At 35.2% G+C, this 72,089-nt stretch overlaps 2 protein-coding genes across 3 annotated transcripts in view; both read left to right on the top strand.

Annotated features, from left to right (window-relative positions):
• LOC127847844 (uncharacterized) overlaps positions 1-11,054 on the top strand; it is a 73,868-nt gene extending 62,814 nt beyond the window's left edge. The window contains exons 9-19 of the mRNA XM_052380039.1: positions 1,194-1,228; positions 1,741-1,830; positions 2,409-2,517; positions 3,557-3,739; positions 6,480-6,639; positions 6,886-7,005; positions 7,672-7,723; positions 8,892-9,005; positions 9,904-10,047; positions 10,352-10,484; positions 10,811-11,054. Coding sequence (XP_052235999.1) covers positions 1,194-1,228; positions 1,741-1,830; positions 2,409-2,517; positions 3,557-3,739; positions 6,480-6,639; positions 6,886-7,005; positions 7,672-7,723; positions 8,892-9,005; positions 9,904-10,047; positions 10,352-10,484; positions 10,811-11,030 — 1,360 coding nt within the window. The 3' untranslated portion in view covers positions 11,031-11,054. The remainder of the gene's footprint in view (positions 1-1,193; positions 1,229-1,740; positions 1,831-2,408; positions 2,518-3,556; positions 3,740-6,479; positions 6,640-6,885; positions 7,006-7,671; positions 7,724-8,891; positions 9,006-9,903; positions 10,048-10,351; positions 10,485-10,810) is intronic.
• Positions 11,055-15,198: 4,144 nt separating this feature from the next.
• Positions 15,199-39,037, top strand: LOC127847926 (solute carrier organic anion transporter family member 4A1-like). 2 transcript variants are annotated; one of them, XR_008034246.1, is made up of 14 exons: positions 15,199-15,692; positions 18,027-18,148; positions 24,052-24,377; positions 24,883-25,113; positions 25,661-25,763; positions 26,543-26,664; positions 27,056-27,168; positions 29,956-30,094; positions 30,905-31,103; positions 31,615-31,786; positions 35,239-35,383; positions 36,723-36,896; positions 37,457-37,521; positions 37,971-38,021. XR_008034246.1 is itself a non-coding variant. In XM_052380158.1 (14 exons), exons 1-14 carry the CDS (start codon positions 15,570-15,572, stop codon positions 38,249-38,251), a joined length of 2,262 nt encoding a protein of 753 aa, XP_052236118.1. In that variant the 5' UTR covers positions 15,206-15,569; the 3' UTR covers positions 38,252-39,037. The 2 variants fall into 2 exon arrangements, 1 of the variants encoding a protein (XP_052236118.1); XM_052380158.1 differs by having other exon boundaries at positions 15,206-15,692; positions 36,723-36,843; positions 37,971-39,037.
• Positions 39,038-72,089: the final 33,052 nt, after the last annotated feature.

Here is a 72,089-nt window from a genome sequence, read left to right as displayed (position 1 = left end):
GTCATGAACACAAATATATTTTACGAAACGAATTAATTTAACTTATATTTGTATTGTATAGTTATCAAATCTTAAAGAGATAAGCAAATTTAACTCTTAAGTAAAAAAACACAAATTTATTTCGTGTATTTAGTATAATTTCCGTACTTTACCGTAGATATCGCTTATAGCCGAAACGCTTTCCGAATACGGCGATATCGACCGACTATTCCCGATCTCACTAGGCACCTACTGCCTTAATAAGTGACTGTAGTGTAACGGTTATCAATAAAGCAATTAACCGTGTAATCGCTGTCGTCTTGTAAAATTGAAGAAAATACGCGTTAACCAAAACTCGAACAGCAAAAGTCTGCGCTATTGTTAGAAAAATCACAAAATAAATATATTTTGATTATGTTTTGTTTTTATACAAAACCAGAAAGTTTCGCGTATTTGCCCAGTCCCTGTGATCTCTCCCCTGTGATCAGTTTGAATTAAAACAATTAGCTTTGCATTAGTGGCAATAAATGTTGTAATAAATCTCTTAGGCACAAATACAGTACGTATTTACACTAATTTACACAAAAAATTCCCAATATGCAAGATATTTTTAAAACAAAATTATAAACATTGATCCTTAAAATAACTTCTCCTCCCAGAAGCGAAAAAAATGCATTACATACTAGTCGCCGCTCTCCAGAGCGACGCCAAATAAATATAAGACAATTATTGAAACACTTTGAGTTAAATATCCTTCAGCAATTTGATGAATGAACAGCACCAATGAAACAGCGATGGAAGGATCACTTTCCCCATTTATGCCAAGCGTCTAGAAAAAAGGCCTTGGCAAACAGCGTAGACCCAGTTGAGACGCCGCATGATGCGGCGTCTCATCTGGGTCTGCGCTGTTTGCTTAAAGGAATTTCTGTAAGAAATATTCTAAATATAGAAAAAAATATATCAGACATCCCTAATTTTGGATATAAATAGATCCAATTCAGAAGGATGGGAGAGTTCACTAGGCATAACTGGGTTAAGAAGCTGCTATTAAGTCTTGTAATATGACCGACCGTCATGCAAATTGCAATTACAATAGTGTTCACACGACTCTCTCGGATTATAATGTTTTTACGTGAGATTTTATTTTCGAAATACAAACATGAAAGAAAGAGTACAGATGTTACCCTATACCAATGTGCATACGTATATTGTAGATATGCATCCGCCAGTCTGGGGGGAACGGTTCTAGGTAAGGTATAAACATGAATTTATTGCGTTATACACAACGGTGAGCTGTTGAGAAAAAAATGTCTGCATGTGTTTTAGTAAATTACGTATTCGACATAATTTTAATATAAGCACTAACTGCATATGAATACATTAGTTAAATATAATCAAAAGTTCGGAGCACTGGCATGCAAATGGCAAATATGCATGTACCGATTAATGAAATTGACAATTAAAAAAGTTGTGATTGTTTGTAAACTTTTTGTAGATAGCAAATTTGTCGCTAGAAATACAAGAACATAAATAGTTAAAAACTAATTTGCATGAACTATATTATATAAAAAAAACAGATGTGGCTCTAGCCGTTGGCATCGTTAAGTATATACGAAAATGTGTGCATGCAAACAAACGAAATTAACATTTGAAATCAAAGAATATTAGAACTAACTTGCATGAAATAGATTAGCATTCAATCCGCAGCAAAACTCTAAATGCGCATGCGTGCATTCTATACCTTGCACGTGCTGCTTGCAGCCTCCCAGGTGCACCAACACGAGGAGTCGGTGTACCGGTACGACTCCCAACCCGGACAGTCGAGCAATGGAATCAAAGCTGACGTAGGAGGTTGGCATGGATACCTTGGATGATATAAACCTTGTTTTGCGAAAATTGGGCTTAAGGCATGTGCGTAAAGTGTCGTCCCAGATAAAGTTGGGCAGTAGGCTACGGCTATTCAGGGACGGTAATTTTCGCTAAGGCTGGATTTTTATTAAGAGTAGACTTTCGTGCCTAAAAAACCAGAGCAATACTTAACGCATAATAATTTAACCCCCTTTTCACAGAGCTACGCTTATATTTGTATTTTCGTGGTGAAATGGGCATGGCATTCGCATAATGAATGCGTTTATGTGTATCTACTGTACTTATCAGTTAATAAACAGGTGTTCTTTTCGCCGAATTATTTACATGCTAAATAGTTTTTGTAGTATAGAGTGATATGATATAAATTAATTAAATACACTTTGTAAGAAATGTATTTTTTTGACAACTTTTGTATTTTTATAAAACGTGTATCTTACTTCAAGAAAAAATCTAACATGTAAAACAGCAGTTTCACATCTTTGACAGATTTTTACCCAAGAAGTATTTACATAATATATCATTAATCTTACGCATACCTTCTCACCCCCATCACCACACAGGCACGAGTTTTGTGAGTGGTATCTGCTCGGAGAGCCGCGGTACCTCGCTAGTCGTGGACCATGGGGCCTACACTTCCGCCGGCATAGGCACGCACGAGTTAGGGCACAAGTAAGACCGCGTTTAATATAACATCGGTACCCGTTTAAAAAATGTGTGTATGTTCCATGACACGGGTCCAAGATTTTAATCAGGAATAAAAAAGCAGAATGAACATTCGCAACCTTTACATCAAATATGAGTTGTCGTAAGGTTTGTATATCATAGATTTGGGTTCTGTTCGAATACTTGCCACGTATTATTTCACCATAGCATATTTTATCACGCAATTTTGATGCATTCGGCCGACTTCGCCACTTGTTAAAATTTGAATACTGATACAAGCTGGGTATTTTTAAAATGATACGGTTAAAAACTAAATTGTAAATGTGAACAATTAAAAGAAGTGTTACTCAAAATGAGCTTAATTTTTCCATTGAGAAAAAAACTGATGATATTTATCATGTAGAACTGTTTTCATTTGTTTTGAAAACTCCTTAATGTTACTTGAACTTGTTGTTGGTTTATCTTGATCCGTGTTACTGGATTGCAAGGTGAAATAGTTAAGCATGTGTCTATAACCTTATCATTAAAAGAGCTTCGCTCTGGGGTGGTATTCCAGAAACATCTTAAGTCATTTCTTAAATAATTTCACTTAAGTTAAAAATTACAATGTTTTGTATTTCTTTACTACATAAGGAAACACATGTTTTTTTGGCATTCCTGAAATACCATTGGCATAATGATGTTATTTAAATCTATATCTTGATGCCGATCTATTGCAATATGAAATGAAACACTTAAGAAAATTTCCCAATTTAAGAATAAGAATAAAATTTAACTTAAGATGCTTCTGGAATACGACCCCTGAACAAACGGGGTTTAATGCATGTGTGTAAAATTATTCCGCACAGGCTAATCCGGACGACACTGTCCGCATAAACTAGATTTGTGCTAAGAAGAGACTTCCTTTAAACCATAGATACAATCAGAACGGAAACAATCATTCCTGTTAAGTCTGTGCGGACGGCATTGGCTAATATTGGACGACGCTTGACGCACATGTATTAAACTCTGTTTCCCAGAGCGAAATTTATTTTGAATATTGCAGTCTGGGCGTGTATTTTCACGACGGCGAGGGTACGGCACGCACCGTCACGTGCAACGCTTCTCTGAACTACGTCATGGCTCCCGCATCGTATCTGATAGACGCTGGGAACCTGCAGTACAGCTTCATGTTCTCCAAGTGCTCCCTGGACCAGATACGGGATAACCTGGATCGGCTCATCAAATTGTAAGGACCCTTTTGCACGAGTATTTCAATAACTTGAGATATTTCCAAAAGTAAAGTTCTTAACGGTGTGATAACATTATGTTAAGCCAGTGTGTAAACCCCTGAAAACCCCGTTGATTCTGCACCCTGGATACGGCAAGCACATGTTAATCTTATTTACATCTTGATTTTTTGCTTGCATCGTATACATTCATGTTTTACAATTTAAAGAGTTAATAATTTGTATCTGTATTGATATGTATTCCTGTGCCCCACGCAAGCATTTCATAAACAGCGTTATAACACCAAGCAGTATTATATGACGTCTATATGACGTGTATTATCCCTTGCAATAAAAGGAAATATAATAGGTAGTCGTGAGTGATCAAAAACATATGCCGCCGCCTGTAAATTAAACAACCATTGAACGTTTCCTTGAACTGCCCAATGCTTTACCGAGGTTATAAAACATTCAACATGAAAGGATAAAGATGATCATGGCAGTTAACTGAGTGACATCAATATTGAACGTGCAACATGTATTGTGGTTGTTAAAGAAGCCGCGGTTTCATCTTTGACGTGATGGCTCAAACATGATGATGTAACAGTTCAATAAACATATGAGTCGCGTTCTGAGAAAACTGGGCATACCGCATGTGCGTAAAGTGTCATCCCAGATTAGCCTATGCTGTCCGCACAGGCTAATCAGGGACGACACATTCCGGCTAAATTGGATTTTTGCTGCTAAGAGACTTCAATTAATAGGAAAATGTCATAAAAGCGGAAAATGTCGTCTCTGGTAAGCCTGTGCGGACTGCACAGGCTAATCTGGGACGACACTTTACGCACATGCATTATGCCCAGGTTTCTCAGAAAGCGACACATATAAGACTGTGATGCACACACAAATAAGATCAAGGCTGGATAAAGTAATCCAAGGCGCAATCAGTTATCAAAGATGTGTAATCAAATACAAAAACGAACGATTGTATTTTGAGATGATTTCACCTGATTTTACCTACTCCTCATTAATTTTCGTCGTCGATTCATAAAGAGGGATTGAATAACAACATTTGTTTCCGGCTTGGAGACACATATTGGCAGCGACATTAAAGTAATACCAAACTGTGTTGATGTAAACAATCTATGTAGAGGACGAAAACCAAATATCATTTTTTCGAACTTTTCTTTTTTATTATTATTTTACAATGTTGTTTGTTTTATTGTTAATACGTGTATAATTTATAATTTATTTAGGTCTTAACTATATATTGTATTATGTTTTATTTTTGTTGTTTTTTTGGCAGATAAAATTAAGCAAAAGAAGAAACACAATTAGCCAATCATGGGTACTGTCACTCTCTGTGTTACAAGTAATACCGGTGTGCAAGAATTTAATTTTATGCTACAAGTTTTCAGTGCGGATTTTGACGCATAATTATACTGAAAAATAATAATAGCTTAATGTACAAATACATTACGAATATGAACAAATACTAAAATATGCTTCAAGGTCGAGTCTTGAACTTTTTACCATTATGATATCGGTTAAGGTCCAGATGTCTATACATGCATATTTACAGTTGTCTGTATCAATAATAACAATAAGAGATCATTCAAAACTCGATTGCGCAAAAAGAAGCATTAATGTACTGTAACGATTTTCATTAGACGAGTTCGATATATATGGGCCGCGCTATGAGAAAAGGGGGTTGAATGCAAGCGTGTAAAGAGTCGTCCCAGATTAGACTGTGCAAACCGCACAGGCTAACCAGGAAAGACATTTCCTCTTTTTATGATATTTTTCGTTTAAAGAAAGTCTCAACTAAGCAAAAATCTAGTTTAGGCGGAAAGTGTCGTCCCTGATTAGCCTGTGCAGACTGCACAGGCGCATCTGAGACGATACTTTACGCACGTACATAAAATCCCCTTTTCACAGAGCACGGCTCATATATACAAGGTTTTATCGCCAGGTGCCATTAAAGAACTGCTATAGTACCACCTGGTAAGAACATGGTAACAGCTGTGATCGGATAAGCTGAAATAAATGTGACATTATCTGTATTTTTTACCTTAGATAAATGTTGTAATATTAATATTAAATTGTGCCTTGAAAAACACATCAATAATAAGAGACATAACACGCCGTATATTGTATTTTTGGAGCTAGCACAATCGCCGTTAAACTTAAGAACCGTATACGTGTCATAGCTGATGGAAAAGCCCGACAAAACAAAAACGTAATATTTAATTTTGAGAAAAATAGAGCGTGCAATCCGGTAGATCTTACCCCTACCGAAGGGCGCAAACATGTGCCGACTACTAGTGATGTAAATCTAAGTACACACAATACAGTCGCTTCCCTTTAGAATAACGACTCGGCGCTCAGTAACCGACGGATTCAATCCCAGCTTGGCCGATGTTTAGACCGAAAACGGTATCGCTTTACTATTCACAAACCAACTATATTTAAATAAACAAGCGTTATATGCTGGTATGACTGTCATAAAAAAAAAGTGTACTGAGAGAAGAATCTTGTAATTAGAAGTGTACACAGTTATCTAACATTTTAGCACACAGCTACACTAAACATTTAAGCATACAGTTACACTGAAGATTTAAGCACACAGTTACACTGAACATTTAAGCACACAGTTACACTAAACATTTTAGCACACAAATTTGTAATAATTTAGTTGCTTTGTATTAAATCAAAGTAACACCATTTTAGTAAAATGGGTGTGCATGCCTTCATTTACAGGGGCAGAAACTGTCTACAGTGCAGCAATCGAAAGCGCACATCCGCCGACGACGTGCAGACCGACGCCGAGGTGCAGCGGCATATGCAGACACTTCCGGGAGCCATGGACGACGTACACAAGCAGTGTCATCAGTTGTACGGCGAGGGTTCGTTCATGTGTGTAAGTCCTATATAAATGTGATCACTTTGGTTTATATATAATTCATACACATACATGTCATTAGTTGTACGGCCAGGGTTCGTAAAGTGTGATAGTCCGGTATAAATATGTTCACTTTATAATTTATACACATTTATTTTATGTTTTTTGTTTTTCAATCACTACACTATTCTGGTATATAAGTCGTGTCTGTCAGAGGCAGTAGTCACGTGACAACATACTGTAGTTCTTTGCTTATATGTGTAGCCGCCTGCCACGGTCGAGGAGATGTGTTACCGGATGTACTGTTACGATCCCAAGCGAAGCGCATGCGCAATCATCAGCGAGCAGATGGCAGCTACCGGTACACCGTGTGGCAGATATAAGGTAAGTCTATCAGATTATCTTTGACCTAACTTCAGTCAGTGTCTCTAAGTATAAAATATATAACATAGTGGTGAATATATTCGCAGGCATGTAAAAGTGTATTATTATTTGTAAATAATGCATAGTACATGCTGATTTTCGAGAGAAGACATACGTTAAATTAGGCAATCATGTATAATTGAGCCTAGTTCTGAGAAAATTGAGTTCAAGGCATGTGCGCAATGGGTCGTCCGAGATTATAGGTGTCGCGTTCTGAGAAAACTGCGCATAATGCCTGTGCGTAAAGTGTCGTCCCATATTAGCCCGTGCAGTCCACACAGGCCAAGCAGGGACGACACTTTCCGCCTTAACAAGATTTCCGGTAAGAAGAGACGTCCTTTAAACTAAAAATACCATAAACGCGGAAAGTGTCGTCCCTGATTAGCCTGTGCGGACTGCCCAGTTTTCAGAACGCGACACATATTGTGCTCTCCGCACAAACTAATCAGATACAATACTTTCAACCTGTAATGCATTTTAGTGTAAAAGAACATCGCATAACGAAAACAATCGATAATTGCGAAAGTGTCATCGTTTATTCGCATGTGAAGACTGCACAGGCTAATCTGGGAGGGCACTTAACGCACATGCAATAAGCCAAATTATTTTGTTTTCAATTATCTTCAGGTCTGCAAAATGGGGAAATGCGTCCCGGATTCGAAAGGCATCGATGTACCAGGTATGGGCACACACTTGGTATATTACTTGTTATACATCGATGTACCAGGTATGGGCACACACTTGGTATATTACTTGTTACACATCGATGTACCAGGTATGGGCACACACTTGGTATATTACTTGTTATACATCGATGTACCAGGTGTGGGCATACATCACTATATGACTTGTTATACATCAATGTACCAGGTATGGGCACATACGAGTATATGACTTGGTATACATCGATATACTAGGTATGGGCACATACGAGTATATGACTTGGTAAACATCGATATACATGTACTAGGTATGGGCACACATGAGTATATGACTTGTTATACATCGATGAACCAGGCATGGGCACACACGAGTATATGACTTGTTATATATCGATGAACCAGGTATGGGCATACACGAGTATATGACTTGTTATACATCAATGTACCGGGTATGAGTACACATGAGTATATGACTTGTTATACATCAATGAACCAGGTATGGGCACACACGAGTATATGACTTGTTATACATTGAAGTACCGGGTATGGGCACACACGAGTATATGACTTGTTATACATCAATGAACCAGGTATGGGCACACACGGGTATATGACTTGTTATACATCAATGAACCAGGTATGGGCACACACGAGTATATGACTTGTTATACATCGATGTATCAGGTATTGGCATACACGAGTATATGACGTGTTATGTTCAAGTTACATGTTACGATTACATGTCATGCCATGAACCTTACTCTCTCTTAATAGATTTAGCTATATCAGGCCAGTCTTATGCAATGGCACGAGCCCGGCAGGAATGTAGGTAAACCATACGAACTAGTTATATATATGTGTAACGAAAAGAAGATTTATTACAATGATCATCTTAACAGTAGACTTGGACACGTTATGCGAAGTTATTTATTTCAGTCTATGAATACTAATGACCTAAATTGTTGTTAAAATTTGGAGCCGGCTGCCTCAAATGTCTGCGCTACATTTAGATTACTGCTGTACATTTCCTCCAGTGTTTCAACGACAGCCCTTCCCGCTTAGTTTATTTACTATAGTTGCTGTTAGTTAGTCTGAGTATATTTACAGGACCTCTCAGCGTCGTCCCTACTGTCCCCTTGTGCAGACTTGAAGTATAGATATTGTTTTATTGTGATCTATTTATAGACGACTGTCCCTACCCTGATCTCCCGTCACACGGGGCCCACTGCGAGGATGCCACCCCCTATATGTGCACCAACGAGAAATTCAAACAGAAGTGCTGCACGTCATGCAATAAAAGTAGGTCGCTGCGTATGAGAAATTGTGGACAAAAAACATCACTGGACAAGCATCAAATTTTGAGTTTTGCGCCATACATAGCTGTTACGATATAAATATGGCTGGTTAGAATCGATATCGGTTTTAAACATACTGTAGTTAAATATATTTCGAAGATGACCCATTTTTCTTCCTTTAGAATCAGTGGATTTATGAGCTGTTCATTTATTTTGGTCGTGCTCTGTGAAAAAGGGGTTTAATGCTTGTGCGTAAGTGTCGTCCCAGATTAGCCTTAGCAGTTCGCACAGGCTAATCAGGGACGACACTTTCCGCTTTTATGATATTTTTTCGTTTCAAGAAAGTATCTTCTTAGCAAAAATCAAGTTAAGGCGGAAAGTGTGGTCCCAGTTTAGCCTGTGCGGACTACATACGCTAATCCGGGACGACATTTTACGCACATGCATTAAGCCCCCTTTTCACATAGCACGGTTAATTTCTATTAAAGTAAATGCAGATCACGTCGCATGACAAGCATAATATCTTTATCGATAACCAAGTTTGTTTTCAGACAGAACAATCAATAGTCGAGTTTATATTTATTTTTCACTCAATTCACGAAAATAAAACTCGCATATATTATATAAATTGTAAGAAGCATGCTTAGATTGGGCAGAACTATTTAACCCATTTATGCCTAGCGTCTAGAAAAAAGGCCTTGGCAAACAGCGTAGACCCAGATGAGACGCCGCATTTCTGTAAGAAATATTCTAAATACAGAAATAAATATACTAGACATCCACAATTTTAGAAATAAATTGATTCAATTTAGAAGGATGGGAGAGTCCACTAGGCATAAAATGGGTTAATTCACATATCAAACCGGTTGTCTCAATGCATAAATACCTGCGTTGTTTTACAGAATTTACAGCCGAGGAGGCGTGCAAAGACTCGCATATTCTCATCAACGGTATGACGTGCGAACAGCTGATGACGTCAGTGTTTGGGAGACCGGGATGTGCAAGTGATGTTAACGTACAGCAGATATGCTGTAAAAGTTGTAACGGTATAGATTTAGCTGAAACATGTTCGGATCGGTTCATTTTCAAACTGATGAAAAAGTCCATCCATTTTTTGAAATAAATTGCTTAAGAATTATGATTACTTTATCTGCTCTATCGACCAATAAATATCGCCTACGGTTCCTTTTACATCTTGACGCCTTTGTTTTATGTCATTAGTTCGTTGATCTTTTTAAAACATGTTCACATTATGATGAGGTTATTGCAATATCGATCTTATCTGCTAAGTCATGCCCTCGTGACATTTATAAAACCATTATTGACATTTTGTCCAAAATATTTTTTCAGGATTGTTAAAGACAGGACCCGGAGAAGCGAGCAGTATGCACGTGCTTCTCGGGCTTGGTAGCCACTCTGCACAGGAAATGTATTCGTCACAGCGTGATCAGCGGGAACAGTACATGTTAAACAGATTTTCGAAGTATGCTATCGTTGTCATAAGATATGTAACTTTTTTTTAAATTAAGAAACGTATATATACGTTAGTAAATATATAATTGCATTTTGCTTAGGCCTCATATAAATATGTATCAAATGCAAATAGGCAATATTCGAAACGTTTCTGAAATAATTTATATAGAAAATATAGCAACTATAGATCTGGCCTACTTCAACTGATAGAAAATCTTACATATTATTATATAGAACATAGTAATTATTCAAAATGCTCGACAAGAAATTAATTTTTTAAGACCTATTTCGAAGAAATAAAATATCCATGTAATATTAAAAATATAACTCTTTCAGTTCTGGCTCTAAAACCCCGGCGCAACTTCCGGTACCAAAGAGCGTCCGAGTACCGGACCCATCCGATCAAGATCCGCCCCCGGACTGTGTTGATTCCAAGACGATAACGTTCAATAATATGGCGTGCCCAGTGCTAGTGCTATCAGATAAACGTTATTGCACTAACACGCAGGTGCAGGCTATATGCTGTAAAAGTTGTTTTCCTTATAGGAACCGGTAATTGTAAATAAATGAATACCCAACACCATAATTATGAAGTGCGTTTGTTATCAGAGTACACGTGAGCCTTGTGCTGAGAAACCTGGTCTTAAAGCATGTGCGTAAAGTGTCATCCCAGATTAGCCTGTGCAGTCCGCATAGTCTAATCATGGACGACACTTTCCGCCTAAACTTGATTTTCGGTAAGGAGGGACTTCCTTGAAACTAAAAATACCATAAACGCGGAAAGTGTCGTCCCTGATTAGCCTGTGCGACACTTTACGCACATGCATTAAGCCCAGTTTTCTCAGAATACACGTATGTATTAACACGAGCTGCGAATTGAGCAATGGTTTTTAAATACGTGTCCCTTTTATTAGGCAGGGATTGATTCTATTTCCTCATTTTTTAGGTGTGGCGATCTTCGGTTTTTGTGAGAGAAAAAAGTAATGCGTTTTAATCTCCTTTATAACGGAATACTGCAATTTATTTATATTTGTAAAATGCAATTTACATTGTATATCATTCAACCACTAGTTGTGAAGCGGTTTTCTACGAGTAAGTTAACGCTTTTGATTTCCTGCGTTTTAAACAAGTGCTATTAGACAACGAACATGGAATAATGCAATCAAGAATTATAGTGGACCTGTCTATAACTACAAGATACGTTAACAAACATATTTTGCAATCGACCTGAGTCATATCTGGAATAAAGACACGTTTAGAATAAGACACTTTCAATGCTAACAGAAGCTTGATACACTGAGTGCAAATTTCTGTCAATAATATCAGAAGAACGTTGTGTGTACCAAAGGAATAAGGTTGCGATTTAGAATATCATTGTATCGAGGTCGGATGGGCCAAAGGTGATGTATTGTATTCCAAGAATGATAGATGAAAGACTGAACAATGGAAACATTAAGTATATGAAAGTAAACTTAATCATAGTGCAAAACAAGCGTCCAACAATAATAATGACAAATATCTATCATATTGATAAAAAGAACATGTAATTACAGTAATGAAGTCCGTTTTCTTTTCACCATAATTGGAATTAGTATACTCACTTCGTTTAAACCTTAAAAGGACCTTAGAACCCATTTGCTTTAACAGAGTAACGTCAACAACGGAGCTTCGTTGGAGAAGCCATTTACCCCTACCATTAATTTCAATACAGACTTCCCTCTGTCAGTACCGGTCAGACTAGAAATTAACACCTGCTGTTATATGGAAAACACACACATTTAGAATGTGATTATTATTTTATAATTCAAAACTGTTAGCAATTGGAGCAAGGTGATGTCAATTATATCAGGAGCGATGTACATGTATGTGCATCGAGCTAGCGATTATGTGAATCCGTTTACTTATGATACAAAAGCAAAATGCGATTAATAGTTAATCAACACGCTGAATGAAAAACTGTCGAGGAGAAGGAGATTCTGATATCAAGGGGTCCGTCGTACAAATACAAACTCCAGATTTACTTTAATGACATTAAAATCGTCATATACAATACAAGTTAGTCAAAGCCAGGTTAACAACTGCTGGCTCATACGATATAATCACTTTCTTCAACACGTTTAATATTAAACGACATGAAATACAAGGTATCAGTCATTTGTGCATCAGTCTTTCAAATAGTATCAGTAATAGCCCCGTCACACCGGACTGGCGTCCTTACGGCGACCTAAGCCTGTGTTTCTGGAAATTTCTGATTGTCGTAGTAAGGACGCCAATGAATTTTTCGGTAAAAATGCTGTTTTTCGCCTTCCCGTCACACCCGCGTCCTGGTTTGTGGTTTTCTGCGCAACCTCACGGCGTCCTTACTACGTCCCTGGCGACCTTACCGCGTTCGTACTGCGTCCTTATGGCGACCAAAGCCGACCATACAGCGTCTGAGCGGCGTCCTTTGCGTTGTTACTGCGTTCTTATTGCGACCATAGTCGTTCTGATGACACAATAGACGTACAAAGGACGTACTTATGTCGCAATAAGGTCGCCGTACGGTCGCCTTGCAGTCATTGATCATTTTCTGTGGGTTTGAGCGGCGACCACACGACGTCCATGGCGACCTTACAGCGACCCTACCACGTCCTTACTACGACTACTGCGTCTCTACGGCGTCACTCAGACGTCCTTAACAGAACGCCGTAAAACGCAGGACTTCGGCGACTACTTTGAACATGTTGAAAGTGGTCGCCGTGGGCTCGCGTCCTGAGCAATTTTCGACGTCCTCACTGCATTCTCTTGCGTCCTTACTGCGTCCCTCCGGCGTCTATGGCGTCCTCACTGCAACCTGGGTTGCCGTAAGGACGCACTCAGGACGCCAGTCCGGTTTGACGGGTGTATAAACAAGACAGGCGTTAAAATACCGAGATTCATATCAGGGACGAATGGCGTTCTCAGAACTCAAAACATTTGAAGGCCAGTAGTGCGGATGACCTCTGTCATAAAGTAACACCTCCTCGTCGATAATCCATTACCGCCTGTCATATGTGTAATTTGAAACTTTCAGCTTCCTTAATTTTATCAGAAGTTGGAAGCAGTGATAACAAGGTAATGCCACTTATCAAAAGTGCTTGACCTGCAACTAGAGAATTTGTAAGATAGCGATTAATTGGATCATTTCAGTAAGGTAGAGAGGATGAAAACAATCTAACAATTCAGAGTAAATCCAAACGATGACTGAAAGACTGTTGGTGCAAACAGTGAGAACCATTTGGACTTCTACATAGTATGATGCAAACGTTAAACATATATTAAACTAAAATGAAAGCAGTTAAAGAGTTAAGAGACATGTCCCTTGTTAACGTATTTACAGACATCTCTTATAACGACATTATTCATTAGAACGAATACTTTAAATATTGTTGTTTGCATAAGTGTGTGTTCAAGTATAAATTATCAATGTATAATACATAATGTGGATCAGTACTTTGGTTGTTTTTGTTGAACTATTACATATTAATATATTATGTTATTACAAGATGTGTTTGTTTGTACAATGCTAAAAATATATAACTATTCGTATTGTATAGCGATGTACGTTTGCAAATATCTACATCAACCCTTCAAGTACAATGTACATGTTCGTGAGCTACTCTACACAAAACATAATAGTTCTAAATATTCTACGCAGAAAATATAATTTGCACACACAGAAAGTATATTTAAAGGTCGATGAGAGAATTTTTAACATAATTGTCGGGTATTAACATGGTTATGATGGGTAATATATACATTCGGCACTTAAAGAGCTGTGCTTACAGTTTGGTAAAATGACGAAAAAATCGGCCATATATTTAAAAAACGAATGCATTCAATTGTGTTCACACAGGCGAAATAAAACTTCTTATTGACGAAAAATGAAAATCTTAGTTCATGAATGTTAAGTCGTTACAAAAATCGGAAGAAAACCCGCTTATCCTCAAGAATTTGAAAATAGACGAGTTGACGAGTGACGTCACGGGCACCTGCAAACTTTAGACTCCGCCCAGTGAGAGGTCAGGTAAGGGTTATGAGTGCATTATCAACGATGTCAAGAAGCGAATTGATAAGCTCGATTGATAAGATGGTTTAAATACATTCAGTCATATCTCCTATCGTAGGCGCCCTTGTGGCCTATTTTACGCGTAATGGTATCAATTATGAACAGACTGTTTACTTTAAATTTTAAAATTCCCAAGGGTCCACATGTTAAATTGGGGACAATTCAATTAAAAAAATCATTAAATCAATGAAAATTATATTCTGTTTAATTGGATGGTTCCAAAATACGTATCGTATATAATTAATGGAACACATATAGATTAATTGATATAAATCTGAACATTAAATGTACTCTGTTTGAGTATCAAACAAGAGATGTGTTTGTCAGAAACACAATGCCCCTTTCTGCGCCGCTTTAAAGCCCTATATATGACCTTTGACCTTGAAGGATGACCTTGACCTATCATCACTCAAAATCGGCAGCTCCATGAGGTACTCATGCATGCCAAACATCAAGTTGCTATCTGAAGCGACATAGAAGTTATGAGCATTTTTCGAAACCTAAATGCGAAACTTGAATTCAAATTGTGACGGAAAGACAGCCCTCCTTAGGGGCATACAAAATCGACCGGGGACTTTACACTGACGGTTATTGTGACACTGATGTCATTTTATTTCAGAACTGGTTTCTTTTTAGAAAGTAAACCATTATGTTCACGGCGCACTACGCTTTATGGTAGCGAATATTGACACGCCCTAGTCAGAAGCGTATCAGTAGCGCACTCACTTAAACAGACATTTAAAGATAATATTTAGAGATAATATATCAAAATGTTCGTCGCATATTGCAATCAACTTAACGACGGTCTGGACTTTAGGAATGCTTGCAGTTTTTTGGGGAAATTGACCTGAGGGACATCAACCTGTTTAGTCTGCTTTCGTTTCCACAGGCATCGTCATCACCGTTTTGTTTACAAGGTCGATCAAATGGAAACATAAGTTGACTTTGCGAAGAAGTTGGCAATAAGTATTATGATAGTAAATTGGACAAGACTTATGTGTTGATAAAATGAGTGCACGTATAAACGAAATGGATAATGAGAAAGATGCTTGGATGAAGATGATTACAAAGAATGGGTTATGCGAAAAGCAAAACAACCAAGTAGTGACAAAGGCCCCTGCTTCGCATAAGGTAAAAATGATCAAAGTGTTACACAATCTTCATTTTGACCATATAGACTAATTTGTGTATCAAAACAACAGCAACTCTTCTCATTCATTTTCCACATGCATCCCAATTGTAAATTATAAGAACACCCGCGCAGGACAGTCTCAAGGGAATATGTTATATACACAATAGTTATATACAGTAGTAATTTAGGTGCATTCTGACAATAATATAATTCTTTTCTTATTATCTGTATTCATATGTTCAATAGAGTTACCGGAAAATATTTAAGATTAAATGATAATTCTATTGAAATTCTATGAAAATGATTCTATAAAAATGTACGTGAAATATATCGAATAAGTTTTATTATGTATAAGATTGCAAAACTTGGAAATAAAATTGGTAAGCAAAAGACATTTTTTATCAAACAATAAGATGTTCCGAATCTTTTGATGCGTCATTCAATTGATGATAAATGGACCAATATCATTTATGATACTTAGCCGTTTTATATGATTACCATTGTCAACTACTTTTATTAATATTGATATTTACGGTTTATGTATTCATATTAACCGTCAATCAAGATTTATTGTAAATAAAAAATATTAATTATATAGTATTATATATTTATTATTTCGTTTATCCCCAGTCTTTATTATTTAAGAAAACCATACATGAGGAAAAATAATATTTCTATCAAAATTTTCAGCCATTTTTAATACCAACACGAGTCTCATTTGTGTAATGGCATATGCTTTATAGTATTGTTATGTAAACGTTTTGAAGACAGATCCCCTTCGTATAACTAGCGTTATTTGTCTCTAAATGTAAGGAAAATATATTGCAATTTAAGAATTCAACATATGCTATAGTAATCACAACATTGTAATATATGTTGTTTCACATATGTATATATTTGAAAGTGAACCATATATTAATATCTAATATTTACCTACAAACAACATATAAAAGAATTAAATCCAGTTCACGATCTTGTCATTAAATAAGTTAATAACCTAACAACGAAGTTATAAAAGCCATTTAATTTGATTTTTATTCTTGAAAATTGAGACTTAGCTTAAAATTAGGTGGTAAGAAATACAAATGGACCACTTCACTACTCTACAATGACGAATTTCCGCTCATCACTTTTTTATTTGGAACCAGTAATTATATCAGGGCTATATAAATGAGTTGTATTTAGATTACGTAATAATCTTCTTTATCAACTAAATAAAGTTGTATTGTTCCATAAGCAAAGCCTTCATATGTTAATAAGTTGTCCAAAACATAAATACCTGGAGTTAAATTTTATTGCGTGGATATTAATTTCTTTTTTTTTGGATGGACTTGCAACGCAATACATTATTCTAAATAAGCAAAATCGAATGTTTGTTATTTATGAGTTAACATTAAAGTAGCATAACTACTCAAAATCAACGAATATTTCGCAAAATATTTCGTAAAATTATGTTAACCAATACAAAATCAGTGTTCTTTATAGCAATAGCCAAAATTTCAACGCTTTATGTGGTATAGTAACATAGATTTAACGAGATACAAAATGCTCGTGTGTGTTTTTTGTTGTGACGCAATATATTTCATTTTAATTTCCACAACGATATCTATTCAAACGACACTCGAACACTAACTTGGTACATGAACATGTCTTTAATATATTGTCCCGCAAAAAACAAAATAGAACATTTTGAATGTTGTTAAATCTATGTTACTAGACCACATCAAGCGGTGAAATGTTGTCTATTACTATAAGGAACATGTCTTGTTAATGCGTTAACTTTATTTTGTTTTTATTTTGTGAGTTTTATGGGGTTTTAAATAGCATACGGATGGTCTTTTTCATTTCAATCAATAGTTTAACTCGTACCAATGTACCGCAAGCATATCCTTATCATTAACCCATTTATGCCGAGTAGACTCTCCCATCCTTCTGAATTGGATCCGTTTATTTCCAAAATTAGGGACGTCAAGTATATTTATTTCTATAGTTAGAACATTTGTTACAGGAAATTCTTTAAGCAAACAGCGCAGACCCAGATGAGACGCCGCATCATGCGGCGTCTCATCTGGGTCTACGCTGTTTCCCAATTCCTTTTTTTCTAGACGCTAGACATAAATGGGTTAACTGCATGATACAATTATATTGCTTAAATATATCTCTATATACACAATAATCTAGCTTTAATACTTGCAATAATACTTATGCTACAATAGGTAAAATACTGTGTAATTCCGTAATTGCACTCTTCACCTTCTGTATAAGGCACTTACACCGGTTACACACAACCTCGCCACGGACATAATTATGCCTTTTTGGTTTTTGATCTCCAGAAGTCAGATGCGGGTAAGATCCAGAGGCCCCTTCTGAACGAGAAAACAGATGCAGCCAAGTTAGGGGACGAGTACTGGGAAAAAGAGAACCTGCGATATGGCTGGGGAGGATTCAAACCTGAGTAAGGAAAAGCAGAACACTCATTATGATGTGGGTTGAAGGACTAGTTTGATAATTCGTATATTTAGGATTCCTGTTCAGGCACATTAGTCACTGTCTTTTATAAAGGCATAGCAAATGGTAACAAATGTATCTCTACTGATTTGCGGATTTAACTATTCCTTCCTTTAGCAATATGATATAATTACCGGTATGTGTTGTATGTGTTGTTAAATGCACTACGCTTTAGTAATGGTTATAGCATGGTTGGCACGTTTAATAGGGTTTATGTTAAGGATTTATTAAGAAGGGAACATTGTTCTCAGTAAATCATTCAAAAGCTTAATCGGTGAGTTTTAATCCCGGTTCATTCTCTCATACAACATGTATTAACAATTAATTTATCATGATTATTTCGAAATTGGAGGCTTTACGTTCCCTGGAAAGAATATTGCGCATGATTTGAGACGCGTTCTGAGAAAACCAGACTTAATGCATTTGAGTAGAGTGTCGTCCCAGATAAGCCCGTGTACACTTTCCGGCTTAATTGGATTTTTGCTAAAAAGAGACTTTATTTAAACGAAAAATGTCATAGAATAGGAAAGTGTTGTCCCTGATTAGCCTGTGCGGCCTGCACAGGCTAATATGGGACGACACTTTACGCACATGCATTAAGCCCAGTTTTCTCAGCACGTGGCTTGTTTTTCATGACAATTTCTTGTGTTTCATTAGTTTAAACCTATATATTGTATTATATTGTTTCGAAAGCCCCAGGCATATAGAAACGCTCTCGAGTCCGTTTCCTGGGCCTATAACCAGTACTTAGTGTATTTGGGGATCTAGAGAACGCTCCCCCAGTGGGAATCGAAACCATGACCCACCCCCCCCCCCCGGTCGCTAGGCGGACACCTTATCCATGTGCATTCATTTGTATACAAACATTACTCGTTATGTTGTATGTCGTGTTGTATATATTTTGTTGTATTGTTAGCACAATGGGTCACTGACCATAAATAAAAACTATTAAATAGCGAGCGTATAGAAGAATTTCTCACTAATTGTGTTACTGAAGTTCCTTTTTTCCTTTAAATACTTTCATGTATTGAACAAATCATCAACCATATATCGCCAAATTGGTGCAAAAAAAGACCCATGTTGCATTTAATGGCAATGACACATGTTTCATGTTTGCAGCAAGGGGCGATATTTAGTAAGGAGTTTTACACATTGCGTAGCAGTGTGTTACAATGTTTATGTTTGTAAGTGAGATTGTACGAAAATACCGTGAGTTAAGAAAGTACCGTGACCTGCATTGAATACCATCTATCGCAAATGCTGTCTTCTATCAATAGTCGAATTTATCAGTGTACGTTTAAACGTTTACGAAAATACTTTCAGCATTATATAAACAGGGTTATCGCTAAACAAACGGTCGGTCCAAATAAAGCCATGCGTGCTCATAATCACCAGTTATCAGTTTATAAATATTACGTATGAAAGTAATTTATTATGCAGATGCCTTAATCCGATTAAAGCTGTCATATATTGTTGACGGTGTTATTGGCTCACTGTCCGATAATACAATTTTAACCCGCCAACATTTACGTTTATTATCAAATAATAACTATATACACGCCTAGTTTGAACATGTTTTGTAGTAATTTTATCAACATATGCAGTAACATCGATCTGGGTCAGAGGTTTAAAAACGTTAATGAATGTGGGATTTCAACAGGTCTGTGGAGCAATCAAGCAAAAAAGACCATTGAAACAAATAATATACATAAAATAGTACCATAATTAATTAGGAAACGTCATTGCAAACAAGAAAACGCTTCAAGTCTTGACTTCCCTATTCCAATATATTCTCATCCGATATCAATATTTTATTGTAAGACAGTAACCAGTTATATCCTTTGAATCAAACACTGTTTGCAAATTACTTAAATTGACTGAAGCATACCGACAGCTCTCGTGCGAACCATACTTGTCCGCTTCATTACCTGCTGCTGAATACTCGTCTACCGAATACTCGTCTACCGAATACTCGTCTACTTAATACTCGTCTACTGAATACTCGTCTACTGAATACTCGTCTACTGAATACTCGTCTACTGAATACTCGTCTACTGAATACTCGTCTACCGAATACTCGTCTACTGAATACTCGTCTACTGAATACTCGTCTACTGAAAACTCGTCTACTGAATACTCGTCTACTGAATACTCGTCTACTGAATACTCGTCTACTGAATACTCGTCTACTGAAAACTCGTCTACTGAATACTCGTCTACTGAATACTCGTCTACTGAATACTCGTCTACTGAATACTCGTCTACCGAATACTCGTCTACTGAATACTCGTCTACTGAATACTCGTCTACTGAATACTCGTCTACCGAATACTCGTCTACTGAATACACATCTACTTAATACTCGTCTACTGAATACTCGTCTACCGAATACACGTCTACTAAATACTCGTCTACTGAATACTCGTCTACTGAATACTCGTCTACTGAATACTCGTCTACTAAATACTCGTCTACCGTATACTCGTCTACCGAATACTCGTCTACTGAATACTCGTGTACTAAATACTCGTCTACTGAATACTCGTGTATAAATACTCGTCTACTGAATACTCGTCTACTGAATACTCGTCTACTGAATACTCGTCTACTGAATACTCGTCTACTGAATACTCGTCTACTGAATACTCGTCTACTGAGTACTCGTCTACTGAATACTCGTCTACTGAATATTCGTCTTCTGAATACTCGTCTACCGAATACTCGTCTACTGAATACACATCTACTTAATACTCGTCTACTGAATACTCGTCTACCGAATACACGTCTACTAAATACTCGTCTACTGAATACTCGTCTACTGAATACTCGTCTACTGAATACTCGTCTACTAAATACTCGTCTACCGTATACTCGTCTACCGAATACTCGTCTACTGAATACTCGTGTACTAAATACTCGTCTACTGAATACTCGTGTATAAATACTCGTCTACTGAATACTCGTCTACTGAATACTCGTCTACTGAATACTCGTCTACTGAATACTCGTCTACTGAATACTCGTCTACTGAATACTCGTCTACTGAGTACTCGTCTACTGAATACTCGTCTACTGAATATTCGTCTTCTGAATACTCGTCTACTGAATACTCGTCTACTGAATACTCGTCTACTGAATACTCGTCGACTGAATACTCGTCTACTGAATACTCGTGTACTGAATACTCGTCTACTGAATACTCGTGCACTAAATACTCGTCTACTGAATACTCGTCTACTGAATACTCATCTACTGAATACTCGTGTTCTGAATTCTCGTCTACTGAATACACATTTACTGAAAACTCGTGTTCTGAATTCTCGTCTACTGAATACTCGTCTACCGAATGCTCGTCTACTGAATACTCGTCTACTGAATACTCGTCTACTGAATACTCGTGTACTGAAAACTCGTCTACTGAATTCTCGTCTACTTAATAATCGTCTACCGAATACTCGTCTACTGAGTACTCGTCTACTGAATACTCGTCTACTGAATTCTCGTCTACCGAATACTCGTCTACTGAGTACTCGTCTACTGAATACTCGTCTACTGAATACTCGTCTACTGAATACTCGTCTACTGAATACTCGTCTACCGAATACTCGTCTACTGAATTCTCGTCTACTGAATACTCGTCTACTGAATACTCGTCTACTGAATACTCGTCTACTTAATACTCGTCTACTAAATACTCGTCTACTGAATACTCGTCTACTGAATACTCGTCTACTGAATACTCGTCTACTGGATACTCGTCTACCGAATACTCGTCTACTGAATACTCGTCTACTGAATACTCGTCTACTGAATACTCGTCTACTAAATACTCGTCTACTGAATACTCGTCTACTGAATACACATCTACTTAATACTCGTCTACTGAATACTCGTCTACCGAATACTCGTCTACTGAATACTCGTCTACTGAATACTCGTCTACTGAATACTCGTCTACCGATTACACGTCTACTAAATACTCGTCTACTGAATACGCGTCTATAAATACTCGTCTAGAATACTCGTCTACTGAATACTCGTCTACTGAATACTCGTCTACTGAATACTCGTCTACTGAATACTCGTCTACTGAATACTCGTCGACTGAATACTCGTCTACTGAATACTCGTCTACCGAATACTCGTTTACTGAATACTCGTCGACTGAATACTCGTCTACCGAATGCTCGTCTACTGAATACTCGTCGACTGAATACTCGTCTACTGAATACTTGTCTACTGAAAACTCGTCTACTGGATACTCGTCTACCGAATACTCGTTTACTGAATACTCGTCGACTGAATACTCGTCTACCGAATGCTCGTCTACTGAATACTCGTCGACTGAATACTCGTCTACCGAATACTCGTCTGCTGAATACTCGTCTACTGAATACTCGTGTATAAATACTCGTCTACCGAATACTCGTCTACTGAATACTCGTCGACTGAATACTCGTCGACTGAATACTCGTCTACTGAATACTCGTTTACTGATTTTAAGTATAATGAATACTCGTCTACTGAAAGATCGTCTACTGAACACACGTCTAATGAATAATCGTTCGCGTCATACCTAAAATTCTAAAGATTGTGCACACATCAGTGTAGATTATTACCAAACATAGTGCGAAGAATGTGTAGTCTTAAGTGGGTTTGTTTCAATTTTGTAATGGTACGACTTCGTCTACAGATATTATAAAACTCCAGAAAAATGTTAAGGATAAAAACTTTGTTTACTATCCGCTAGTCTTTTATGTATTGCAAATTTCCAAAAAGGGCTTTTTTAACTATACTAATACCAAGGTACAAACTTATTTTAACAGTCATATCCGCTTGAGTCACATGAATATTCGTACACTGACACAATATTTGATGTCGCTTTGTTTTGAATAACAATACTTCACGTCATGGAGTCCGGTCATGAGCGGGAAACACCGTTTTCACTTAGTACCTGCAATCAACAGTTGCTGATACAATAAATACATCATGGCATTATACATTAAAATGATTACTGTCACCCTCTTAAAACTGTAGATTCAAAAACTTGGGGTTTATACCAGTCAAAAGGCAGGCTAATTAAATCATTTTGATCGCGTATATATCAATAAATAAAATTTACTAGGAACACATATGTAGATATCGTATAAGTCAGTATATGGCGGGGCTCTATTTAAATTGTTAATAGTTAAGCGTTTTTAACGACGTCAAGTTGAGCCCTATGACGTCTTTTTAAGCTTAAAGGTGTTTTGCGAATATAAGTCACTTCATTTGATCGAACTACGGATCTACCAAATATACCGATCAACAGTTTGATACCACATCAATTATGTACTGTCATTTGTGGATATGTGGATTCGAATAAGGTTTTCAGTGAACGCCGTTATAATTGCCCTTGTTGAATTCCTTAATTTTGATTTGTGTAAGTAAATAATAACGCATGTGTAAGCCTGGTTGTTAATGTTATTTCAATTAAATAGTTTTCTTTCCATCATAGCCCGTATCCTTAAATCGCTAAAACATTTAGATGCACGCTTTATGTGTGTCTTTTTCGATCGTAAATACACAGAAGTCTGTCCACAGTCATAAGCACACAACGACGTATGTCGGCGAGATGGACCTTTTTGAGCATGACAATGATGTTGTCCAAAAGTCATATAACTAGATACGTTTTTTCATTTTCAGATGCCTGTATGCTTTCAACACAATTCGCTTTTGCTTGGTCTAGGTTTGAAAATATATCGAGCGACCGATTTTATACTGATATCTGATAAGTCCAATCATTTCCCTTCATTTTCAGTTGCCTTATTATATATCTGATTAGTCCAATCATTTCCCTTTATTTTTCAGTTGCATCCAAATGTTCAACACCATCCGCTGGTACGTGTTCTGGGTGTGCGTATTCAGTCTATTTCAAGGCTTCATCGTGAACGGTGTCATCAACGCCGTCATCACGACGCTCGAGAAACGATACGACCTTCCCAGCTCTAAGTCAGGCCTCATTGCCAGCTCTAATGACTTCTTTGCGTTCTTCCTCGTCCTCGTTATCAGCTTCTACGGCAGTGACAGGCACAAGCCCAAACTCATCGGCATCGGCGTTTTGGTGCTTGGCCTCGGTAGTTTTGTGTTTTCTCTGCCGCAGTTCTTCACTGGGAAATATGACTTCCGTGGTTCAGGTATGTATTTTCTTGCCAAGAACTCGTGTGTTTGAGAGTATTTTTACGATCAAATGTTATATTAATGTCAAATGTAATTGAAGTGATGGCTGTTAAATAAAGATGAAGCATGTCTCCTACAGCTATTTCCGAAGTTACAATTGAAGATGCTGTTGAATTTTATTGAATTTAAAATGTATACAGAGGGACACACATAATGAAACTATTCATGATAATTTTCGAGAATCTTTTGTGTGAGCGAATATTTTTACTTTCTTGACAAAATTATCAAAATAAATGATTAGTTTTGAACTTTTTTATAATTGGTATATACAAATTACGTAATCATATGAAATATTGATCATATCCGATCTGGTTAAATATACAAACCATGAAACGTATACGTGCATAAATATCATCTTCAAAAGTCGTTTTCTAAACCAGTATTATAATATATTTGTAGATTTTAATCGCTTTCATAAACCAATACATTTTAGTTTGAATGTTTTTTATGATTGGGTTTCAGATCTTGAGGATTTTGAAAATGTTTGTAAACCCGGAAATGCTACTGACACATGCGCAGTCGCGTCACCTTACCAACAGACGTCACAGCAGAAAATGTCTTCTCTGTCTAACTACCTGTATTTGTTCATGCTTGCCAACGCTTTGCACGGCGCTGGCTCCACGCCAATGTTTACCCTGGGGACCAGCTTTATTGATGAGAACAGCAGAGCCGAGGAGACGCCATTTTTCCTCGGTTAGACGCTGTTTACCACCATCGCTTTTGTATTTTCCTTGGTTAGATGCTTACTAACTGAGTAACAGCGTTTTTACAATCATGTAAATCGCGTAGTGACCAATGCCAACAAAATTGGACCATGGTCATGTCCATGTCGTTTTCATTTTAATAAGAAACATTTGACAGTGATCTCCTTGTATGTCAAACTCCGGACAGACCTGACCAAAAATTCGGTTTTTAGGGATTGCCGATTTATTTAGGTTTTAAGGCAAATTTCAACAATGAATAAGTTAATGTATATCGCATCCATATGTATAAAGAAAAATGTTATTATGAAGTCCGAACATTACGTTTGACATAGTATTATTGAAGCAAATGTATACCTATACATCATCATAAGGTCAAAGTATGATTCGAACAAATCCGTAAAATATCGTGTTGTACATAAACAAACGCACACATAATTCTATGCTTTCAATCTGAATTTGTATCAGGTTAGAGTTGGGAGGGGTGATGGTGCGCGTGACTAAACATTATGAACACGTCTGTATGCTTTGTTTGCCAGGTATCATCTATTGCCTCGCATCACTGGGCGTGGCCGGAGGATACATCGGTGGTGGACAGTTTCTCAATATATACGTAGATGCCGTAACCGTAGCAACAGAAAAGTTGGTATTTTATACTGACGCTACTTTTGTCATAAAAATAGTTTAGCTTCTTAATTTTTTTGAATGATCGTGTCATTCAATAATCGTTCCTCGTTCTTCGTATCTTGAAGCCTCTTATTTTGTCGCTCTTTCGTTTTTTTTATTGTAATTGTCGCATCTTTATTTCATTCATTTGAGTATTCATAAGGTAATTAAATTAAGTGGTTCACAAAGTTACAGATCCCACTAATAAAAATCGCAGCGAGTAAAGTCGATATAAAGAACAAATATTTATACGAAATAAACGTGTATCTAAATACGCTTAATACAAGTAATGGAGGGTATAAAATGACGAAAACATACCTATCTCGACATGGTCGTCGCCATCTTGTTTGTCATGTGATTTTTTCCTTCTGTTTTTATTGAATGTGAAATATTTAAACGAAATTTACAGTGATCGCAAATTCATTTACTGATCGAAATTAAATCATCATAGACATTGGCGCTAAGCAAATGCACTTCCTCAAAAAGCGTATCTTAACTTAAATTTGGCGCTCGATGTTTGATAAGACGGGCTCCTGGATGTTAACCCAGTTCCTACATTTTCCCCATCCTGGGACTGATATCAAGACTAAGTCAATAGTCATTGTTATCGTGTTTTTTCTCTCAATTTATGAGCTGTAATTGATCATTATGCTCAATTTAGTGTTCACATAAGTTTTTGAGTTTTGAGTCTGACTCAACCCTGAGTGTGAGAATGATATTCTTATAGCTGAAATTCGTGATTTTTCTATCAACAGTATCGGGATCACGCCCATGGATCCCCGGTGGGTCGGAGCTTGGTGGATCCCCTTCCTCATCAGCGGTACAGTCATGCTGATTGTGGTCGTGCCTATCCTGGGATATCCTAAGCAACTTCCGGGTAACGCATTTGTACACATCATCTTACATACTCTTCATGAATTGAATTTAGTGTTGTGTTTTACGAAAAACTATCAAGCTAAACTGTATGCTTGTTCTCAGATATGAGGCCCGGTTTATTTTACAATTATTAAGGGTCGAAAGAATTATCCAAAAAAGACGAATCGTGTTGTATATTTAAATATTTTCGCCTGTAATTGATAGGAAATGGACAGCGTGATTTTTTTTTAAAGAAAGCAACGAAAACAAAGTTTATTTTCGTGAGACTTCTATGACAATATTACATCTTCCATCTTTAATTCCGTTTTCGCTTTGTCTTTAAGAACTATTAAACATCACAGTTGAATTTTTATTTGGCTTTTGTTTGTCTGACGTATTTCGGCGCGCTACAGGAAGTGCCAAGTTGCAGCAGGAGCGAAAGTCGGAGGCCTCGCAGGCGGTGGCTAACCGGAAGGAGCAGATTGGTCGCGACTGGAGACAGTTCCCGAGAGCCATGTTCAATCTGGTTTAAAATTATTACTGTTATGTTATTTGTATAATTATAAGGATACATCAACCTCGTCGGCAAGAAGCCAATATGTTTGTGCATCCAGCATCTAATGTATGTCGTACGCAAGTGTTTGATGCCGTTAGCTATTTAACTGGCTGGAAATTTGCTCGTCATACAGTTTTAACTCATCGAAATGCTTTTTTAAAACTCCAACATGCCACAACTCATAAAGGTTCTCACGTTTTTTAATGGTTTGAGAATGTATGTTTCTGTACATTTTTGGATGAATTAATCTTTGCTGAATAGCACTACATTGCCCGATGTTAAAAACAATGCAAAATATATTAAAACAAAAACATATAAAACTTATCACAGAGGGGGTAATCACGTGACAAACAAGATGGCGACATCCAGAGGTAGGTAATTTTCGTCGTTTTATAACCTGTTATACTTGTATTTTTTTTTTATTCCGCTCACTTTCCAGCCATATTAGGAAGATAGTTACTGGCTTTTATTTCATAGTAATATTCGCTCTATATCTCGACTTTACTCGGTGCAAAATTTCTTAGCGGGATGACCTAATTAGGGCTCCACTAAGAAAATCTGCGAGGGATAAAGTCGAGATATAATGCGAATTTAAATACGAAATAAATGCTAATCACCTTTTTACTGATATGGCTGGAACGTGAGCTTCATTAAAAAAAATAACCAGGGGCCGTATTCCAGTAGCTTCTTAAGTTAAAAAATAACTTAAGTTGAAGTATTATTATATATATATAATATTTTTTCTCCGCCATATTTTCTTTAAACATAAGATTTCACTTAAGTTAAATTCTGGTAGCTTCATAAACTTCATAAATTTCTTTACTCTGTGTATTTTTTCTCATATATTTAAAATTAAGTTAACTTCCTTTAACTCTTAAAGGAATTTCTTAAAGAGAAATACTAAGCGTCTCATGTTTTGTTTTTGACATTTCAAATTTAACTTAAGAAATTTATTTAAGGAATTTCTTAACTTAAGTGAAGAAGCTACTGGAATACGGCCCCTGAAGTAATAAAGGTTATAAAACGGCGAAAAATAACCGTCTCGGTATGGACGTCGCCATCTTGACTATCACGTGATTACCCCCTCTGTTATCACCCTGTAAAATTATCGATGAAATTAAAGAACATCCGGGCCTAAGCGCCATCTCGGAAGTTGCATTGGCTCATTTATGAATGCATCTCAAAAAAGAGGTGGCGTGCGTGATTAACGACCATGTTTTTGCTAAAAAGCAAATAGTTTAAACTCTTATTCCTTGTGTGGCAGGTGCGGTCTCGTTCGCGTACGTATACGAACCGGCCACGGGACGGTTACGAGTTATGTAACTTTGTGAGCACTTATGAAATACGGAGATATTTATCGAGTCTAATTAAAGAACGCTTATTTCCGGTCAGGATGACACCACTGACTAGCTAAATAATGAGAATAATTTTTAAAAATAATGCCAAAATGTCTTGATGCAGGTCTTACAATAATTAAGAGTTAAATAATTATTTATTTAAAAAATTCCCCTCCTTTTACTAAAAGTTGTTACCTTTTCAAGAAAGCATCAAGAAGTGATTAAATTAGCCAAAACAGCTTATTTTATACAGTTCTGAGAGCACTGGCAGAACAGTCTATTTTCCCTCAGAACAGTCCATTTACATACATTTTGATTGGTTAAAAATATAATCTCTACTCATGGACTAAAAATATAATAAAAACACTCAAAATCAAAATTGCTATTTAAATTGAACATAACTAACATATTTCTAATAAAATATGCAAGCCCCACATGCATTAAGTTATCAAAACACACCAAAAATTAATAATCAATATCCTGGCTCTGGGGAACTCTGCAGGGATTTTTCTCAAAGAAGGCTTATCAGTAAAGGTTCCCATTATTGATTAATTTGCAACATACTGATAACAAATGTGATAAAACAGTTAGTACAGATTTACACATGAAAATTACAACTTATCCAAAAATGTCATTATATTAGAAAAATATGCATTTTGAAGTATTAGACCTTAAACGTTTTGAAACCAAGGAGTCTAACAAATTCCAAAGTTGATCTAAAAATAGATTAGGGAACCTGAGTAACCAGGTTAAACAAGGGAGATAAATACTGCAAACTTATGTACAAGTTGTCTTTCTTTAAGCTATCTTTTAGATGATAAGACTCTTCATAAGTGTGATGACTAATTTAATTGTTAATTAAAAAAAATCTGTGTTATGATAATAGTTATGAACAATGACATCATACAATTAAAGTTACATAATAATGACATAATAAAACTAAACTTTACTACACTTGAATACATAGGCTGCATTTCTAGTTTTACGCATATTTAGTAATATTAACAGAATACTAACTTGTATTGACTTCAAACGTTTGATTTTGGTTGGGTCTTTGTTTATATTGCGTTTTTGGATCGTAATATTCATAAGATCTTCGTATGGTTTATATAGATTGCATTACCCTCGTATGTCATATATTGGCTTTTATAGATTCCATTAAGTTATGTATACGAAGGTCGGTTCGTGAATTACTGACAAAAATGTAGACTCTCTCTTAGTAAATAAATATTAAAACAATGATACTTACATTTCATAAACTTTTTTCAAAAGAAACAATTGTTTTGCTTCAAACTAAAAAGTGTACTTGAAATAATTATATGTTAAAAAAAGCTCTCGTCGATTCTTTTAATTGATGTTTTAAACATTTTAAATCGGTTGGTTTACTGTTAAAATAATCGGGCTTTTTACATCCGACCAGGTACGCAATCCTACTTTCCTGTTTCTGACCCTGAGCGCCTGCATGGAGGGGATGATTATTAGTGGTGTGGCGACGTTTGGCGGCAAGTTTCTGCAGGAGAAGTTTAACCTCCCAGCGGCCTTCGCCAGCTTTGTCATGGGTACTGATGCACAGCATAGTTTAGTTTGATTGATAATACAATAGGCAATAAACCCATGAGACGAAATGTCAAGTACAATATACATAAAACAAAGTCACAGGCCATTCAAGCTAAAGACATCAAAAATAAATCGGTACATTGTAATAAAAAACGACACAGCATACGGCATAACGGGTTTTCGAAGTAACATTATCGTGTTTGATTTGTATATATATACATATACTTTAATGTGTAACAATTCTGGAAAATGCATAAATACCTATTTAGTAAAGTGTTTATATTTTTCATTATTCCATATCTTCAGCGCATATCTACTTCGGGTTGTAATGCTGTTGTTATTTCGCACGTGTTTTAGTATTGGATTTTTAGTTAATAAATTAATGAAGTTTCCATTACCCTTCAATATGCGTGTTGGTCATTCGTTTAAATGTCCATATAACTGTTATATGTCGTATTTCGGGTTACAGTACTCCAAATGAGTTATTATCGGAAAATGATAAAAAACCAATGAATTGAAAGTCAAAAATGTTGACCAGTATTTTTGTGTGTATGTCTTTATGAATTTCTTTTTGCTTTTTGCTTTTGATCAACGGGTGATTTTTGTGATTTAACGTAATTTAACGTTTAAGTTGGAAGTAACTGTGTTACGCCACGTACTTCTTACCAGTTGCCTTCTGATTTACCCTCAAAAAGTGAACTGACCAAAAAATTATTTTTCAAAAATCAAATTTTGAGTTTTTGAATTAAAACAATCACGATGCAAATAGTTACAGCAAAATTAAATCAACAGAAAACATCAAACATTTTCAGGACTTATCACAGTGCCAGGTGCAGGAGGGGGCATGCTACTTGGCGGATTCATAGTAAAAAGAGGCAAGCTGAAGTGTCGAGGTATCATCCGACTGAACATGGTGTGTGCAACCTTAGGCCTTCTCATCAGCGCCGTCTTCTGGCTCCAGTGCCCCACACAGAGCATCGCCGGCGTCAGCACTGATTACGTCACCGGAAGGTATGTGACGTCACATTGATTACGTCAACAGCAGGTATGTGACGTCACATTAATGTTCGTAGTACCAAATCTGACGTCAGTTCGCACTTTTCGAATCGCTATGACCGGCGGACGTTTTAACATTTATTCTTATTACATCTTACTTCTATACGCCGTTTTAGAGTTGATTTATTCCAATTTTTCTCTCGTAGATTGGCAACTGTTTCAAACTTCATTACGTTTCCATCCGACTATAATTAGATTCCACCCGTTTCAGCATTATGGTTAGACGTTACATTCACTTTTTTGCCGTTTCTTCATTTATGTAATGTCAATCTCGAATGAATTCGTTGCCATCAGATTCCTCATGAGTTTCATTCCTTGAGCCGTTTCATTTGTATTTCACTTTCATTTTCTGGGATCCGTTATTGCATGAAAGGCATTTTACAAATATGCCACATCAATTGCTTGGCAAACATGTCTTATTTTATTGAATTTCTATCTGACCGCCGATGCCTGGTAATGGTTTCAGTCCTCGAGCAACACCAGTGGACCTTGTCAGCACGTGCAACGTAGAGTGCGGTTGCAGTGCGCGCACCTACGAGCCGGTGTGCGGGATGGACGGAAATATCTACTTCACGCCGTGTCATGCCGGATGTAACGGTCATTTCGCGCTCATGCAGGGACCCATGGGTCCTTATAAGGTTAGCATACAGGGAGAATGTGAAACCCCTGCAAATTCAGCAAGTTTGATTTCCAATATTAAAAAAGACGGCATATTATGGTAAAAATCCTAAAACAATATCATGCATTAATTAATTGGCGTCGCACTGAAGGGCGGCGACTAGTATGTAATACGTTGTTTTTCGCTTATGGGAGGAGAAGTTATTATACGGATCAATGTATATATTTTTGTTGCCAGAATATCTTGCACAGTGGTGATTTTTTTGTAAATTAGTGTAAATAAGTACTGCATTTGCGCCTTTTACATTTACTACAACATTCATTGCCAATAATGCAAAGCTAATTCTTTTAATTAATAACTAGATCACAGGGACTGGGCAAATACGCGAACCGGTGAAACTTTCTGGTTTTGCATAAAAACAAAACAAAATCAAAATATATTGTGGTTTTTCCAACAATAGCGCAGACTTTTGCTGTTCGAGTTTGGTTAAAGGGACTGCCCAACAGATTAAAACGTCGTTCGACGCGAATAGATATTTTGGGAAACTACGAGGATTGCTTATAAAGGTAAAAAAATACCTCCGCATTAGACGTTAGCGTGGATGGTCGAGGGGTAAAGTCGGGAGACATTTTACTCCAAGCTTCCATGACTCTAGGGGTCAGAGGTTCGAGCCCTGTGGAGGTTAACGTTTTTTCTTCTTTTTTAAATTGTATTCTTATTTTTTTACTGGTGATTTTTAGTTCAAATGTTTAAATTTATCAATATAAAGCATTTAAAACAGTTAATGACAAGCTTTAATACATTCCAAAATCTGTTGGTCGGCCCCTTTAACGCGTATTTTCTCTAATTTTACAAGACGACAGCGATCACACGGTTTATGGCTTTATTGATAAACGTTACACTACAGTCATTTATTAATATCTTAGTTAGAAGGTGATTTTTCAAGCGGTTCCGTAGTGTAGTGGTTACACGCTCGCTTCACATGTGAGAAGCCCAAGGTTCTAGCCCCAGTAGAATCAAATTATTTTATTTCTGTTCTATGTTAACTTTTTGTTTTGATGTAGACATTTTAATATCCATTTTACTACAATTGGACATTTTTATTAAAATTAATGGATGCCGCGTATTGACAACGCTAATTAAAATTTCTTACATCACTTAAATATCTTATAAAAATACACGTGAGTCACGTGACGTGTTTTATATTAACAAATAAATGCAAACAACACATCTATTATCCATGTATTTTTAATTTTTTATGGTTGTCTATCATAGGCCCTAAGTACTACCCATACCACATATAGAGCGCGAAGCGCGACACGTATTATTGATTGTAACAACGAGTTGCGATAAAGGAAGCAGCCGCTTATCAAGGAGGAGCTGTGTCCCAGCAACCCGTTTCCCTAGAGTCAATAACACCTCGGATTTTTAAGAACCACATATAGAGCGCGAAGCGCGACACGTATTTCTATCCAGGTGGTATAGACCCTTTAGCATTATCCGACCATTACGACCATAGTTATCTTCCTTAGAATTTGAGAAATTTTGAAATCCTTGTTCAAAATTTTCATCCGATTCTTCCCAAACTTGCACAGGTTTTTTTTTATCAATGAGGACCCAACCCAAACTATATATGAGCAATATCGGACCATACGTCCAGAATTATGTCTCTTTGAATTTAAAAAGTAAAGTGAACAACTGCTTGGTTAGGTGATTATGTCAACATTTTTCATCAGATTATTTCCAAACTTACAGTGTCTTCATATCAATGAGCAGTTTTACCTCATTTAAAATGAGAAACATCGGGACAATAAGTCCAGAATTTTTTCTATTAAATTTGAGAAAATAAAGAATTTCCACTTGTTTTAAAGATTTCACAACTTTCGTCTGAATCTTTCCAAACTTGTTAAGTGTTTTTATATCAGTATTACTCGAACCCTATTGAAAATGATGAATATCGGAGCAATAAAACTATTATGATCTTTTACTGAATTTGAAAGTATTGTGAAATGCAGCTTCTTTATGAAATTTACAGTTTTCATTCATTTTTTTTTAAACTTTTACATTGTTTTCATATCAATGAGTACTCAACCCCTATCGTAAATGAGCAACGTAAGAATAAGTTCAGAATCATCTCCCTTGAAGTTGAGAAAAAAGATGAAATTACGCTTACAAGATGAAGCAGATTTTTTAAAACCTACACAGTTCTGTTCCATTAATGAAAACTGCACACGAATGCCAGTAAAAAGGAAACCAATGTAAAAAAATGAACTATGAAATATTTGGGGGTTACAACACAAAATCATAGATAATAGTTATTTGGGAGTTATAACACAACATCATAGATAATGGATATTTGGGAGTTATAACACAAAACCATAGATAATGGTTAAATCATTATTTGTTACTATTTTGTTTAAAATAATCGGCCAATATATTAATATTTACAGTAGAAAAAATCGTTCCATGTAACTTCATTGAGTGCCTTTTACACTCATATTCCCGACGCCCTTTGATGCTTTGTATCAATACTTATCTTGTATATATTTAATATATTCCCGATACGAAACAAAAACGGAAGCAGATAAATAAAACTAAGATAACACTTTGTTCACACCCATAACAGATAAGAAGAAAGTATTAATGCAATTAAAGGGGCCACTTACAGCCTGTTTACCTGTACCGGAACAGCAAACAGGCTGAAATAGCATCATAAAATAAGTATATGCCGCGGTCAGAAAAAAACAAGCTTAATGCGTGTGCGTAGATTATCGTAATAAATTATCAAGTGCAGTCCTAACAGGCTTATCCTGGACGGGTCATTCCGCTTGAATAGAATTGTTTGTTTAAATGAAATCTCTTCTCAACAAACAATCAGTGTCGGCATCATGTTGCTGATGAGCCTGTGCGCACTGCACAGGCCGATCTGGACGACAATATACGTACATGCATTCAGTTCGGTTTTTCAAAAAAAAAAAACGGCTTCCATACTATTGTCTTAAACGGCTTGAATGCTATTTTGTGAGTACACTGTCGAAATTCTCAGACTCGGCCACATCGGTATGCGAGCATCGTAAACCGCACCACAATATAGTTATTCGTTATTTTGACTTGTGAAGTACCAGGGTGCAGAATACTTGGGGTTTTCAGGGGTTTACACACGGGTTTGACAGAATGTAAACACACCGTTAAGAACTTTTTTCCAAATATTTTAAGTTATTGTAATAAATAAGCAAAAATCTTTAGTGCATAAAATAAATTTTTGTACAAGAACACAGGCTTAATTAATAAAGTAATTCTGATGTATTTCACATTGCCATTAAAAATATGTCATGTATGCACTAATTGAAATTCTTAACAAAAATAGTTTTAAAAAGTTATTTGAAAAAAGAACAAGCACCACTTACCGGTTTGTTTACATCCATTAACGTGTTATGTGTACCCTGAGTACGTATGCAGTTAATTTTGTAGATGTACACTAATTGTTCGTGTGTGGACGAAGGCCTATCATACCAAAACAACATGACACCGTCATCTTCATCAGCAACTACCATGGTTACCACAGTCATAACGTCGATAACAGATTCAAACGAAAATGCGACGGGGCTAGCCATGGGTGAGATAAAAATTATGTACACATTTTTATTATAGTAACTTCTTTGGTTAAAAATCCGAATAAACATACATTCAAAATAGGATTTGTTACAGTAACGATGAGTTATTTCCTTTTTTAAGAATTAGAAGTACAAGATTCATTCCCTTAACCGTATTCAACATTATGTTTCAAAAAAATGGCACGTATTTAAACAAAAGGAATAAACGTTTCATTTACAATAATTTTATTGTATGATAACGTGGCAATTTTCGTCTCATTGAAACAATTCATTTCAAGCAAGTTATTTTCAACAAGAGATTGTGTTTGTCAGAAACACAATGCCCCCTTTTGCGCCGCTTTGAAGCCATAAATTTGACCTTTGACCTTGAAGGATGACCTTTACCTTGACCTTTCACCACTCAAAATTTGCAGCTCCATGAGATACACATGCATTCCAAATATCAAGTTGCTATCTTCAATATTGCAAAAGTTATGAAGAAAGTTAAAGTTTTGGTTAAAGTTTTTGAAATTTTTTTTTTTTACCTTTGACCTTGAAGGATGACCTTGACCTTTCATCACTCAAAATGTGCAGCTCCATGAGATACACATGCATGCCAAATATCAAGTTGCTATCTTGAATATTGCAAAAGTTATGAAGAAGGTTACGGTTTTGTTTAAAGTTTTGGGACACACACACACACACACATACAATGACAGACAGGCCAAAAACAATATACTCCCGATCTTTCGATCCGGGGGCATAAAAATAGTACTAGGGAGTTGTTTAAAAGATCATTATTCAGGATATAATTTATAGCAGATTAATAAGTGTCCTTGTAAATTATCATGCTTGAATCATAATACAGTTGATTAGCGGTCCGCACAAGCTAATCAGGGACGACACTTTCCGCCGTAACTGAATTTTCGTGTAGAAGAGACTTCCTTTAAACGAAAAATACCATTAAAGCGGAAAGTGACGTCCCTGATCAGCCTGTGCGGACTGCACAGGTAAATCTGGGACGAAACTTTACGCACATGCAACAAACCCAGTTTTCTCAGAACGCTTTTCATATTCATACTATGTTGGCATCGGCATGGTTATTTATCGAATAAACCGTACTTTATTAACTCGCAAGGTCTTTTGCTACACATTACCCTTCTATTTCTATTTCTGTTATCTGTTTCTATTTTAATGCCTTTCGTGCAAGACCCTTTTTGTCAACCTGCAGTATTGCAGCGTTCTGCGCTTTTGCCTATGTCTCCACGGTTTCTATTCGATTTGTATACACCACCCACATTCCTTTTGCCTATGTCTCCACGATTTCTATTCGATTTGTATACACCACCCACATTCCTATAGGTGCGTCCCAGGGGGTGTGCATGTCGGACTGTCAGTTGCTGTACGTGGTGGCGCCCCTTCTCTTCGTGGGCATGATGCTCACTTTCATGACCTGCTCGCCCACACAGACCGCTACCATGAGGTGAGCTTCTAGACGGATGAAGTCCTTTATGTAGAATTTTCAACTCTATCTAAGTATGCATAATATTGGTACATTTACATTATCACCATATTTTATTTTGCCCCTATTTCGCTGTTTTTTAAATGCCATTCCTAGCTTTCGCAACACAAAAATTGAACCAAGGACAAGTAACTTGTTTTAAATACATGGCACACAACATGTAGTTTTTGACTAAATGTTCATGAACTAAAAAGATCTGATGATCTGTTTTCTTAATTCATATTTGTTCACATCTGCACAAATTATTGTCTAACATTTTTTTAAGAATGTGCATATTTTTATAACGCGCATGTCCTTTTACATTTGTGAGCTCATTCATGTTTTGCTATGTAATTAAATATTTGTTATATGTAAACCGTACCTGTATTTAATCAAGAGTTTTGCTTAGTTATTTTAAAAATGCGCAATCTGTAGTAACTTAGGTTTCAATTAATGTGTGTGCATTTCTTATTTTACTAGACATGTTCTTTGTTGACATATGTTCGTCTTTATATTTGGTATTGTGTTATTTGTGTTTTGTTTGTGTTTTTTTTTGTAAGTACTAAGTGGTTGTGATATGGTTGTTATGTGACAGGTGCGTCCAGGAGAATCAGAGATCCATCGCCATTGGCCTGCAGTGGCTCTTCCTTCGATTGCTCGGTAAAAAATAGCATTATTGCTTGCGCATGCGTTGGTTGCCATATTAACACGCAGAAAATTTAAAATAATCACTCTTAAGTTAGCTTCTAAAAATCCAATTTGATGTTTTAAAAATAACTTTCTGCTAAAAGCCAGTTGTGCTCCTGCTAAAAGCCAGTTGTGCTCGATTGTTAATTGTCGGCTCATGTACTACTTTAATGTACCCCGGGTACTCTAAAGCATATTAAAAAGTACCCGGCGAACGAAATTAAAATCAACAGTACCACGGCGTATGGCCGGAAACCTTTAAGCAAATTTTTAATACCCCGTATACATTGTTGTATATTGTTATTCTCTTGTATAGCATCGGAGCCAGCAACGACATATTGAGCGCTAGTTATTGAATACAGCAAAAAAAGTACATATTTTTATATCGTATACTTACCTGTAATAAAAACGCATCACTTCAGGCACCACGCCAGGTCCCCTTATGCTGGGGACCATCATGGACAACGCGTGTTTCGTCTGGCAGGAAGTGTGCGGCCAGCAGGGCAATTGTTGGATATACGAGAAAACCAGCATGGGCGTGAAACTCTTCGTCTGGTGGATAATTGTAAAAGTTGTCTCCCTTTGTTTTAATTTTGCCGCCCAGTACTTTTATAAGCCACCTGATATTAGTCCAAACGTAACCGACGAGGAGGAAAAGTCATTGACTTCTAGCGAACAGGAAATACGCGTATCTGTGATTTAAGATCGAATAGATTGTTACATAGATGATGTCCTAAATGACGTATTCGACCGTCTCATATCAATCCTTTCATGTTTGTCTGCCAATCAGTTGAGTGATAGTGTTAATTGCAAATATATATAATGTATTTGCTTGTAAAACTATTTTAGCAAGTAAATGTTAAATCCGTTTGTCAAAATGTAGCCAGATTCAGATGGTACTCATCCGAAAGAGTTTCGATTTCTAATACAATTTTCACATGTACAATTACTATTTAGCGAATAAAAGAATATAGTTTAGTTTCAGTAATGCGTAGAATAAGATAATACGGCATAATTAAGCATAAAACGAACTACCTTTAAAATAAGTTAGCTAGAGTGAAGATGTTTTACGGCTTGACCATATGATAGTTTTAGTTATTACTGCGGTCTACTTGTAATCATTAACGCTTTCCTATGACAAGTTTAAATGTTCCTTATGCAAAGTATTTGACATGATTTGATGCGAATAGATAATAAATAGGTAAACATATCATACGTTCGAAACATAATCATGTTCCGCTTATCACTGGGTGATGCTTGTTCTGTTAGCGACATCCCATTCTGTGTTAGCGACATCCCATTCTGTGTTAGCGACATCCCATTCTGGGAACGGGAAGTCCTTAGTTTGTGTTTTAATTAGTTTGTTTAACAGTATTCACTTATGATACAATGGCAAAATGAAATTATAGTTTGAGTACTTCAACATTTGTGTAAGTTTATTGCGCAAACATGTGTAAGAAATATAGTGCAAATACAATTTTAAATAAAACTCTGGTTTTGTCAATATCTGCACAATTCCATACTTAACACTGTCTTCAAGTTTAGCAATAATTGAAGTCGTATTTAAGTCTGGAATTCAACAAGTGTATATGCACCGCATTTACCATAAGAGCATTCGCAGATTGTTGCACTGTCCTTAAATGCCGTTGAATAAAATATTCTTTGACACTATATAACATGACCCAGCATTTTAAATTTTACTGAATTTAAATATAATGAATATGAAGCACAGTAACCATGACCTGATGTGTACGTTATTTACGGTAGGCCTCATGAATTATTATATTTGGCACTTTGTAAGGGTTAAAACTTGTCATGTATCTGATAGGAATGGAAAACCACATCGTTCCACCGGTCCGTAGGTTAGTGAGCTTATCAAACATCAACATAATCATTGTGCTTGTCGGGGCTTTTCCTTGATCATGGACTGGGTGATTTTGTAATCTCTCGGCAGAAACATTTTAAGAAATGAGGCGCCATCACAAGGTAAGGTTGAAATGTCAAGATTTTAAAGTAATGGCCATGGATTTGTCTCGACGTTACTGAAGCATATTTTGCATAAATAATACAAATGTGTTCCTTAATGAGATAGCTTAGGTGGAATGAGCATATTGTAAGGTCGATAGCTACAACAGGTGGTAAAAAGCATGTTGGTGCATCCGATATTGAATTGGTCCATTTGGTAAACAAATTTATGTGAAGCACTGATACCACGTCACCATTTCAGTACCGTTAAAAGTAAACAAAATTCGCACCTCTTCAGAAAATCAAGTCAAACAAGATATGTTTATGAAACACTATGTCCCCCATATATTTGACCTTGAAGGATGACCTTGACCTTGCACCACTCCAAATATGCAGCTCCATGAGATACACATGCATGCCAAATATCAAGTTGCTATCTTCAATATTGCAAAAGTTATGGCCAATTTTAAAGTTTGACGCAAACCAACAAACAGACAGTGCAAAAACAATATGTCCTCCAGTATAAAAAAGGGCATACCCTTGTTTATGTTTATTTTATTTTACACGGCACTCGAAAAAAGTGATAAAATCAACGGAACAAAGAAGCGTTCATAAACTCCGGTTTATCCCATTGTTCTTTATACTGCTTTAAACGGTTTGGTAAAATAACGATCTTCAAGATAATAGTCATAGATTCAAACAAAATGTTTACATTATGTTTAAAATCGATTGAGGCAAATGTTAAAATAGTTGTTCATTTATGATGAATTTCGAAATCGGTATAAAATTAAAACGTTTTTATCGCTTTGACTCATTTTGATTGTGAAAATAACTGTTGTATTTTCATAGTGTTATTAAAACTTTGAGAAAAGTATAAAAAAGTAAAAAGTTTATAAGAAGACAAATTAAATGACATTAACAAATGCTAAAATCACTGAACAAGGTCTTTTTAACGTCTAATTCTTGTCATTGAACGTTCCAAGGCTGTGATCCTAGTTTAGTTCATTTATATGTTGTTGATGTTCTGTTATCAAGTAGTGGTTCAGAAAAAAAAGAATTTCTCACCTAATAGAGTTTCATCGCAATATTTAATTTTAATCTTAATGACTTTTCAGTGTAGTTCAATGAGAGATAGACAAAACCGTTAAATGGACAATAATATATTAAAATCATGAGAAATATGTACTTGTACAACGACTTTTCTGATGAAAATCGCATTGTGTTCTAATTCGAAATGTTATGTGTGCTTTTGATGTACTTAATGGTTGTTCCAGAAACAAAAACATGTATTGTTTCGATCAAGACTTTAACAGCTTATATGATCCGAAAATGTGTAGTTCATTTTATGATTTTATGTTATGCGTTTTATCTTTTACTGTATTTAGATAGTCTTAATCCACTTATAAAAACAAGTATGTGTGTGTTTGTTTACGACCAACAGCGTAATATCCTAAGGAATAGCAACTGCTTAGCACATCAATTTATCGCAACATAAAGGGCATCCTTATATGTTAATTAGTAGAAATATCCTGAGGGTAACGCATCAATAGCAGAGCAATTGAATACAGAACGGGAAAATGTCAAAAGTGTATTTGAGAGCACTGCGTTATAATTGTCAGTCTCCTGTTGGGGAATTACCGCGTCTGTTTGCTTAAGCGATAAGGTGTAATTTGATAATTCATCATTATAAATTGGATTGTTATACAACATTGTAATAAAACAAAATGGTTGTTATAAAAGTAGTTAGAAATATACGGCCAAATTACGATTATTTGTTTAGTTGTTATCCCTTGTTTCACACGCCATATGCTAGTGGAAACTTTTACGTCGTACGCATTTTAGAAATACGCATTTACGAGATAAAATCTTCCAAAAATAAAAAAAGTGCATGTCATGAAGTGTGCACAATTTCAATTCGTGTAGTACATCCAAAACATTTATATGTAACACTTATGCCTGATATTTATTATTTAACAATAATTAATTCATCAATAAATGAATTAACATGCTCTGATAATTTACCAAAACTTCATTGTTGAATTCAACGATCAATTAGTTCACCTCAGTAACCCACTGTGAATCAGAAGACGTTTTATTTCATAAAAGAATTAATACAAGCCAAGGTGGCGACCATTATACACGAGGCCTGTCGTGCGGAGAAGTCCGGAGATAGCCGATGTATCACGATTGCTCAGTAACCAAACGACTTGAGCGTAAAACACGTGCGAGGGTCTACATAATTTCCGACACGAATTTTCAGGCATGGTTCCACGCTATATGACACCGAGGCTCTCTTCACAGGAAGCGCATTTTCAAGTCAAATGATAAAGTTTTTTATTCAATTTTCAACGCTACATTGACGGTATAACACCTTATGGAATATACTATCCTGTATTCAACACTGTGGGAAATACCTGTCACGTGCACGGCCTACTTTTTACTTTACCACTGAATGAATTTTCATAATTAATAAAGTCGAGAAAACTTTAGCTACAAAATTATACGACCTTCAACCTTTAAATCTAGTCATATGACATAATGTTTCGCCATCCGTATAATGAATCAGCTGATTGATGGCGTCATAAAATGACACTTACTGCGTCATTTCCCCCCAAAAATTGACGATTTATTATAAACGCGACTTATTTCACATGTACATGTACTGTATATCGACATACGGTATTTGAATTGTCAATAAATCACAGTTTCCTTATTTCGTGTAATGTGCATGGTTTATAATCCATGCATATACTTTTGACATTTAAGAATGTACAACAAACCATACAAATATCGCACAATTCATAAATAATCTGCAATATTTGCTATCCGATTTAACTCACGTTAAGCACAGAGCTGTGTAAAGTATAAGATGGTAAAAACAGCACCACACTGGAATTCGGAACGTCCCATTTTGTACACGAGTATTATCCATTGATTTATCTGTTGTGTAATGGAATGTTTTCCATTCTTTGTGTATTTATATATTAAATTATTTTCTTGTACACAATAAGGGCATTTATCATAGACAAATAACATTGTACAAGTTTAAACATAATTATGTTTGTATGCAGAAATCTGCAAATGCATCCGAGTTTACCAACGGCTATTATTTGATAAACTGCTCCGGTTCATATTAACAACAGTAATGTTCATAGTGACATAGAGTACATGACGTAGCGTGTGACGAATAAGAAAGTTTAACGAGTTCATAAATTCATTTGAAAAAAATGATAGGATGGCATAAGGGTCTTTATTTAACTATGCTAAAATAATTATTAAAGACCCTAGATGCAAAATCGCCAATTATTGAGTTAAATGGATTATTAGATGGATTTTAAAGGATAATTAAAGGCAAGATACTAGTTCGAACGTGTGGATTTTAAAAAATAATTAAAGGTAAGAACGTGTTTTGGTTTTTGTTTGTACTTTTGTCGTTCCCTGTTCTCGGGGAAATCATTTTAACATGGGGGCCATTGATGCATTGGATCACGCACGGCATACCCATAACATTATATAAAAAACACGTTCTGCGTGTCCTTAAATTCGTCGCCCGAAGTCGGAAAACGTATTGCCCTGCATATTAAGTCAAATTAAGTGTCAGTCGTTGCAATTGTCTGTTTACTCGTCGATATTGTACATGTAGAATCTATGTTGACATCGACATAATTTTGTCAGGAGCAATCGCCGCCATATTGGATTTTGATCATTTTCTTTCGAAAATAAAATGAATTATATTCAAGTAAAATCTTCTTTTCGCGGTCGTTATATGTTAAAATTCGCATGCTTCGTAAAATTGAATCGAGGCATATGGTGATATTTTTACTAGTTTTACAGTTTGTGTGTAAAATTTTTTAAGACTATTTTGCGTACCAGAACACATACATTTATATCACTACGCAAGGTTAAATTCGTTAGATTTAAGAATTAATTAAAATAATTGTTAGGCTAAGGTTATTAGATCTAGTTATTTTAAATGTCACGTTGAAAAAAAAATCAAATGGGATAAATAGAATACTAGGATTAGCGTTGAATACAGAGACGTTAATGTTGCTCGCCAAGGCTCGCGCTACCGGCGTTCTAAGCCTCGCAACATAAACTTCTCTGTATTCAACGCTAACCTAGTATTCTCTATGTATAGCCTTAGATATACAGTTTTTGAAGCGAAATGAAAAACAACCGAAAAACGTGCATACTTTTTTCTTCGAATAAGTACACACGTTTTATGAAATTATTTTACTACATATGTCATTTTACGAAGTAGGCAAGACGTTACTCTTGACTAGAGGTTGAGCAAATGTCAGGTACCCACACTTAAAATTCAAATTATGGTTTGTTCCCATGACAATAATAATGCTCATTTATCATTCAAATGGTAATTCAATAAACAAAAAATAAGTATGTATTACATAATTGGTTTTATTTGGTTCATAATATTTTGGATTTTTACGTTTAACTTTATTCATTGTGAAGAGAAAATTATAGTTTGTTGATATGTTTAAACTATGTGTATCGTTATGTTTTTATATATATGCTGCTATGTAATTTGCTGACATAATCTTTGTTCCAATTACCGAATAATTTGTTTATCTCGTTTCGAAAGGACTTACGGATCGGTAACTATATGTTGATCGCTTCTGTTTATGTTCATTTATTGACTTATTCGATTAAAATTATTATTTAATGAATTGTTCTATTATTATTATTTATCGCTCATAATTAGCAACTTCGCTGTTTTCATGATTTAAAAAAACTTTGTTCATTTACGTGTATGTATGTTTGTATGTGCGTGTGTGCGTGCGGGCGATCGTAAGTTTTTTGCAGTTTTCCTTTTTTTTCCTTTTGTTTATAGGAGATGGGGTGAGTGTGTTAACTGACTGGTCGAATAGAGCATATTTTTGTATCAAAACGTACATTTTACATGAAGAAAAACAAAAAATAAAATAAATTAAAAAAACGAATTCTAATCGACCGAACCCATTTTTAACATAATATTCAACAAGGAAATTGTGTACTTCAGACCTATATTTTTCTATAAAATGCATCCATGCAGACATTTAAAAACGTATAATAATAAATAACGATAATCCATTAGCTTAATTACCGTCTCTTATGTGTTGACATAGTATTATTTGTTATTTAAAAAAGAGAATATTTAAAACTTTACAACATCCAATCCAAATCTATTGTTGTACAAAGCAAAATGATAGATTTACGTCAATTATCACACTAAACTCGCGTAAGAAATAAGCGTGTAATATTAACGCATTAAGTATGAGTGTATTCAGCAGCAATATAGGACGAGCGTATTCTTCAATGTAGCGTTTAGTTACGCTTACGTAACCTTTATGTTAACGTTACTTTTGTGACTTCCCAGCAGTTGATTAAATCGTTATCATTTGTCATGATACAGGCTTTGGCCGTAGCCCATGAAAACTGTTCTCGTATATTTGAAAAAAGGAAGTGTCGATTAATGGTAACATAGTGTTTGTCACTTTGTGGTCGACTTTTGAATGCGGATATTTTGTTTAAAGAATGTGAATTACAATATAAATTGCCTAGTTAAGTTCAGTGTGAAGAACAAATTTGGGGTGAAATATACATTATTCCTTATGCAATGATGATCTCCATTTCTGGATGGTTATGGACGTCCAGACTTGCCTAATCGGTGTTGTAAGGACAAAAAATGATCGTCAGTGAACCTACGGAAGATACATCGCTGAGTTGTTTTCAAAATAGAGGTTTGCTTGGTAACAAACTATGTCTTTAAGTGATAATTTTGGTACACAACACTGAATGGTATTTATTGATTTATTGATGTTGTGTCTACACTTTTTTGTGACATACAAGATAATTTTAACTATATAATTATACAAACAAAAGATGGAATTAGATGTGTTAAATTTCTCTATGGTAATGACAACACCAATTCTACCAAGTGTTTACCGAAATACATCAGTAAATGTGACGTCATGCAGATCTTGCGATGCCAAATGTATTTATGAGATCTTAGAGTTAGTGTTCATTATTGGCATTATCATGAATGCTTTGCTAGTGTTCCTAATCATGAAGGACAAGCAGCTTCGGGACACTACATTCGTAGGAATAGCGTGTTTGGCGGTTGCTGACACGCTGTTTCTGCTCCTAAGAATCCTAATTCCCTTAGAGACGATAGTTTCCTTTATCACGTGCGCGAAACGTCACCAGATCACCACTCGACCTTATTACGTAATGAGATCATCATCGTGGTTTGCAGCAAACGCGCACGTGGCTTTCCTGGCGGTGATTCGCTTCATTATTCTTGTGTACCCGCTCAAGAGCAACGTATATTTGACGTCGAGGCGTATAACAGCCGTATCGTTAAGTCTGTGGGCAGTTGGGATATTTTTGATTGTCACAATCGCTCTGCTGATTGAGTACAAACATATTCAGGCCAGATCGCGCGATTTCGTTTTTATCCTTTGGGCAATTGTCTACATAATACCCGTCGTCGTTACCACCATTCTACACATTACAAAGGTGTTTCTGGTAAATCGGAGGACATACGAATTCGCGTCAGAGACTCATCGTAAAAACGTCAAAACCTTGTCTAGGATGGTTATTATGGTGATCTGCATGGCAATACTTCTACCTCTGCCAAGATTCATCTTTAAGATCAACGACGGGCTGGCCAAGGACCGTAAAATGCCCATGTCGAAAAACCTAAAAATTCACTTGGAGGGGATCAGCGAACTCTTGTTTCTGTTCAACCACACCATCAACCCCGTTATCTACGGCTTTCTGTGTCCGCGCCTGCGCAATGTGTTCTTAGCAGTCTGCTGCAGAAACCGGAAACGTACGGCGAGTCAGCGTTCTGTCGACGCCCCCTCGTCGTCGGGGTCAACAAAGTCGACGGAGAACAGCGCTGGCGGAGTAAACATGAGACCGTGTAGCGCGACCATTCAGGATGGTTCTAAAGGTTCTAAACCAGAACTAAAAGGCGCGGATAACAAGGGTTTTAGCAGCCTGGAGACTGGAGCTTCTGTCGCCTCCGTATTCACCATAGAGCGGGTGCCGAGAACCAGTTGCTCTAGCGTGGATACCGTTGTCAGTTCATACAGCTCGGAAGGAGTAAGCAGCGTTTAAAGACAGTGATCGGTGGGCTTGTATTCACTTAGTTTTAAATGACATGTTCAACTTGCGAAATCCAACTTGCGGTTGCGGACTTTTCAATTTAATGTTTTTACATGTACAAATAAACAATATATTGTACAGAAAATGGCAATGATTGCAGATTAGTATTCTGTATGTTCATGTAGTCGCTGGAAAAAGAAAGTTCGGGTATGAACTAAACAGTACGTACAAAATACAGGGGCGTATACAAAGAAACGGTTTAATGAATTTTAATCAACTTAATAACTATGTTACAAAGTCGCCATTTGACATCTTGCTTGCTCCGCATTATAATTGTGTAAAACCAGTAGATTACTCCGAAGAACTAATTACAGAAATTATAAAAATAATCAACGTCCATTCCTTTCATCGATTCCAAAACAATCGATCTTGTGCTATGTGGTTTTACTTAATTAGCATCAGAAGTGAATTAACCAGCGCACACTGTTTTAAATGCGCTACTATTGAACGAAACAGATTGATTGATAGGGCTTATAATAGTTTATTTTTTTGTGTCGTTAAAACTCTTGATATAACGAAAGGATTGAATGTTAAAACTGTGTTAAAATTATATATATATTTTATATTCTAAGGGGCAATTTATGTTAAAATGTGTATTGCTATTTTGTGTTTGTATTTTATTAATGTCCAAAATAAAATTGCTGATAAAACAATGTGATTGACATTATTTTACTTTAAATGTAACATGTCAAATACCGTGTTTGCATGTTCGACTCCCCTTGTGGCTATTGCATGTTTATGGTCTGTGTATTGCTCATGTTTATATAATAAGTTATTTTATGTACGATCTAAAATTATGACATCATTTCTTAAGTTAAGTATATTCACATATTTAATCCTTATATGCGTCTTCATAGCTTTCTTGTGACAACCAGAACTCGTACTTAGCAAGCGTTGCAACTGATCAAATGAAAAATGGCAAACGTTGTATATGTTTTAACTGATAAAATGGCAAATACAACTCCTTTATAATTGCAACACAAGTTTTGTTTACATTGATTGATAAGAACATCTTTTTTTGCGTTGTCTTAGATGAGGAATAACAAAATGTCTATTTCATTACAATAACACACTTGTTATCGTGGCCGGTTCATATAGTAACACATATAAATATTAGAAAAAGTCAATTTAAACCCGTCCATCTGCCTTATATGTCGTCTTTAAAAAACGATATATATGAACCATTCAAGTTCATAGCCCATGACACATATATTTATAACAATTCATGTACGACAAGCGTGTGTTCACAATAGGTTGGCATAACATGGAAGCATATTATCGAATGGTAAAACAATAGCATGCTAAAACATTATACAATATGTACATGTAGTTATAAAGTTAACAAGTTATATTAACATATGTTCATCAGATTCACACGTACGCGCACGCGCACACACCACACACATACACACACACCAATGTCAAGGTTAATGATAGTAATTTAAGTGCTTAACAAAGTAAGAAGTAGTTTGTTTTATTTTCTGTTCATTTTTACTTGACATTATTATTAACAATTTGAGTATCTTTGGTTGATGATAAATTACGTTGTATATATGTTTTTCGCATGTCATTGGCGTCGCCCTGGAGGGCGGCGACTAGTATGTTATGCATTTTTTTTCGCTTATGGGAGGAGAAGTTATTTTACGGATCAATGTATATATTTTTGTTTTAAGAATATCTTGCATAGTGTTGATTTTTTGTGTAAATTAGTGTAAATAAGTACTGCATTTGTGCCTATTACATTTATTACAACATTTATTGCCAATAATGCAAATTGTTTAAATTAATAACTGATCCTCAACTGATCACAGGTGAAAGATCACAGGGACTGGGCAAATACGCAAAACCTTTTGGTTTTGTATAAAAACAAATGATGTTTTGTATACAAACTAAAGGAAACCAATGTAAATAAAATGAACTATGAAATATTTGGGAGTTACAACACAAAATCACAGATAATGGTTATTTGAGGGTTATAACACAACATCATAAATAATGGTTATTTGGGGGTTATAACACAAAATCATATATAATTGTTATGCCAGTATCTTTTTCTATTTTGTTTAAAATAATCGGCCAATTTATTAATATTTACAGTAGAAAAAAATCGTTCCATGCAACTTCATTCAGTGCCTTTTACACTGAAATTCCCGACGCCCTTTGATGCTTTGCATCAATACTTATCTTGTACCATACTTTAATAAGCAATGTAAATCGCTACTTATTTCATCAGTATTTTATATTGGACACAACCGCTGTTCCCTATTTATGCCGCGATATCTGCCTGTTTAAATTTCTATCGGAAGGGTTCCGGAAAGAAGTTGTGCAAAACTGCGCCTAAATTTGCGCACACATATAATGTTTAGGTATGACTCGTGTTCGCACTGTGGCTAAATATGTTTGTATAGTTCCAATTGCGGAGATATTTTACTATACTTCACCAGTGCTGTAAGTATTTGGACTTAGCCCTTTCTCTAAACTTATTTATGAACTTGTATGTGTTTGAGACATGCTGTTTATTCCAATGTATTGAAATCCATTTTTGCTTAGTAAGTTCTTATTTTTTTATATATATGTTATATGAATGTAGGAATTAATATCGTAAGTATATAGAGTTTTCATCATAAAATGAAATATTCGTATGGCAGTGATAATACAATATAAAACCCGTTTCTTTTTGTGAATAATTCGCCATAATATATGTTTAGCAAGCTGTCTTAAGCAAAAAATAAAACAAAAAAACAATTACAGCCTTTTGATTGGTTACTTCTCATACAATAACAAATTCTTCTTATGTTTTAACTGCAACTCAAAATCCGTGTAACAACGCAACCCTACACATTGCAAGCAATTGTAAAAATATGGTTTTATGTTTATGTGCTTAAACATTTATCTTCATTTGTTTTTTTAGAAAAAAAATAATTTGGTTATTATTAAAAAAACAATAATTACATTATCACCCAATTCTTTCCAAGCGAATATAATTGTGTCAAGAACATAAATAAAAACGACTGTTACCAAAGTGAATAATCATTAATAAACTTTTTTATTAAACATCTTTAAAGTAATTAATGTGTATCCCCTTTATTTGTATTACACGTTTATTCCCTGTGTACAAAAGCGGTAGTAAAAAGTGTACAATACAGCACTTGCATCGAAAAACATTGTCAAACATGCTGTATTTTTTCCTGAACCCTATATATAACCACAATATTGGTTTCGTTGGTATATTGATCAACCATCATGCGAATGCCCCCCCCCTACACACACACCTTGGCAAAAATATTTAACGACCCATGCGTCATACAATGCAAGACAGATTACATCGTCTTCACTTAAAATATTCGTTTGAAAACAAAGTGTAAGCAATCAATGAAGGGACAGAGCAGGTATTTGAATGATATAAAACAAGTACGTATCACTCCTTGAAGTTTCTGTCACGATGATTATTTTCAAAGATTTGTATCACGTTCACTCTTTTACAAACATGTGATGCCCATGCGTATACTATTATTGGTGATTTATATCCGATTTTACAAAATACTTGTAGCATGTCAACTCCGTTCACATGTACGGTATCTTCTCTTACTACTAAGACATGTTACGGTGTCTTCATTACAGCGTTACAGCGCCTGCATGAAGTTAAATGTACAACCATGGAGATTTTGTTCCACGATGGTAGCATTTTGGAAGTGAGTATGTAGGTCGTCATTGATTGCAACAACAATGAAGTGCCTGAGGGAAAACCTGGATCGAGTACATCGACGCCTATTATCACAAAACAAAAGGTAGATCTGTTATCATGCCCCAGTTGTCCGTATAATACAAACTCTAGAGGAAATCTTTAAGATCAGGAGGAAGAATTTCGTAGAAATACATGGGAGACTTCACCAAGCCTGGGACGATTATGAAGAGGAAAAACTGTCGACAACAGACCTATTGAGGACCATCAGTCACATCAACGCCCTGGGACCATCAACTGCGAGGCACCATATGTTTGACGACGACGATTGAACTGTTGATATTGAACTGAACTCTGCGAATAATGTGATAAGTTTCTTCATTTACTTGTTTTATTAAAAGCTGCTTGTATTGTGCTAAATGTATGTATTACAAATTATGTAAATGTTTATAAAATGCAAATATTATATTAAATTTAAAATATTCTTATGTAACTGACTGATATTATTTAAATGTGTCTTCACTATTAAATATATCATATTATAAATTATTTAAATGTATATATGTATGAATACAAATTAAATAAAAGAAAAAAAAAATATCATGAGTTTATTTTCTTTCATGCACAATTTGTAAAAAGTTCATTCCTTCAATTGAGTAAATTGAGTAAGTCATTAACATAATAACTCAGTTACTAATTACCTCAATAATTTTAAAGAATGTAAAGAACTATTTTTTTTTAAATAAATGCACCAAATATTTAACAATTTTAGTATTGAGTTATTTAAGTCGTAAATTTACGTTCAATAAAGTTAAATTTTAAATTCAATCTACATTTTTTGGTTTGGTATCTAAAATTATTCTTTTAAAAAAGTTCAGTGGTAGTTTAATTTATGCCCCTAAATTCTTTACTGAAGGCATTGCATAAATTAATCACCAGATTGCAAATATATGCCCATGATTTAAGCCAATAATAGGTGTCATTAACACCTCATTGTAGGTATTGTTCTATACATTTCCATTTTACCGAAACCTCCACAACATTTACTATATAAATACAATTTACCGAATGTGTTATTTACCGAAACCTTTAGTACCCTTCGATACTATACCGTTACCTTAAACCTGTTGTAGTAAATGCACTGTAACACTCTCTGTAAGGACGCCGTAACATTTATCTCGTTCAATTTACATGCAGTTAATTTTGAGACAGATCTTGATAAGATTGATTCAATATTCTTTCTTGCTTACGTTTGTTTTCATATTTCTTCTGTTGAATTAAATTCCAATGATTTTATGAGTTGTCTATACAGGTCTTCCATTCCATCAATAACATAAGAATAAATTTAATGGCAAGCTATGAAAGAGAAACACAATATCCGTATTTAAATAAACATTGGCTTACACATACAAAAATTATTTAAAATTACCGTTATTAACCATTATTTACCATTTATTTAAACAACGTCCCGTATCGTCAACAAACTGTGGAAAGACGCCGTTACCATTGTAGTTATGACGCCGTATCGCGTTGTCGTACAGACGCACCTCTCATTGCAACGTAGTTCAGCGGGAAAGAGTATTGCATACTAATTCAGTTGATGTAATCAGACTTTTTAAACGTGTTCATTTTAAACATAAAAAGCACAAAGTATTATTTTAATTGTGTTTGCAGTAAACGCGCAAATTAAAAAAGTATATATTTTGTTTCAATCAAAGAAATAATGTATGCATACTAGAATAATACAATGTGTTTGATCGGTATTTAAATAAAGAGAACTTACGCTAGAAAAATTACACTGATGTATGCATTATGTCGTATTAAGTATTTGTAGTAAGTATTGTCCTGTATTGTATTTTCGAGTGGTCCCTTGCCTAACAGATTATCTAATTTTTGTTTTAAGTATTGCTGTCCTGATAATTGTTTTGGAGTTGCGTTATTTGTTTTCGGAATGTATCCCCCTTATATGGGGTTTTCCACGCAGTGTACTGATACATAATACATCATAATATCCTTATCTATTATCTTTTCTCTCAGCTCACATACACATCGTCAAATGAAATGTTTCCTATGCATATGTATGTTGTTTGTTTTAATTAAAGAAGGCATTTAACAACAAGCCGAGTTGAGATTGGCGTAAGAACGATTATATCAGTTATGTACCTTTTCGGCCAGAATATACTTTGAATATCGTAAGAAAACGTGTATAAACCTATTTGGTTAAGATAAACTCAACCACGTTATATAAGAACACATCATATACCAGTGTATACGTTTAACATATAAGTACAAGTAACCTTGATATTGGATGTCGTCTTACTGCAGTATATTTGGCTTGAAAGAGTAGGTCATACATTATTTGTGTAAGCTATACCGATACATTGTTTTACGAAACGACCGCACATTAAGCGATATTTTAAAAATACTAGTGCGCGTGGTTTTTACAAGCGGCTTTTATTTTTATTCAACTTTGCAATTGTCAACCAGTAAAATTGTTTAAAAATTGACAAACAATCGGGGTTTATTAAGTATTCCAGAAGACGGCGTATCAGGCATTCCGGTAGAAGGACTTAAAGGAACCTCTTCACAGATTTTGGCAGATATTGAAGTTTGTCATTAAATGCTTTATATTGATAAATGTTAACATCTCAAAGGCTCCAGTAAAAAAAAAAAAAGAATAAAATTAAAGAAAGAAAAAAAGTAACCCTCAACTGGGCTCGAGCCAATAAAAGCAATAAAAGACTATCGCTTAGACCGCTCGGCCATCCACGCTCATACAATTAGTGATTTATTTTATACTTAATTTAAGCAATCCTCTTAGTTTCACAACATATAACGAAAGCATCAGAACTCTCAGAATTATTCAATCGTTTCGCGTTGCAACGCTTTATACTTGTCGGGTTTTTAATTCGTCATAAGATGCATACAATAGTTATTTTTGAGCATGTTAAGTATTGCTGGTTCCTCACAAATATCATAACTACAACAAAAGTTTGCAAATCTGAAACATTTTTATGTCCCCCAGTCTATACTGGGGACATATTGTTTATGCCCTGTGTGTTGGTTTGTGGGTTTGTTTGCGTACATCCTTAACATTGGACATAACTTTTGCAATATTGAAGATAGCAACTTGATATTTGGCATGCATGTGTATCTCATGGAGCTGCACATTTTGAGAGGTGAAAGGTCAAGGACATCCTTCAAGGTCAAATATATGGGGTGGGGAGACATAGTGTTTCACAAACACATCTTGTTTTAATTTTATCAATTTACCAAAACTTGAATAGGTCCCTTTAAGATATATGTTTTACTACTTTTTGCGCGGCAGCTGTCAAAAGTTATTCTAGATTAACAGATCCATAACAATACATGTTTCATTATTTTAACATTTATGTTTTCGTCATTTCTTGTCATCGTCGTATTGTGGAAAGAAATGACCGTTCAGTCTAATTCAACACATACAATTCCATTGTTTGTGTCCGTGGTCCTATGTCTTCAATGATTTAAATCGTCGTGTTTAAGCTGGGCTCTACTTACAACTTTATCCTCAATACTTCCTTCTGACATAAAGTTCTGGATATAAGTAAAAACAAATATTGAAAGCAGGGTATTATAATTGATGAACTTATAATGAAAAAAAAAACATTGCATATATTATTTTGTCTCAGGCCCGTAGCCAGGGTTTTGAAAAGGGGGGTGCGAATTTTTGCAATCGACGATTGTTATTGAGCAACGAAGTAGCAAAGGGGTAATATGCGGGAGGGGATGTTCCTTCTGCAATCGGGGGCTTTGGAGGTCCTCCCCCTAGACAATTTTGAAAATGAAACGTAAACTCCTGCATTCTGGTCGCTGTTTAACTGTATATAGAGACTGAAGTTATAGAGCATGTTTATATGAAATTTCACTTTATTGGACCATACTCAGTGACATGAATATGATTTAACCTAAATGTATTCCCCACCACGTTTTTCAATATCCTCCTTTTTTCGATCAGTCACGGAAGTACATAATTTTATACGGTGTTTAACCCGACACTAGTATGCGCGCACACACTTTGTTTACACATGCAACAACAAATTTATAGAATGTTAAATCAACAATAAGAACGGTATGAAATATATTTATTTATTGGAATCTTGATAAATTAATGTGTTTTACCATTCCAACATTCTACCATTCATAAATCGAGAAAATTAAATGGAAATATTTGACTTTTTTCATAACAATTGTTTGTCTGCTACTATGGATAGTACCAGAGGTCTAGCAATGCTCTAAACGTGCTAATAGTGTTATGTACAGCAAATACTGATTAACAAAACTGGGTCTTCTCTCATGTGCATCAATACTAAAAAAAAATCAAAATGGCATAACTGGTTGCCTAAATTTTTTAAAACTATTTTTAACAAATTGGTTATCTTTTTTCTAAACGAATTTCAGAAACATATAACATTTTAGGCTTCATTAAGACCCTGTAACCACAAACTACTGGCCCTATGGTCTCAAAGTCCTTAACAATGTATACCAGGACGTTGAAGAAAAAAAGATGTACTTATTTGCCCATTATATGCTCAAGATCCGCCACAGTTGATGAAAATTAAACGTTAACGTCCATCTGATCATATATTATAACGTTTTAAATTCATTATAACAACTGTTAAAGAGTGGGACAGTCCTAGTGTCGTGTTTGACATTAGTAAAACATTGTGGAAAGTTATGTATGTGGGGCAGAACAGATGCCATTAAGTGGTAAACTACAAAAAAGCTACATTGCTTTAATGAATTAATTGGTTTCCTTGTCATTCAACATAAACATGACTTGAGCATAACTTATATTTTTTCCTGGAAAACCCTTTAGGGGATCCGAAAATGGTTGTACGGGCATAAGACAAAAAGACAACACAGTCTGTAGAAAGTGCTGTATACAATATGTTTTTGTTAAAAATCGTGGTATAATTCAGAGTTATTAACCAGTGACGCATTAGTCTTCGGCAAAAGTCAAAGGGTGTCCTTTGACTTCAGTCAATTTCGGAAGCTGCCATAACATTCCGTTTACAATCAAAAATGTGTTTTCTTTTTTATAAGATTATTTATTTATTAAAGTTAATCAAATTGTTTTTCTAGCAATTTTTAAAATTGTCGAAAAAGGTTATTGGACTGGGATTTCAACCAACAAGTAGGCTTCAACATTTTGTTATGAAATCTATTACAGTTATAGCTTTAACAGACATTAATAACGATGACAAAAGTTACAAAACAATCATTTAGTATCAAGTATCGATTTTATACGGATTAGAGTGCCAGGTTAATAATTTTGCATTATACAGAAAACAAATATCTTTTTGTAACAAAGATTCCAATTCCATTTTGCGGGAACCGGCGACATAGATCTTCTCAAATTTTGATGTCACAACTTCTGTTGATTTCAACAATTCTACGGTTAAAACTTGTAAATAAAAATCACGCGCTATCTTGGAAATAACTTAATCGAGAAATTAATTAAATGGTGACTTTTCGGTTGCTTATTGAATACAACATTATTTTAACGCTTAAATACGAAGACTCACTGGGTTCCTGGAAAAAATTAACCGTTTTGCGTCCAATAAAGTTGGGTGCAACTTATAGTAAATTTTTTTTACTCGTCCAAAAACATTGGGTGCGAACGCACCCAACGCAACCCCCCCCCCCCCCCTGGCTACGGGTATGCTGTCTTATAAACGAATTGAACCCCTTTCTTGTCGCAAATATTGAGTTGAACATATACACTACATCAATACTAACTGTCAAGGCAGTATTTGTAAGTGAAAACCACTTTTTTTTAAAAATAATATTAATCACGGGGAAGAGTCACATTATTATTGTATTTTTCTGTTAATAGTATTTAATAAAAATGTCGCTTTTCTATATGAAATGCATTACCATGAATTTCCGATGTGTCAACCAATAATAAATACGTAGAGAGAAATACAAAATGAACAAGCTGTCAATTGCATTATTTTCTTGTTCATCTAAACAGTATAAGCAAGTGTATGTCTTTGATTTTTCAAAGATATTTTTGTTCTAAAGTCAAAATTTAAATTGTTCTCATACTTAAAAACAATATTTAAGTTTGCTTTATTAAGTATTTTGGTATTTACTGCAATAACAGTCACTTTACCAAGTCTATCAATGTAGTGAATGTACGGAAAAAAATGAAATCTTTAAACTGTCGACACTATTGGTATTATTGAAGCACATCGTAGCTTGTACATGTCACGTTATACATGTTTTATTTATTTGAAAGTAAACTTTTGATATGATTCTACTGTAAAAACATAGCACTATTTCGAACATACATTAAACTTATTTTTGACACTATCTTCTAGATTTTTGGACATAAAACAGCTTATTTCATATTCTGAATTAATAGTTTGTTATATTATGTCTATACGTTTAGTCTTATATACAATGTATATTACTTTATCATTAAAATATATTGTCTGTGCTCTGTTATGACTTTAAATGTATTTATAGATTGTGTTTATGCCCGCATTGACACGGTTTGATTTTTTTGGCGCGGTGGTTTAAAATATGCAAACAACCAAAACACTTGTAGTGAAGTAGATCTTGATGATGCACTGAAATATTCAGGTTAACATATAATTTGTCAAAATTGCTAATTATAGCAGATATAAGAGGATTTAAAATTCAAATAATAATGTGTTTATTTTACAGTTACAGCTCTAATAATGTTTTTTTTCTAGTCTGGAAAGACACTCGAAAATGTAGCTGTTTATCTTACACATGAGATAAATTATACGGCTATGAAAGAAGACATGTTTTGTGTTTTTTAAACTACGAAGTGAAGTATCCTGGCTATAAGACGTGTGCATTGAATGCTAGTGGCAGGTGTTGCGGGAGGCGGCACGTGGGTTTTTTCTGTTAAATTACTCTTGTTTGCATTTACAATTTTTTATGACATGTTGAATAAAGAACACGTGCAGTCAAGCCTCTCTGGATCTCTTTTAGGTAGTTCCGGATTGTTGGTATCGAGGTCCATGTTACTTAAAGTAGAAAATTGTTTCCGCTATCTATCTTGAGTTTAGAGTGCGAAAACGCACGGAACTTTGTTGTGTTGTGTTAGATAACATACATACATATATAATAATCGCTTCTGATGCAATTCGGATAAAATTAAAGAAAAATATAAAACAAACAGCATATAGGTGATTTCCAGACGATTACAGCTTTAGCTTTTATGGAACAATCAATTTTGATGAAAATTGCATAGAAATACATTGCGTGGGGTTGTGTTTTTGCTTTCGTGGCTTAAGGAAAAGGTAAATGTTACTAAACATTAAGTGTTTATGTGGTTGTTGTTCTAAAGTTGCTTAAATTTATACCTAGGTTGGGATTGCATTTTGAATCAGTTGAATTATATTAATGCCACTATTACACATGTACTTAAAAAAGTAAATCTTATTTTGGTAAATAACATGCGCTATAGATTCAGCATACTTGTTTGATTTAAGTTAGTGACTTGCTTGGCAGTTCGTTTAACAATCATGCCGACGAAAATGCTTGGAAATATTGATCTAGAATTGCTTCATCAAACTAAACAAGTTGCAATAGTAAGTTCCTCAAAAGTTTGTGCGCTTGACAAATAAGACGTTCAATATGTTACTTAATTGTAAACGAGGTAATATAGATGTTATTTCTTCGTCTTTCTGTGTAATGCATTCTAATGAAACAAACATAACAAGAACTATCAAGGGTGAAGATGGTATTTTCCGTGATATAGACAGCTAAACAGACACACGAAGAGGTGAAATAATTGAGTTAGAATGTGTAAATATGTTCTAGAAGATATAAAATAAAAATACTAGAGAATCCCTTAAAAGTTTCGGTATGGTTAAAATTGTTTAAAGAACTTGTGAATAGAACAATATAACAAAGATTGTTAACTCTTTTCCACTCTTAAGCAATAAAATATTAAATGTTAAAGTGATATTGGAGTTGAAAAACTCAAACACTACAGAATATGATTTGTGTGTAAAAATATATGGCTTGTTTTCTTTCATCGATTTAAGTTATTTTTCAGTTTTTTTTTTTAAGTTCCATTTGTTAATAAAATTGTTTTCAAATACAATACTTTAAACTATAATCCCATCATTTAAAGACACGTTTAAGGTCTGGACCCTTACTTATGCCATATGCTTAGTTAGGGAACAGCTTATAGTATTCTATATTATGGCTGGGAACAAAATGTTTATTGCTTCCTTTATGGCTACGTTTAAGTACTATTCTGAAATGCAGTCAAAAGCATTTATCTTACTTCATCATAGAAATTAACATGACATGATCAATGTACATAGGTTACATAACGTGTAAATGATTAATGGAAACTTAGTTTACATAAAATATATAAAACAACTGTGTATATGATCATGAAAAATATTACTTTAGTGTGTGGCAGAAAAGCTCTAAAATCGCGTCGCCTTGCTTCAATTATTTTCTTTTTTTCATGCTATAGTTACCTAAAGAGTGTGAATGTCCATACAATCTGGCAGAGATGGATACAGATTACAACGTTGGTTTATTATTTTCATTAGTGTTAGTATTATAATTGTTTGGGGCATGGGTGATTTAAATGTGACAGACGGCATACTATATAACCAAACAACTTCGCTGGCCATTACTTAGTGCAATATGAGTGAAAACGTCTACACAAATATTTTCCTGAGACCAGTTTCTCGCTCTTTTTAGCGCAGCATTTCCATAATTGTAACGGTATCATGCAGCGCGATAATGCCACGATAATTGCAATACACTGCTATGCAAACATTTTTTTTATTGAAAATAGCCATATGCAGGTGCTTGAATGGTCATCAATCTGTCCCGTCATGTCCAAATAGAACATGTGTATGTCATATTTAATGTTTAATGAAAGTCTCGCAAAGACGAACGCTGGTGTAGTGTCTTGTAGGGTAAGCGTGGTCGTTTGAGCGGAAGATCTATGATGTGTTCATGGGCAACCAGCAGCCAGTCAAAAAACATACGTGGACTACACAAACTCGATATAAAAACCATGGCTCAAAAAAAGCTATTCGAAAAATGCCACGAACTCGGTACTATAGTCAAGTTAATTTAATTGATAAAACAATACAACATTTTTTGCATCATATTTTTAGCACAATGATGCTGAAACAGATAAACATGCACGCGTGTGGTGTTAATATTTGTTAACTTAACACATACCTACATGCTCGCTATGTTGTTGTTGTTTTTGCCATTTTATTTATCGCAATAACACGATTGTTAACCTATATTTTCAACTTGTCTATCTACGAGCCAATCAACCTGAATGGATGATACATAATTCGTCCCACCTTAGATCTTGTGAATAATTTATTGATTTCAACCAATTCAAGGGTAGTTACTGCGGCAAGAAATTATAACTGTATTTGACTGCGCACTCAGTTCTTGTAGGTTACCTCCCTTTTTCCTAACTGCGTTACGTTAAGAAATGAAAACACATTATGGAACAATAATTGTTTCTAGTATTTCGCAGGTCACATCCCTTACCGTAAGCAAGACTTGTTTTGTTTTGTTTCTAACGTGTACGAGTATATTGCCGTCTTAAGTCCCTTTAAAGGTTAAAGGTGCGGTTTATAGTCATATATACATATTCAGCCGACTTCACAATCAACCCCCCGATCACTGGGATCTAAGTCGTCCGTTAACATATGGCGCACCAGGCAGCCACGGCACATTGGCTAATCTCCCTCACAGGTACCCATTTATACACCTGGGTGGAGAGGAGCAGATGTGGGACAAATTTCCTGCTCAAGGAAATTACAGCGGTCAGGGCGGGATTCGAACCTGGGACCTCTCGATCCCTACGCCAGCGTCCTACCATTAGACCACTGCTCCCTAAGTCCCTTTCTATTACAACATGGCCACTCTACGATAATATTTTACCAAGGCATCAAAATATATCAGAATTTAACATCCATTCACAACATTGCTCTTTTGAACACATTGTTGATATCATGTCTGAATCACCTATTGAGATCTCTTCCTATTTCATCTTCGAAATTTTTTAAAAAGCTTTAACACGATACTACTAAATTACGAATGGGGTGGGCAATGTAAAATTCATTAAAAAACTTTTAATGAATATATTCAAGGAGGCATCTACATCATTTATATCACATCTTGTATTCTTGCTATGACACGAACACTGCTTAAGAGAGTTCATTTCTCAAGTTGAAATAGGTTAAAAATTTGCAAATGTATATGTAGATTTGAAGATAAGTGTATAGTGTGGAAAAAAAATCGCAGAAGTTAGCAACTACAATACGCGATCCTTTTTAGGCAACTTTCCAATAATAGTTTATTGTCTTCCAAGAAAACTAATATAAAGCAACAAGTATAACGGTCGAATTTATCTAACAGTCGTTGTTAACTAACATCTGATGTGACCATAAAGTCGATGTGATCTGACAGTCGTTGTTAACTAACATCTGATGTGACCATTAAGTCAATGTGATCTCACAGTCGCTATCAACTAACAGTCGATGTGAGCATACAGTCGATGTGATATAACAGTCGCTTTGAAATAACAGTCGATCTGAACAAACAGTCGATGTGAACTTTCGGTCGATGTGAGCTAAAAGTCGATGTGAACTTACACTGAATGTGAACTAACAGTCAATTTTAGCTAACCGTCGATGTGCGTTGACAATCAACATGAGAAAGCAGTCGACGTGAACTCATGCGCTAATGTAATTAAAAGCAATTATTGTTTAAAAAACATAATAAATAATTATGTTATTTAGATCCGTTTTACGAAAAACCTATATAACACTGCACCTAACACGCCTTATTGTTCACTAAGGTACTTAACGTAACATTGAGCGCAACGAAAAGACCATTTATCTATCTTTAAATAAATCAAAATTACTTACAAAGCCCATGTTCCGGTTATTTGCCTGTTTAAGACGTATCTTTTAATGATTAATAGCTAATCTAAACCTCGTGGCATTTGCTTATAGGTCGACGGTTGAATGGATGATGTCGCTTTAACCGCATCATTTTTCAGTGTCACTTTAAAAGTTGCTTTATATGCATCATTTACTGTAAACACGTGTCACATATAACACCGGTACGAATTCATAACCGCAGTTGAAGAATATCATCTATAATAACTAACAAAATAATATGTTTGTATTCCTTAATATCATTGTCAATGAGCAAAATAAACATCTTCTAAACGGTGAGTTTTGGAAATAACCAAAGGCGAAGCATAACTTTATACCCCATATAACAAGACAATCAGAGAGTATGCATAGTTGCAGTCCGCACAGGCTAATCGGGGACTATATCTTCCGCCTAAACTTGATTTTTGCTAAAAAGAGACTTTCTTGAAACGAAATTTATCCCACTTTTACAGCGAAATCGGTTGATTAAAGCCCCGTTGATTAAATTTCATCTATAATCAACGGCAAGGCTATAATCAATGGCACGAAATGAAGTCATCAACTGCCGAACCGGGACTACTTTTTTCCACGCACCTCGTCACCTGTATTTGCCAAGTGCATCAATAATAAAAACAATCTCAAATGTTTGTCAATCTTAATGACCTTAAAACAAAGGAAAGTAGCAAAAAAAACGAGTTTTTTGTCATTTATTGTCATTAAAACCTAGTATTAGGTAAATTTAACACTATGCAAATAGGTTCTGTTGTTGTTGCTCCCCTTTGAAGTCAGTTCGAGTTGCTCCCCTTTGACCGTAGAAAACAATCGTCTGGACCAAGAAATCCTGTGTTCATTTACAAGATGTACTCGGATATGCGTCCATTTTCTTTAAAGCATCTTTTCTACCTGGCAATACGCACAAATGACACTGCATCCCGGTGATTCTTGCGTCAACAATTGGGTGTCAACAAGTTAGGTCAGATGCTGAAGGCCATGGCAAAAGACGCCAGCTTTCTCAAGCACAAGAGAATAACGAACCACTCAGTTCGCAAATTCCTGGTCCAAAAACTTCGAAATGCAAACATTCCACCCACTGAAACCATGGCCATAACAGGGCACAAAAATGTCCAGTCCATAACCAATTATTCCAACATATCTGTTGAACAGCAGCAAAAGTGTTCATTCTTGCTCAGTCCAGTAAATGTAACAATCCAACAGATTCCTCTTGTTCACCTTCACGCACTGAAACTATGGCCGAAATGCAGCCTAGACAACCGATGTCTACCGTCGAACAAGTTGATCTTGATGTTCGCCCCACCCAGTCACTTCACTTGCAAATGTCTTTCTCTAGTTCGAACAACTTTGCCTCACAATTCTTTGGTGCCACTTTCAACATTCAAAATGTTAATGTATATAATTAGCTTAAATCCAAGTAATCTTTGTTATTTTGTCACGAAATAACCACATATTATAACAAAGAAGGAAATATTGTGCACCTCGTGATCGACTCGATAGTTTGATATCGAAAGTGAATTGTGTGTGGTGTTAGGCTACGTTGTAAACAAATGTAGTTCCTTGTATATAACAACTTAATGCCATATTGATATCATAAAACTTAAAGATTTGCAATTCAATATGATTAAAAGTGTAATAAATAACGCTCGACACTTTGTTACAGAACGATATTCTGATTAAAAAAAATGATTATTTGATCAGCGGTTATTTTTGGAACGCGGAGTAATACACTGGCCTTGGTTACACTACAGTCATTATCAAAGTGCGAAAAACACTCATGAAAACTTATTTTGTTTAAATAAAAATAGTTTACTGAATAAAAAGTGGGATAAATAGAATAATAGGTTAGTGTTGATTATAGATCAGGTTTATCATGCTCGGCACGAAAACGAAAAAGCACTCGCCAAGGCTCGTGCTTTTTGTTTTCTAAGCCTCGCATGATAAACCTGATCTATAATCAACACTAACCTATTATTCTCTATATAACATGACAGTGAAAAGTGTCGTCTCTGATTAGCCGGTGCGGATGTATTAGTATTAGATGTAACAAACGTAAGCACATTTAACCGTCGCTTTATAAAAATTTAATTAAAAACAAATATGTGGAATCCGACACTACCGCGAAGGCCCGATTCTCGCAATCAACAATTTAACCATTTACCGAAATAAAACTACGATTCGCATGTCACCATGTATAGCTCGCTAATATTGTTTAAGATGCTGCTTGCTATTGCATTCTAGATTTCAGATGCCATGTGTATGACTATTGGTTACTGGACATAAATGAAAGACCTATTATGCTGTAACAAGGATTCGCTCCGTCTGGTGCTGGAGCAGCTGAAGTTTCACGGCGTTAATATTTATATCGATTTTACGGCGTTAATATTTATATCGAACAAGAGATGTGTTTGTCAGAAACACAATGCCCCCTACTGCGACGCTTTGAAGCCGTAGATTTGACTTTTGACCTTGAAGGATGACCTTGGCCACTTTTTACAACTCAAAATGTGCTGCTCCATGAGATACACATGCATGCTAAATATCAAATTGCTATCTTCAATATTGCAAAAGTTATGGCCAATGTTAAAGTTTTCGGGCAGACGCACAGACTGACGGACTGACGGACAGTTCAACTGCTAAATGCCACCCTACCGGGGGCATATAAACTGTACAGTTCGCCATGCAGAGACGAATGATTGGTACACGTCCATTATGTGCGTCCGATCGTTTAAGAACAGAATGGCCAGTTTGACCCATTCGTCAAATTTACGTGGCCCAATTGAGTAAAAGATTGGTAAATGAAAAGCGGTATATACATATAGTTGTAATTTGTGTCCCAATAGTATTCACAAACACGTGTTTTTTTGTTTGTTATCTAAATACTATGTATTCGCTTTCAAAAAACAAACATTGAATAAATATGACAAGCACAATTGTTTATAATTTTATAAAGACATTTACACACACCATCCCAATTGAATGTCGCCTACATTATCTTCGGAGCAATAAAGTGCATTCAGCCACGAGAAATTATTTCATTGCCTCTCAATTGTTGATAAGCATTTGTTATCACATGTTCCTAACAACACTTCAGCAGAAACAAATGCTTGAAAAACAGACGCACCAAAAAGGTTCAACCTAAAGCGCGATTTTAAATTGTACGGAAAGAAACTTAACATTTACACGTTCACGTTCAACAAATTATTTCGGTTAATAAAGGGAGAAATTCTACCACTATTTTTAAATAAAGAAAAGCATGTTTAATGTTAGAATACTTTGATTATTAATAATACTCTTTTTATACAGTCCTACAGACATTACATCGATTGATTTAAAAGTGGCCCACCCTAACGAATAAGTCGCTGTTAGTTCATAAATATTTCTGTCTGAAATTATAGGTTATTAGACGTTTCACTGTACAATACGGAGATTTATCCCATTTTCACCGCGACATTGACGGTATAACACGTTGTGGAATATACTTGCTTGTATTCAACACTGTGAAATATACCTGTCACGTGCACGGACTACTTTTTAAATGACGTCATGCGATATGCGCTAAAATTAGGTCGATATTGTTTGGTTCATTGATCGAATTTTAAGGTCACCCATTAGAAGAAAATGTGCATATTTTGCAGAAAAAATATATTTATGACATATTCACCAAAAAAAATTTAGAAATAAAATATAAAATTACACGATTTTTGTTTTATTATTTTTTTATTTATATTTACTTTATCACTGAATGATTTTTCATAAGAAACAAAGTCGACAAAACATGAGCTTCAAAATTATACGACCTTCAACCTTTAAATCTAGTCATATGACATAATTTTTCGCCATCCGTATAATGAATCAGCTAATTAATGGCGTCATAAAATGACATACTTATTGCGTCATTTTCCCCATTTTTTGACGATTTATTATAAACGCGACTAATTTCACATGTTTTCTACATGTGCTGTATGTCGACATATCTGAATTGTCAATTGATCACATTTTCCTTATTTCGTGTAATGTGCATTGTTTATAATCAAAGCATATACTTTTGACATTTAACTTACATATTAAGAATGTACAACAGGCCATACACATATCGCACAGTTCATGAATAATCTGCTATGTTTGCTTTCCTATTTAATTCACGTTAGGCATATGGCTGTGTAAAGTATAAGATGGTAAAAATAGCACCACACTGGAGTTGGGAACGTCCCATTTTGTACACGGGTATTTTCTACTCTGTTGTGTACTGGAATGTTTTCCATTCTTTGTGTATTTATATATTAAATTATTTTCTCGTACAATAAGGCATTTACCATAGATAAATAAAACATTGTGCAAGTTTAAACATAATTATATTTGTATACAGAAATCTGCAAATGCAACCGAGTTTACCAACGGCTATTATTAGATAAACTGCTCCGGTTCATTTGAACGTAATGTAGAGTACATGACGTAGCGTGTGACGAAGAAGAAAGTTTATCGCGTTCATAAACCCATTTGAATAAAGTATTAGAATGGCATAAGGGTCTTTATTTAACTATGCTAAAATAATTATTAAAGACCCTAGATGCAAAATCGTCAATTATTGAGTTAAATGGATTATAAGATGGATTTTTTAAGGATAATTAAAGGTAAGATACTAGTTCTTACGTGTTTTGATTTTTGTTTGTACTTTTGTCGTTCCCTGTTCTCGTGGAAATGATTTTAACATGGGCGCCATTGATGCATCGGATCACACACGGCATACCCATAACATTATATAAAAACACGTTCTGCGCGTCGGAAAACGTATTGCCCTGTATATTTTGTCAAATAAAGTGTCAGTCGCTGCAATTGTCTGTTTACTCGTCAAAATTGTCAAGGTCTTCGATAGCTAAAGAAACTTCAGCGTACAGTTTATTTAGTATTGACAGACCTGTACAAAGTCGCGCCAGTCAAAAGTCATAAAAAGCGACATTTAAAGTTATGGTAGCCAGAACTAGGTCGTCGATGGTGTACATGTATGTTGACATCGACAGCATTTTGTCAGGAGCAATCGCCGCCATATTGGATTTTGATCATTTTCTTTCGAAAATAAAATAAATTATAGTAAAGTAAACTCTTCTTTTCGCGGTCGTAATGTGTTAAAATTCGCATACTGCGTAAAATTGAATGTAGGCATATGTAGTCCAAATAATTAGACGTAAGCTACCCCGCTTACGTCTAAACGGCTACCGTCGTTTTCCTATAGCAAATTGAGTTCAACTTAAACTTCAGTTTTTCTCGTTAAATCTTTGCTAATGCATTAGATTATCATTAATTAGACATAAATGTGAGCGATTACCTCTTAAATGTGTAAAAACTTCGCTTTTCAACCACTTATGTACGTTTTTAAAAATAAACATACACAACACACGAAGTGTGTTTGTCGTTTATAGAATTACATTGAATTATCTTGAACGAAATTATATTTTGAATAGGTTACACATAACCAATTGTTGTTGTACAACAAACCACATCACTTTTTAGCTTTCTGTACTCTTTAATTAAATGAAACCTATATGTATGTGTTAAAACTACCAGTTGTATCACGGAGTGTATATTGATAGGAGATGAATCGAGTATTTGACCCTTACTGTAGTAAATTCAATCTTATGCAAAAACTATTCATCCGATTTTATTGATTTATACGTTATCTTGTTGCTTATTAATTCCTCTTTCAAAAAATATACGTTTTATTATATTCCCGTTGTTATTAATGGATTTATAGCGAGATAAACACAAGAAATACACATTTTATGTTTTACCACCGCGCGTTTAACCGTGTTGTGGCTATCCAGTTTTTTTTGCCCGATTTTATAGCCGAAATTCGGCTATGTTCCCAATCCCAAAAAGTATACTTTTTCCCCAAAATGTGGCAAAAAATTCCCAATTTCAAAAAAAATAATAAAAAAAAATTTATTTTTTTTTTTAGAAAGAAGTCTTATGTGTATTTTATCTCAATTTTAATTCAAATACATCTAACAAAGTATTATACAATTTTGTTCTTTTAATTTGAATGATTATAAAAAGTTATATCAAATTTAGTATTTCCCTAATCAGTGGACTATTCGTGTGGAAAAAAAGGCTTATGAATTTATTTTCCCAATTTCATGAAAATGCCGATAAAATTCCCAATTCCAAAGCCATGGGCTATCTTCCCAAAAAGTGGAAAAAAACCTGCTATCGATCTTATAAAATTAGCGTACAGCGAAGCGCCGAGGTTATACATTTTGATGTACCCACTCACGTCTTTTGTTGAATTATAGTTTCATTTCTCGGCCGATTTTGACAAATTATATATCATTAGAAAGCTTACGTTACGTAGTAAACAGATATATAAATATAAATAGATATATACATATATATTAAGTTTTTCTTCTGATTTCGACAGCCCGGCGAGTTATAACTTTAACTTTTGCGAATATCATACCGTTTTGGAGTTTTAGAATCTAGATTTACGGTTGACATGTTCGTACTTAATACCAATTTGTAGCGTTTATATTTGGAGTTCAGTTTAAAAAAGACATCTTGCTTAGGAGAATAGAATTCTGTATACGATAGAAAAAAATTGTTTAAAAACGAAAGTAATTAAGGAATGAAGGCGGAAGAAAGTAGCGCGCGTTCCTAACGCACTGAACTGATGCTACGGTCTTGGCGATTATGCTTTTGTTTAGAAACCGGCAATTGAATTTCCTTTGCCATGATAATTATATTTTGTATGGAATATATTGTAGTATTTTGCTCACGAAACATATCAATAAAGCTTATTATAAATAAATCTTAATAAATTAACGATTTCAGCTCTTGTTTATAACACAGAAAGGGTGTTAAATTTATGATGAAACAGCGTATATAGCGGACCCTCTCGATTTTATTCGGCTTTGCATGCATACTTGAAATAAAATGGGTGTCAAAAACATTCATCGTTTGCTGTTAATTATCAACGAGAGAATTATATATAACTATATGAAATGTTATTTGCGGCTTAGATTTAGACAGGCAGACAGATAGTTTATTCAGACTTATACAGCAGTACATCGCCTTCAACACAAATATATAAATTATTTTTAGACGAATTGTTAGGTGATTACACATATAGCGATGATGATTCTGAGAATGTTGCCATGTTTCTTATCCGTGTAATCTAGAGTCCGTGGTTTGAGCATTTTTATCGCGGTGTTCAATAAAAGATATCTCAATAATCTTGTTTATTGATAGATCTGTGGTTTTATTGCCCCTGAGTTCAGCACAAACCAATTATCTCGTTATGATCAGATACTGTGCCGACCAATACTAAATAACACTATGGTGTCATACGCCACAGCAGGGACCTATACTTGTGATCATGGAGTCTTAGTGCAAGACTTAAAAAAGTATGTTGTTTCGCTTGCGGTTGTTAAAGCCAAAACGGGGCTTCCCAGCTGGCACAGCTGCTGATATTCGGATCTGAATACTTAAACTGATTCAGACCTTATTCATAACCGTTGCGCGTTTTACGATATCGGATTTTAGGCGGGCATACAACTCAGTGAAACTATTCAATTTCTTATACAACATTAAGCATATTAACAGTTATTGAAATTAACATCAGCGACATCTTTTTAAAGACTAAACACCTTTTCAAGTATCGAATTTAACATGTCAATAAAATATATTAATACCAAAAAAGGTTTCATTTTATATTGTTCACATTAAACCTTTAAATGAAAGTGTCGCTTTAACTTTAATTTTCCCTGTCTTATTAAGCCGCGAATCGACCTCATATTTATAGGAGTAAGGCATATGGTGATATTTTTACTTGTTTTACAGTTTGTGTAAATTTTTTAAAGACTATTTTGCGTACCAGAACAAATACATGTATATCACTACGCATGGTTACATTTGTTAGATTTTAAGCGCTTTTATGACTGAATTAAAATTATTGTTAAGGTTATTATATCTATTTATGTTAAATGTCACGTTGAAATATCAAATGGGATAAATAGCATACTAGGATTAGCGTTGAATACAGAGAAGTTTATGTTGCTCGGCTCGAACACCGAAAGCGCTCGCCAAGGCTCGCGCTTCCGGCGTTCTAAGCCTCGCAACATAAACTTCTCTGTATTCAACGCCTACCTAGTATTCTCTATATATTTGGACGAGCGCACAGTTTGAAGTCATATTGGACGAGCCGTTAGGCTGTGTGCGAGTGCAAATATATCACGTATTGTACAGTTTAAACGTCTAATAAACTTTTTATTCTATATCCTCATTACAAAACCAGCTTTCCGTATTTTTATTTTCATTCATTGATTACGCACTTTATGACGTATCTCGTGTGACGTCATTTCTCTGACGAAACATACTAGTATAAGCAAGACTCTGCATTTTAGGGACAACAATATGGAGGTGGTAGTGTTTAATAAATCTAGAAGCAAATTATACCATTTTGATAGCATTGAACGAATCCAAAAGGCAAAACGTATTTCGGATTGTTTTAATAAGCCTGAGTTTTTGTTCAAAATTTGATTTGTCCTGCACGGTTGTTTCACGGAACGTGAAATTTTGTCAACGATTTTAGAAGTTTTAAAGGAATTTTTATTATACCTTAAGACAGCGGCACAAACTGAAAAAAACTTATTTTATGCACTAAAGATTTTTGAAAATTTATTTCGATAACTTGAGATATTTGCAAAAATAAAGTTCTTAACGGTGTGATTACATTTTGTCCAGCCCGTGTGTAGACCCTGAAAAACCCGTTGATTCTGCACCCTGAAAACGATCGTATAAACTTGAGCTCTATACATTCACTACAGTCGATTGGTGTATATCGGATTTTAGTGAGTAACGGATAGGTTAAAAGTTTTTTGCAAAATACTTTAATTTATGTAAAGATTTATAGTGTTCTATGAATTGAATACAAAATGCCTATCATTGTTCAGTCGATTCATGTTTTAGTTGACGTGTGTCAATGTTTACAATTGTTTCTTTTTTCGAAAGCAAAACAAGGTCACGTTATGTACGCACCGTTTTTGTGACGAAAGGAAAAGTGAAGACGTATGGTTTCCTGAATTTTGCAGATTTTGTTTGGTTAACATTACGTTCATTGATGTATTATTGTAGTATAATGTTCCTTTACAAAAGTAAGTTTGCTCAGAAACCAAATTGATGTGTTCCACATAAGATAAGCATGAGAGCTGCAACTCGTGATTTGGTGAATAACGGGCATGTGGCGACACATATACGGGAATGTGGGGATTGTCTCAAACTAAATGAAAACTCAATTGAAATTGTCCAATACACAAGTGGGTAGCGTTGGCTATGATATTTATTAGTTAAAACATCATTTTGAATGAAAAATAATAAAATTATAACGAAAAATCGATTTCTCTGAAAACATAGTTTTCACTATCAAATCTATATATATAACAAGGTATTCAACTCAAAACGACCCGAATATAGGGTGCATCGCTTTGAACAGCCATTACTTCATCAAATGTGCAGCGATTTTTATGAACTCGGTCTTATTAAACGCAGAAATGAAGTTCCTTTTCTGGAAATGTACATGTCTTGTAATATGTTATACAAATGCTGGGTAAAATTTCAAGAAATAACACGATACACATTTAATCCGATAAAGACCTAAGCAACCCGGTAATGGCTGAATCAGTTTACCCTGAAATTTGCGCTGTAAACAAAAAATATTTGTCGGTATTTTAAAAGCGCTGGCATGTTTCGATAGGAAAGACATTTGTCTTTCGAGGTTTAAAGGTTTAATTACTGAATGCATGGTGTTAACGTTGAAATGAGACTCGAAGTCCTTAGCTATCCGTTATACACCAATCGACTGTATTTTTAGATCACACTCGGGGTTTTCCAAAAATTGGAAAATCTGTTTTAGTCAACTACTGAAGTACAAAATCGTCAAAAAATGCGATATCTGATAATTATTAATGGAAAAATGGTGGAAATAATAGGATAAATTGAAAATTATGTGATTTTTGGATAAAGATCAACTTTATCAGAGATGACAAGACGCTACGTTAATATGTTGTTAATAATTAATAACAACGCATATCGCATTATTTCCGAAATAAAAATAAAGACATTATCAGCCGACGCAAAAGTTGAAATCAAACATACCTTTCAACACACAGGTAGTGGGCGCGTGGCCAAGTCACTTTAACACCATCAATATGTCATATTACAACTGTTTTCATCAACAACAAAAAAGGTAGGTATCTCTTGACACAGGAAAATCACCTACATCAACATTTTTTTAGCCATTAAGTGCCTAAATGGCGGTTGATTTTCGTAAACTTTGTACCATTTTGTTGGGAAAGGAAGCCTCGTGACGAAAAATGACCACGAACGGCTACTTGCCAACATAAACTACAAGAAAAACTTCTCGAACTCGTAGAAATGCTAGGTCGGCTCCGATCTGACCGAACGTTTAGTGCCGATGTTTACAAGAATCTGTGTTTCGACATTGTAGAATTGACAAAAAAAAATTAAACTGTTTAAGTAGAATAAACTTGTTAGAAATATTTTATCTTTGTTTAAAAAAACCTATATCGCACCAAGAACATTTGTAGATTTGATTAATACTTATATATTTAGTTTAACATGACTATTGATCCTGATTTATTTCGGAAGCCATGCTTGATTTTGGTTATGAGTGCAATTCCCTGATAAATCAATCAGACTAGTCTGGTAAAATCTGATAAAGGTTGTTTAAATTGCTTGACATG

The sequence above is a fragment of the Dreissena polymorpha genome, chromosome 10 (genome assembly GCF_020536995.1).
Source record: "Dreissena polymorpha isolate Duluth1 chromosome 10, UMN_Dpol_1.0, whole genome shotgun sequence".
NCBI classification, from domain to species: domain Eukaryota; kingdom Metazoa; phylum Mollusca; class Bivalvia; order Myida; family Dreissenidae; genus Dreissena; species Dreissena polymorpha.
This window is presented reverse-complemented; position numbering and strand designations above follow the sequence as displayed.

What these genes read in the sequence shown, in the direction of transcription:
- LOC127847926 (XM_052380158.1), top strand. Translation starts at nt 15,570, where the DNA reads ATGAGTGCACGTATAAACGAAATGGATAATGAGAAAGATGCTTGGATG. An exon ending in GGAGACGCCATTTTTCCTCG is followed by an intron (nt 25,114 to 25,660) that starts GTTAGACGCTGT and finishes TTTGTTTGCCAG; the next exon opens with GTATCATCTATTGCCTCGCA. An exon ending in GTAACCGTAGCAACAGAAAA is followed by an intron (nt 25,764 to 26,542) that starts GTTGGTATTTTA and finishes TTCTATCAACAG; the next exon opens with TATCGGGATCACGCCCATGG.